The sequence below is a fragment of the Mytilus californianus genome, unplaced genomic scaffold, assembly GCF_021869535.1.
Source record: "Mytilus californianus isolate M0D057914Y unplaced genomic scaffold, xbMytCali1.0.p SCAF_8, whole genome shotgun sequence".
Taxonomy (NCBI): Eukaryota; Metazoa; Mollusca; class Bivalvia; order Mytilida; family Mytilidae; genus Mytilus; species Mytilus californianus.
In genome coordinates this window covers 84,917,141-84,978,063 of record NW_026262734.1, presented here as the reverse complement: position 1 = coordinate 84,978,063, position 60,923 = coordinate 84,917,141, and the positions used below count along the sequence as shown (strand labels likewise).

Genomic DNA, 60,923 nt, shown 5'->3' with positions numbered 1-60,923 from the left:
GTTTTAATGATTCAGTGTCTTGTGTTTCCTAAGCTTAATAAACGAACTTATTCATTTAGAAAATTGATTGAACAGATCCTATAATTAATTGACCGCAGGTGTACAAAGAGTACTGATTTTTTTTTAATATTTGTATATGTCTGGCAACTAACTGATAGACTGGACATGTTCTGCTAATATATTCTTCTTAAAACATCTTGTTTCTGAACATAAGTATAAATAATAAGAAGATGCAATATGAGTGCCAACGAGACTACTCTCCTTCCAAGTCATGTGTAAAAAGTAAACAATTATAGGTCAAAGTACGTCCTTCAACACGGAGCCTTGGCTCATACCAAACAGCAAGCTATAAAGGGCACCAAAATGACTGTTGTAAACCAATTCAAACAGGAAAACCAAGGTCTGAATAGTTTCGACTCAACCGTGCAACAAAAAGAATAAACTTTTAAGACTATCGCTTTAAAGGATAACTGTAGGAAATGTATTGTTTAAATGATATATTAAAAATCAAAATGAATTACATAGATTACATTTATATTGGTAAACAAAATACAAAACACGCATACTTATTTAAGAGTAATGTAATTTATTAAGGCTGAGTAAGTCAAATGAGGTGATACAGATGCATACAGTAGCTTCTCAGTAAGAATGAAAACAGGCTAGCATTAACCTTTATCTTAAAGTTCGCCAGATAAATGATGTCCTCTCATGAAATGATTCAAAGTATGGTTTCTATGTTGACCCCATATATTCCATCGAATTAAGCCAGCAACAATCAACCTATCTATCCCATGAGATTTGAAATAATGGTAACAAAGATAAAGTCAAATCCATTTCATACCTTGATTTACGTGTAAAACTAGACAATTAGGGTTGTTTTCTGCTCTTTGGTAAGGTTGTTGTCTCTTTGACATATTCCCCGTTTCCATTCTCAATTTTATTTTGATTAGGGTCGGTTGACAGAAGTTTACGACAAAAGATATCAAATCAGCTTCACAATTACGATTTTAGCATTAATTTTATGTTTATCAACATTCCAGCAGCGCCCACATGTGAAGAATGTACGTGACATATCTCCCAGATGATAGGATACTCAAGAGCTTGCTTTTTATATCAATATTTCCTTCAGAAAGTGTAGGTGCGACAGCGAAGCTTTTGAACTAAGTATTCAAAGCTATAGGGTCATCCTTTCGAAAGTTTAATGGACGGAAGCATGAGTTGGGCGACCGTTATTGAATATCTGTTATTGTAGAGAGTGTGCTCAATCTCTATTTCAATATTAATTTTTAAATATTATTAATTCTTAACTTTTTTCTAAGCAAAATACCTTTGTCAAGTGTTGTCTCACAAAATAAATGACTAAATTGATTCAGTAAATAATAATTATAGTATTTTAAAAGCAATACAATATTTAACAGGCACAACGATAATGTATAACGGTTTTTGTAACAAGTTTTCATGTTTGAAAAGTAATTACCTAAATACTCAGCTGATGAGCTCGAATTTGTTTTGACCGTTCCAGTTCCCCTTTTTATACGCCTACGAACACATATAATTGCAATTGCGATTAAGAAAATAGGTCGGAAACGTTCAAGGTTAAAAATGTCTATCACTGTCAACACGTACGTAAATATTGACATACATTTGAAAGTAGCACGCTTTCATTCGTCTTGACACCGATTTAGCTATATAAAGCAGGTAAATATTATTTGTTCAGTGTATGTTCACTGGTGTTAATATGTCTTTTGATTGAGTTAAGCTATTTCAATTGATATTTTATAGTGTGTCTTTCTATGTTGTGATGTTACACTAATGTTTCAGATAAGGCTGAAGGTTTGATACCCTTAAAACGTTTAAACCCGCTGCAATTGTTTGCACCTGTGCTAAGTCAGGAATCTGATGTTCAGTAGTTGTCGTTTGTTGATGTGGTTTATAAGTGTTTCTCGTTTCTCGTTTTTTATATAGATTAGACCGTTGGTTTTCCCGTTTGAATGGTTTTACACTAGTAATTTTTGGGGCCCTTTATAGTTTGCTGTTCGGTGTGAGCCAAGGCTCAGTGTTGAAGACTATACTTTGACCTATAATGGTTTACTTTTATAAATTTTGACTTGGATGGAGAGTTTTCTCATTGGCACTCATACCACATCTTCTTATATCTAAATAGCTTTGTTTTGTTTTTTGTTTTGTTTTCGTTTTTGTTATTTTGTGCTATGGCATGGTGCTGTCGGTTTATTTCGCATTATGAGTTTTGATTTCCCTTTAATATTTTCCAACTCTTCTTTTAAAGCAGTTTTTTTTTCTACGGCAACACATTTAGTAAATTGCTATTTTATTATTTTAATGAACTTTCCGCTCTATTTATTCCTTGATTCGCCAAACTGTTTTTTTTTTTGTTGTTTTTTTTTTAATACATTGACACAATTTAATGAAATATGCTTTTTAATTCTAGCTAAACTAGCTATGAAAGTGCTATGCATATAATTTTCAAAGACTTTCAACTCCATTTATTCATTCGCCAAATTCATTTTGAACAATTCAAGAGGAGCAAAATATACATAGTCATTCACTTGTTATAATGAGATATAATTTAAGGCTCAGATTATTATGTACTATTGCACAATGTTGATGCTCTATAAAACCTTAGGACCACCATGTGCACAGATCATTCCTGGAATTTCGCGAAATTTTATTAATTTTTTTATTTACACATTTTTTCACTGAGCTCTTTTGCATCATTAAGTTTTGTTATATCTTAGAATAGAAATAACGGTTCTGTATTTTCTTCTTCAATTTCAATTTGAACACAGCGAAATCGACATAGTGACAAATAAGTGTTTGCATAAAGGTTTCGATACATGTCGATTTACATGGGAGGTAAATAGTAACATTATGTGTACATAATCTGACTCGGCGCTTATACAAAACGAGATTTTATTATAAGAAAAGGCATTTCATTTTAGAATAGTTGATATAACATGCAAATATCATTTATTTTTGTCCCCCGAGAATGTGTTGGTTGCGGGGACATGGAAATATCGGGCGTTCGTCCGTCTGTCCTTCCGTGTGTTCGTCCGTCCGGTCTTCGTAGCGCTCTTACAGGTACAATTCTTCCCAGATTTTTATGAAACTTATACTATAGTTTAATATCAGCAATATCTCGAACAAGTTCTATAATGGTGGCTGATCAACTTTTTTTTCAAAAGAGTTGTGCCCCTTGGAAATATCAAATTTATGGAAAATGGCCTCGTTTGCGCTCTCACGGGTACAATTCTTGCCAATTTTTTTATACAACTTGTACTGTATGTTAATATCAGCAAATCTCGGACAATTTCTATAATGATGGCCGATCGACTTTTTTAAAAAGAGTTATGACCCTTGAAAATATTAATTTTATGGAAAATGGCCTCGTTAGCCCTCTGACGGGTACAATTCTTGTCAGATTTTTAGAAAACTTATACTATGGGTTAATATCAGCAATATCTCGGAAAAGTTCGATAAAGGTGGCAGATCGGCTTTTTTTAAAAGAGTTATGACCCTTGGAAATATTAAATTTATGAAAAATGGCAATGTAGCGCTCTCACAGGTACAATTCTTGATAGATTTTTTTAAAACTTATACTATAATAGGTTAATATCAGCAATATCTCGAAAAAGTTCTATAATGGTGGCCGATCGACTTTTAAAAATAGAGTTGACCCTTGGAAATATTGAATTTATGGAAAATGGCATCGTTAGCGCTCTCACAGGTACAATTGTTGCTAGATTTTTATAAAACTCATACTATAGGTTAATATAAACAATATCTCTAATAAGTTCTATAACGGGTAAAATTGTTTACAATAATTATATATAATAAGTAATGCCCTTGAATGTCCGTTTGAAATATTTAGTATACAATAAAAAAAAAAACTACGCACGCTTTTTATATATTAATTGTTTTTTAGTCTGTGATTTAAATCTTTCTAAGATATCAATAAGGCCTGAATAATAATAACTTTTTCCACTTATTCTTCCTACCTTCATTAGATTTTAGTGCCAACCCTAACATTAATTTTCATTTATAAACAAGCACTAATTTATTTAAAAAACTTTTTGAAAATACATTTCTTTGCATAGCTAATAACCCTATTTTTTCAGCATCATCATATTAGTAGAAACACAGGTATTATTTTTCATGCCTAGTATTTATGGAATTCCATGAAACTTTAATAGAATTTTTGTTCCATTTTGTTTCCATTGGACTTTAAATAGTTACCCTTATTTTCAATTTTCAAAAGCTACTTTTTTCACCTATTCAGGCAAAATGTTGTTTTGACTGTTGCCATGGCAACGCACATTATACAGGGAAAATAAAGACAGAATTTTATTTATCTACCCAAGTTCTTATGACAAAGGGCAAAAACAATTACTTTTTTGACATGTCATGAATCACCCTGCATGATTCTTACAAAGACAGGTACTTAATTGTTTAACACTAAATAATTTTGTACAGTTACTGAAATTCGTGTCGGTATTGATAAGGAGTGTAAATATACTTTCGTTCTGTTAATATTCATAGTTCGCATAGGCAGTGGAAGCAAACTAACAGATCGATCCTCCCTTGACTGTTTGATTATATATTGGTGTCGGATTGTTGACCATTGAATCAAACCAAAGGTTTCTAGTGCTGTATCTGGTTAAGGAATATGATGTCTATATACTTCACAACAGTCAATACGATGTATTTCTTCTCTGCTTGCGTTTCCATATATCTGATAATATTCAGACTGCTGGGTTATATTAAGTCTTTGAGTGGGTAAGTCAAGCTTACAAAGTAACAAACTTCTTCTTGTGTTCCTTGGGCGTATATTTAGTTTCAACTTCCTAAAGTTGCGTATACGCCATATAAGCAGTTGGCTATGCCAAACAGTATAATAAAATGAATGCGCCAAAACAACGCATCTTCTGAAAATAAAGTTTGTTTTGCAAAAAAAAATTTTTAACCGATTTCAAGCTATTTTGCCATGTAAGGTATGTAGGGGGCGGGCAGGTCCCCCCATGACGAACAAGAAAGGTTTTAGAAAGGCATTTCAGATTAAATGGGAGTCTGAACCATTTTTCAGATAAATAGCAACATTATATGAGGGGGTGGGGTCTGACACCAGGTTAAACTCTTAGCTGCACTGAAAAATTATCCCCAGTACTGTGGCCTATAATTGCTTACTGCTACTTCATTTTAACTCTGGTGAATAGTTTCTTATTTACAATCATTCGACATCTCCTCATTTTTATATTGCCATGGCGAGGAAGAAAATATATGGTTTGAGGGTGACATATAAAAATCAAATATTTGACCTTGACGTTCATGCCAAATATCATAAGCCGGTGTCAAAAGATAAAATAAATGAATAAATACACGGATTTTTTTAGAAAAATACGTGAAAAATACATATTTTCATTCTGCTGCCATGGTTATAGCTAAAAGTTCATAAAACTTGTAGCACATATATATTATGTAAATGTTTATAGAATTCTTTGATATATTAAAAAAGATCAAAGTACTTTAACAGATTTCATGCAGGTCTTTTTGTTGATCTTTTTTTAGCTACACAGCCTAAATATTTTAATCAGAATTATCTTTGAAAAACAATTTCTCTAGTTACATTCCAAAAAACTTCCTTTGGTTCCGGATGCACGAATTTACGGTAGAAATTGTTATTTATTTCATTTTCGATGCCTACTGCACATAGGTTGACTTGTTATTTATCGTTGTTCAATAAAAGAAGCAGTGCTATGTGCTTCCTATATTTGAAATTCAGATAGTAAAGTTAGGATGAGCAGTTTATAGATATAAGAAGATGTGGTATGAGTGCCAATGAGACAACCCTCCATCCAAGTCAAAATTTATAAAAGTAAACCATTATAGGTCAAAGTACGGTCTTCAACACGGAGCCTTGGCTCACACCGAACAGTAAGCTATAAAGGGCCCCAAAAATTACTAGTGTAAAACCATTCAAACGGGAAAACCAACGGTCTAATCTATATAAAAAACGAGAAACGAGAAACACTTATGAACCATATCAACAAACGACAACTACTGAACATCAGATTCCTGACTTAGGACAGGTGCAAACAAATGCAGTTTAACCCATTACCCATTGGTAGTGAGCATATGATATATATCAAGTCTTTTGGGATGCTATTTTGGAAATCGAATATGATCCGTTAATTTTGAGCGATACTTTGTACAGTGCCTTTTGGATATGTTCAGAAGTTACTGTAGAAATAAAATTGATTGAGTTTTACCTTATATGTAGTTTCTTTTTATTACACAAACAGATAAATAAGACAATAATACTCATGTTTGCAGTCATCAGTGATATAAAATTATTCCTTTAAACATTTACTTAGAAAGCAGCATCAAAATCATGTTAAAAAATGGACAGACGATACCAAGAGGGCAATTAAAAACTACGAGTCGTTTATTTTACATAACAAAAACTATGTGATGTTTCCTTGTAATATGAATTAAGTTTAACATTGTCAGAGGGTTTTAGAACCCTAGTTTCTTCATAATCAAAACATAATTTATAATACGGTATAAACAAGGCGGAAATTAAATCTTACCTTGCAATTAGGATTGTTTCACTCATCCTGAAAAGCTTGACGTTTTATTTGCTATATGATTTCAGATTGATTTGTTTAATTCCATTTTCATCGTTAAAATATTTATATTAAGTGGGGAAAATTTTTCTACGAAACAAAACTTGAAATGAACTTCCTGGTGACATCCTAGTAGAGGGTCTTGAAGATGTCTTCATTTTTATATTCTTTAATTTCAGGCGTTATTCTCTGTCCTTAATTATTATGTTTTCCCTTGTTCTCTCTTCCTTACATTTAAGCACCCCATTATTCTTAAGTTTTTGGCCCAACGTTCTCGTTGTGTCGAATATCATTTTAGGATATCTGTTATTAGGCCGTGTACATATGTTTTGTTAGTAAACAAAAATGTATTTGATGTACATGGATTAAGACTATCGGAGAAATTATTTTACTTTTACCATTAAGAAACCATGCATCAATAACTTCCTTGTAAGTAGTAAATCATAGAAATCATAGAAATCACAGTTGGAAACACAATTAATACGTTGTCGTAAATTGCAAGTAGTATAAGTGCTTGGTGTGTTTCAATGGAAAGCCTAATCAAGTTCGAATTTGAAAAATATTTAAACCCCAATAATTCCAAAAAGTTGTGGAGGACACATTACAGACACTAATGGATGACAATAGCTAACATGGTCGTTTGGTCGAAGAGAGTCACAATTGTTTCCCTAATTTTAGACTTTGAACTTTAAACTATTTCATCGTGCTTTGGTTTTAAAATTATTTCACCAAATTTGCTTCTTTTTTCAAATTTACGGTTTATTTGCGATCATCACTTTACCGCAATATGAGATCTTCTGAAGTATGTAATCTTCTCCGGTCCTCTTAACAAAGGTTGTGGGAAGAAAATCATCTGCACTGAACTATCAAGAAAAATAATCACAGCACTATCAGTGATATTCATAGCACTATCAGTGATATTCATAGCACTATCAGTGCTATTCAGCTAGTCAGCGAATCTGATAAAATCAGTTGATCAAGACATGTATTTACCAAATTTAATCTGTTATTCACAAATGCTTTATTCAAGTATTAATAAGGATATACATAAAACCTGCTCAAAAGCTTATCACTTTTGTGAATATTATTTGAACAATTGTAAAATTATTATAATTTAAATGAAACATAACCAGCAGGAGTGAAATAAAAAAAAACTGAGGTGAAAAATACCAAAGGAATATTCAAACTCATAAGTCGAAAACAAACTGACAATGTCATGGCAAAAAAAAACGAAAAACAACGGAAAGACAAACAAATGTACACAAAACACAACATAGAAAGCTAAAGACTGCGCAACAGGAACCCCACCGAAAATACCAAAGATGATATTCATAACTTATAAGTCAAAAAGAAACTAAAACGATGGCAAAGCACGTATTAATAACTACTATTTCCTTTCCTTTTTAATAATCAACTGAGAGTTTAAATAGTCCCCCTTTGTTTTCTATTTAAAAAGGAATGGGATATCCACTTATGTAAATACATATGTTGTACTGTATTGTATTCAATATCTACAATTTGCATAAGTATTTTCGTTTGAATAGTTAAACTGTTAAGTATAATACATGTATTATCAATATTTCATGCGTCTTCTTGTAAAATGACAGTTTATAGGTTCCATCTTGATTGATGAATTGATTGTTTGTGTTTAAGGTCACTTTCAGCGGGCAAGGCTTTATTTTTGCTGGCAATTTTTATTGGTGGAGGAACCGCCGACTTTCAGCAGGAACACTGAATTCAAATCGACTTCACAACCTCAATATTGCCAGGCTAGTGATACTTTAGATGAACTTCATAGACAACACACCACCGAGGACCCCTGTTCTATGATCTCCAAAAATCTATATGAACCTTAGCTTAGTCCTAGCCCAGTCAATCCATCAATAAAATTGCAACAGATGGTACTTGAGTTTTTTTGTATCAAGGATGTCATCATATTTGATATAATAAAAGTCTACCAAGACAATTTCGGTGGAAATTGATGATTTGGGGTAAATAAACCATCTATTCTTTTTTCAAATAACACTTCAATGAAAACAGGTCAATTTATGTCCTGAATGGAGCTAAATCCTTTATGACGTTGAACTCTGTTTGAAACATCACAAACATGATTTTTGTAAGAAAACTGACAAAATTTCAAGACCAGTTATTAGTATTTTTAAGAGAAAAATAAAATTTGTATCATAAGATCCCTGAAAACAGGAAACCAGATTATTTGTCAATGTAAATCTATTTGAACTAGTTAGTCTACATTTATGTATATATGTATAACATTGAGAATGGAAATGGGGAATGTGTCAAAGAGACAACAACCCGACCATAGAGCAGACAACAGTCGAAGGCCACCAATGGGTCTTCAATGCAACGAGAAACTCCCGCACCCGGAGGCATCCTTCAGCTGGCCCCTAAACAAATATGTATACTTGTTCAGTGATAATGGACGTATATATATTAGTTTGTACCATTCTCTGTTACTTTGTGTTTAGTTTATGGGAATAAAAGATTCATTCATAAAACATCACGAACATGATTGTTTAAGGAAACTGACACATTTCCTGACCAGAAATTAGTACTTTGAGACACAAAATTAGATTTTTATTATAAAATCTGAAAACAGGAAACCGGAACATTTTTCAAATGTAAATTTATTTGACTCATCGAAAATATGATTGTATAAATAAACAGAATATTTCATGACCAGAAATAAGTATTATGAGCCAAAAACTATAAGATTGTTATCATAAAGTCTCGGAAAATAGGAAACCAGAAAATATTTCAAATTTAATACAAAATATTATTGTTTCTTCCTAAGCTTGTCCCTGAACACGTCATTTAAGACAACCAGTATAAGTACTATAGTATCACGTATACCATATCTGTCTAGATGATTTAATGTTGTTTTCCAGTGGCAAATGGTTCATATATTTGCAGTGTGAAAACAGATTGGATAATAAATCAATTAGGAAGATAGATAAGAATTGGGCGGGAAATTCGGTTTTCCCTAAAATATCACCGTTCTGGACACTGTGCGATTGCTTGGCCTCATGCGGTTTGGGGTATGCTATATAACAGTCTCATTATTCTGTTCAAAACTATCGTCGGACAATACTGCAACTAAATTAAACGAAATTCTGAGGGTGTCTACAGTTAACTGGTCCGAGGTCTTTTTATTCATACCAGTCTTGAATCGATAATGTAGGTTTAGAAGAACCAGAGCCAAACAACCTTCAAAATGCTATATAGACTGTCCTGCAAATATGACCCCTGCGTCTGTCAGCAGCATACATCATTTTATACTATACTCTTCTAGCCTCTCAAAGCTATAAAAGACAAACCTGCGACCGCGATCCCTCTGTCTGACAATCCTGGTACTATGCCAGTCAAGTAGCAGTTACCGCCTATACGACCATGTCACCAGGTTAATTATAATTTGTTCTTCAATGGACAGATGAATTGTATTAGAAATAAAGTAAAGAATTCTGCTCAAACCGGTACTAGGAGCTTCTAGTGATGTATTGGCGTTTGATATATGTGACTTTGAGACGAAGAACAGCAATTTGTGAGCCGCGTCTTTACTTTTGGTTTTATCAAGTGCATAAGGGTCATTGATACACCTATATTTTCTTTTCAATTACATTTGTAAGTTATCCTCCAACGAAGTTCCATTTATACAATAAGGAGATGTGGTATGATAGTCAATCAAACTACCAGAGATCAAAGGACGTAGTAATTTACCCTGACGCACAAATTACTTCGTCTTCTCGGCTACCAGTATATATAAGGACCTTGTTCACTCATGCGACACTTGCACAGTTGGTATTCAGCTACGATGAACACCTTACCAACCAGACCATTTGTCTACCAACAAACTTAGCCTCCTTGCTATCAATGCTTCATCTAACAATTTGGTATTCGAGATGCAAGCAGGGTGTTTTCCAACTTGCACAAATTGAAATTGCTATAACGAGTTCCCTGCAAAAAACGACCTCTGTTTCTTCCAGATAATTAGACCAGCAATTGATACATCATTGTCCATTCGTCATAGTAGCGGATTCACCCGTGGATTGCCGATTGTATCATTGCCCTAAATAATCCTTTGTCTCACAGTTAGCTGAACAACCCTACTTGATCTAGCACATTCATCGAAAACTCTTCTAGACTATCCGTTTGTGTACACTGATACGATGATAACATTAACGCTAAATAAGCCAGCTACTTAGTTACCACTAATGATAACGATCTTTTGTCCCCGGCCCGTTCTCAATGGCGATTTAAAAAATATATCTGTTCTAACACTAAGACATTGCCAAATTTATAAACCATCGGTAAATTCTCTAGTGCATATAGTGACCAAATACGAGAGTTTAAAATAGAAGCAATATGTTTGGAAAAAGGCTATACAAGACCGGTACCAACAGAACGGAACAGACTTAAAAATAATATAACACAAGTATACTAGTTAAGAAATAGTTCACAGAAGAATGTATTTGTTTGAAATTTACACATGGCCAAGGCCGTGATATTCGAATTTTATCCTGAGCGTTAGCGTACCCACGGCTACTAATTACGTCTTTAACACAGCGAAAAATTCTTGCACCCAGTGGCAGATCCAGAAATTTTCATAAGTTTGGGCCCACTGACTGCCTAAGAGGGGTCCCTCTCCAGTCATGCTTCTGTGATTCCCTAAATAATCAAACAAATTTTTCCACAAAAGGGGACCGGGCCTCCTGGCTACACCTAAATTAGCCTCTGGCACCCATAGACAAGCTACAGCTGGCCCCTAAACAATAATGTATACTAGTTTTATAGCGAAATAGACGCCATGCTAAACTTCAAAAACATGCAAATGATTCAAAATTAAAAAAAAAACACAAAACTAAGGTTCCAGACTTTGGACAGACATAAAAAGGTGGTGGGTTAAACATGTTTTGTGCAATCTCAAACCTCCCACTATACCTCTAGTCAATGTGGAATAAACAAACACACAGAAATACTCAGGGGCGGATTAAGAGGGTTTTCCAGGGGGCCCGGCCCCCCCCCCCCTTTTGTGGGAAAAAATTGGTTGATTATTTATTTAATCACTGAAGCATGACTGGAGCGGGCCCCCTCTTATGCATTCAGAGGGCCCCCTTATGAAAATTTCTGGATCCGCCACTGATACTCCTATTAGGTTTATCACCAGATTATGTTCTTTGTTGTATTATAATATACGCTGTCAGTTAGGGGGCCACTCCAATCATTATTTGGTGGGGATGAGCATCTGATACATAAAGGTACCATGAGTAGCCGCGACATCCAGTACTCCACAGAAAAAAATATAACCTATCATACATGTTTTGACAAAAAATACACCTGTAGCTATATCCTAATTCATTATATTAAATAGAGAGAACAATAGATTTGACAAATATCTAATGTATTCCAGACTGTGGTTTTTATTTCTTCAGTTGAAAAATATCAAAATCTAATTAGTTTCAAAATCTTTTGATCAGCAACCTATGATTTATTTCATTTTAATTCTCAACCTTACCATATATATATATATATATTAACAAAATTTTACATGTAAATATATTTATGTATATAGCTTTAAACTTGTTAAAAGTGATCTATTCCAGCGGCTTATCCATTCCACTCATTAAATAGAAAGTCCCCTTCTTCCCACACTACCAGAAGCTCTCACTGACCCCTCAAGACCTAAACTTAAAAAAAAACTTTATAGCTTTTTTGTTATGTAAACAATAAATATAGCCTATCACAAGTGTGTTATTTCTTGTTAGCTGGGTCCCTCCATATGGAGCTACATAAATAGTTTATGCATAGACTTTTTACATATTCTACTAATGTTGCTCAAAAGTTTGAATGCTCCCCTTTTCAAAATCCTGGATCCTCATCTGGTGTCTCTCTAAGTTTCATAACATAATATATTTTGCATTACAATTATAATATAAAAATTAGATGTGGTATGATTGCCGATGAGACAAATATCAACCAGAGACCAAAATAACATATATATAATGTAAAACTATAGGTCACTGTATGGCCTTCAACAATGAGCAAAACCTGTACAGCACTGAGTGAGTAAGCTATAAAAGATTCTGAAATGACAAATGTTAAAGAATTCAAATGAGAAAACAGCCTGATTTATGTACAAACCAATTATAAACCAAAAACAAATATGATATACAGCAACAATTGACAACCACTGAATTTCAAGCTCCTGACTTGGGAATGTTTCATATAGAATATGGCGGGGTTAAACATGTTTGCTGGCACCAAATCGTCCCCCAAAATGGGAACAGTCGTGTAGCAGTACAACATAATTATAAGAACCAACTAAAAATCATTTGTAGAGGGCTTAACTCATCAGATCGATACAAATCACACAGAAACCTTAGGCCATGTAGGCCAAAAAAAAAATAATACATGTGTTTCTGCTAATGTGCTGATAAAAAAATAGGGTTGGTAGGTATAGGCAATATCATTTTATTTTACAAACATTTTTTAGCTGGTCACCTCTGTTTTTTCAATGGGTTTATAACAAGAGTGAGTTCTCAGAATGTGTTTCTGTAAGTTCCCTCTTTGACTAAACTCTTTTCTGCACACTTCACATTTATAAGGTTTTTCACCTGTGTGTATTCTATTGTGTGCAGTCAGATTCGAACTATCATTAAACAATTTACCGCACACATCACATTTGTAAGGTTTTTCACCCGTGTGTACTCTCATGTGTTTCTGCAAGAACTTACTATTTCCAAAACCTTTACCACATACAACACATTTTTCACAGGTATTTGTTTTCATGTGTTTCTCATAGTCTGAATTGTCTTTAAACCCTTTTTCACATATACCACATTTATAAGATTTCTCATTAGTGTGTGTTTTAATATGTTTCTGTAATACACGATTAAGCCTAAATTCTTGATCACATGTATTACACTTGAAAGGCATCTCATGTGTTCTCATGTGCTTATGCAAAGAACTGTTGTAACTGAACGCTTTTCTACAAACATCACATTTGTAAGGTTTATCACCTGTATGTATTCTCATGTGTATTTGCACAGAAGAACTGTGTCTAAATCTTTTTCTACAAACATCACATTTGTAAGGTTTATCACCCGTGTGCATTCTCATGTGCTCATGCAAAGTAGAACTGTGCTTAAACCCTTTTTTACAAACATCACATTTGTAAGGTTTCTCATCTGCGTGTGTTCTCATGTGTATCAGCAAGGAAGAATTTCGACTGAACATTTTTCCACATACATCACATTTACAAGGCTTATCTCGGACTGTGTGTGTTTTCATGTGAACACTTAAGTTTGATTTTTGACTAAACACTTTATCACATACACTACAAGAAAATGGTTTTTCACCTGTGTGTACTGTCATGTGTTTCTTCATATGTGAATTCAGACAAAAACTGACTCCACATACATCACACTTATAAGGTTTTTCCCCAGTGTGTGTTCTCATGTGGCAACGTAAGCTTGATTTCTGAATAAAACCTTTACCACACACACCACATAAATAGGGTTTATCACCGGTATGAATTCTCATGTGGATCTTCAGGGACTTACTTAATCTAAACCCTTCACCGCATTCAGAACATTTATGACCTTTATCACAATTTTGTTTTTTTACATGTTCCTGAAAGTTTTGATTGTGAATAAAACCTCTTCCACATACATCACACTTATAAGGTTTGTAAAGTTTTTCACCTGTGTGTGTTCTCATGTGTGTCTGTAAGTTTTGTTCACGTCTAAAAACTCTTCCGCATATATTGCATTGCTGAGTTTTATCAATAGTGTGAGTTCTTACGTGGACGTTCCAAGTAGACCTCTGACTAAACCATTTCCAGCAAACCGCACATCTATATGGTTTCTCCCCCGTGTGTATTCTCATGTGAACACGTAAACTGAAACCAGTAGTAAATGATTTTCCGCATTCATCACATTTATTAGTTGCGTCATTAGTTTGTGTTTTTATATGTTTCTCGGTCTTTATATTACTGAACTCTTCACCATTCACTTTACATAAATACTCATTTCCTTCAGCATCACACCTGGTGTCTTCCTGCATTAAGGGACATGCAGTTTGACTAAGGGAGATAATCATCAAATTGTCTATATTTCCATAGAAAGACATTCTGTTTTTTTCTGTACTTTCTTGTAAACTTTTGGTATTCTTTAACTGTCTTACAGTCTGAAAAGAAAATATAATATGAAAAAGTTGCTTGCCTGCATTGAGTATGACATAATTGTAATTCATATCTATAAATAAAAAGAGATATGAAGTATATATTAATCACAGCAATCTCACCACACAACATTAAAAGCAAGTTAATAACAACTCTTATAATGACTATAGGACTTTTCTATTGACTTGAGAGTAGAAATAACATATCTTAAGTAGAAATCAGAGGCCTGGTATTTTTCATGAGTTTCAATTTGTTCTTTTAACAGGTTTAACAAGTTTGAAACAGAATATGTACATGGTAGCTATAGACAGGAAACAATCCAGATAAACTAAATTTGGGGTGAGAAACTCTACAATGTCTACCTGTACATGTATGTTCAAAAAATATTTCTGAAAATTCAAATGTTAAAATGAGATAATTTTGAATGAGTTATCTTATTTCAATTATTTATAAAAAGGTATTTATTTCATTTAATGGGCTAACAAAGACCTATCAAATTAGACTTTTAACCATGTTTAACTTTTATGAGCAACATGACAGGTGCCAAATGTGGAGCAGGATCTGCTTATCCTTATGTATCATCTGTGATCACCCTCTGGTTTTGATGTTGCTCAGTCATTAGTTTTCTATGATGTGTAATAATTGACAAAAATCTGGAACCTATATACATTTATTAGTCTGTGTTAATTGTTAAGTTGCGTACACCTTAGTCCAAATAATTATGATGTCTTGAAAGGTTATAATATTTTTTAAGGTGTCAAAGCAAAAAAATAGCCTTTCAAGACGTCATAATGATTTGGACAAGCGTACACTTATAAAAGTTTTAATTTTTAATTAGTATAATATATTTTCATATCATTACCCGATGAGAATTTCATTAGGAATGGATATTGATTATTCCGAGGTTGAGGGGTCGGTGGAAGCCAAATGTGGCTTATCTTATGAGGGTAGTAATGGGGTTACCTTCATGACGAATAACAGTAAAAATTCTTGCCAAATGACTTTAACAGTAATTTTTGGTGCATGATGATAAAATGTACTTTCTTTTAGAAGATAAAAAAATCGCCTGATTTTGACAGATCACATTAATTTTTTTCCAAAAATGACAGTAACGATAATTATTTGAGACCTCTGACGAATCACGAAAAAAAAATATTTTGACGAATCACGGTAAAATTATAACCAATTTGACGCTAATGAAAACAAAAAACTAGAGGCTCTAAAGAGCCTGTGTCGCTCACCTTGGTATATGTGCATATTAAACAAAGGACACAGATGGATTCATGACAAAATTGTGTTTTGGTGATGGTGATGTGTTTGTAGATCTTACTTTACTGAACATTCTTGCTGCTAAAAATTATCTCTTTCTATAATGAACTTGGCCCAGTAGTTACAGTGGAAAATATTTTGTAAAAATTTACAAAAATTTACAAAATTTATGAAAATTGTAAAAAATTGACTATAAAGGGCAATAACTCCTTAAGGGGTCAATTGACAATTTTGGTCATGTCGACTTATTTGTAGATCTTACTTTGCTGAACATTATTGCTGTTTACAGTTTATCTCTATCTATAATAATATTCAAGATAATAACCAAAAGCTGCAAAATTTTCTTAAAATTACCAATTCAGGGGCAGCAACCCAACAACGTGTTGCCTGATTGATCTGAAAATTTCAGGGCAGATAGATCTTGACCTGATAAACAAATTTACCCCATGTCAGATTTGCTCTAAATGCTTTGGTTTCAGAGATATGAGCCAAAAACTGCATTTTACCCTATGTACTATTTTTTAGCCATGTCGGCCATCTTGGTTCGCAGGCGGGGTCATCGGACACATTTTTTGAACTAGATACCCTAATGATGATTGTGGACAAGTTTGGTTAAATTTGTCTTAGTAGATCTTCAGAGAAGATTTTTGTAAAAGATTACAAAAATTTACGAAAAATGGTTAAAAATTGACTATAAAGGGCAATAACTCCTTGAGGGGTCAACTGACCATTTTGGTCAAGTTGACTTAATTGTAGATCTTACTTTGCTGAACATTATTGCTGTTTACAGTTTATCTCTATCTATATAATAATATTCAAGATAATAATCAAAAACGGCAAAATTTCCTTAAAATTACCAATTCAGGGGCAGCAACCCAACAACGTGTTGCCTGATTTGTCTGAAAATTTTAGAGAAGATAGATCTTGACCTGTTTAACAAATTTACCCCATGTCAGATTTGCTCTAAATGCTTTGGTTTCAGAGATATGAGCCAAAAACTGCATTTTACCCTATGTCAGCCATCTAAGGTTCGCGGGCGGGGTCATCGGACACATTTTTTAAACTAGATACCCTAATGATGATTGTGGACAAGTTTGGTTAAATTTGTCTTAGTAGTTTCATCAGAGAAGATTTTTGTAAAAGATTACAAAAATTTACAAAAAATGGTTAAAAATTGACTATAAAGGGCAATAACTCCTTTTTGGCCAGGTGAGCTAAAAATGACTGTTTGATGCCTGACGGTAAAGGGCATTATTACCCTCTTTCATGACCTGAAGACAAAGATACAACTTGAGTCAAAGGTTTAAAACCAAATACAAACAAAAAAATTAAGATAAAATAAATAAAAACATGATGTAAAAAAAAAAAGCATGACTAACAAAATACACCTTATCGCTATTTGTCTGCCATTACTGGACATCACACAGGTTCCTGTAAAATTTTGACTTCATAATACAAAATATCTGACGCCATAATTGAAAAGTGATTGTTGTATGACGTCAATAGTTCAAGCGGGACAGATTCTCTGGTCAGCCAGGAATAGCGATAAGGTGTATATTGTTATTTAAAAAAAACTAAATCGGGCAAGAAAATAAATTGCTGTTTATCTATTATCAACTTCATGGATCAGTGATTTTATTATCTGTCTAATGTCACTGGTGCATGTAATCAAGGATAATTTTGTATAGCAAGATATATTACAAATCCTTGATGCAATCACTAATGTATTAAAACAAAACTTTAAAGTTAATAAAGACCGAAAAATTACGCTAAAAATACGGGGTCAGACCTATAAGCCGACAGTCCTGTAGACCGACAGTCCTATAATCAGACAGCCTGATAGTCCGACAGTCCTATACTCCGACAGCCTGATAGTCCTACGCGCAGTCATCTAAAAAATATGCCTATATAGACATGGAACGTTTATAAATTGATATATTTTTCACACAGAAAATTATCAAATCAGTCAGTATGTATGTATGTATGTATGTATATGTACTGGTAAATTCCTCCTTTATCCGAAGAACCCCTCGAGAGCTGCAAGGATACAGTGGAATCCATGTACACTCCCTATCGGGATTAATGGAGATGTGTCACTAACGTATATTTACGACAATATTTACAAGGACAATCCCAATCCAACACAAAGGGAGTGCTAGGACAACGGAAGTCTGTTATTATGGTGGAGGAAGCCGAAGTATTCGTAGAGAACCAGGGGGCTGTTAGGCGTGACCAGCCAAACCGAAGAGTTACCACCAGATCGATTTCCAGGTCAAAGTTGTGGGCAACCTCGACCACCGAGGCCCCAAAGTTTAAATTCCGGTCTTGGTACCAGAGATGCGAGAGGGAGGGTGAAATTCACCCTTCTGAGTAAAGAAATGTCTCGCACCCAAAGTCAGTATCGAACCCGGGACCTTCAGCACTGCAGCCATCGGTCTTAACCTCTATCTGCTTCTGATATCTGCTTTGTCTGCTGTGTATGAATAAGTACTGTCTTCACATCATTGTCCATCTTTGTTCCCTATCTTTTTCCCATCATTGGTATCATGTAGTGATGATTCTATAACTTGGAATGCTTAGGTCCATATTATATACTAATATTTTACATAGAAGAGTTATCATTTATAAAACTGAAAAAGTCAGGTTTTGGCAATTAAATTACCAGATAAAGACTAGATAGTACAGCGATTTATATTGCCATCGGTCAAGAGTAGTGATAAGGTATAATTTTGATGACAGAAAATAGACGCAATTTATTAAGATTTCATTCCAAATCATGAATTATGAAACATCTTCTGAAAGTGTTACTGCATCTTGAAAATAAGTTGAGATAATGACACTATTCCTATTTTATCAAAACTAATTGTTCTTTTAAGAACAAGAGAAAAAAAAAATATTTATTACTTTTAGGTAATTCAATCCGATGTAGTCGTTTCATATCTTCGGGACGAATGCCCCTCTCAGTCATTGTCAGTGGCGGATCCAGAAATGTTCATAAGTGGGGCCAACTGACTGCCTAAGAGGGGACCTGCTGCGGTAATGCTTCAGTGATTCACTATATAATCAACCAAATTTTTTCCCACAAAAGGGGGGGGGGGGGGGGGGGGGGGGGGGCTGGCACCCTGGGACCCCTCTAAATCCACCTCTGCCTCAGATATGAGAAGCTTACATCTAATACATTTGGCATATCACATTCAACCACATTATACGTTACATGCACGTGCATGCGCATGTATGTAAACAGACATTCTCGCTATCAACATCGACATGATGAATAGGAATAGAATCTTATATTAATTGTTCAAACAGTATAGGATTTAATTGTTATCCAATTTACAACGCATTCCACTGTTTAAATTAAAAAAAATGCTCGCGTTTCGGTAGTATGCTAATACACCTTATCGCTATTCCCGCTTGACCCGAGAATCTGTCCCGCTTGAACTTTTGACGTCATACAACAATCACTTTTCCATTGTGGCGTCAGATATTTTCTATTATGACGTCAACATTTTACTGGTACTTTTGTGATGTCCAGTAATGGCGGACAAATAGCGATAAGGTGTATACACTTATATGAAGACAATATCCATATCCTTTGAAGCAGTATACTACGGCTTCGTGTCGGACCATCGGACTGTCGGATTAACGGACTGTCGGATTATTGGACTGTTAGACTATCGGTCTGTCGGACTACTGGACTGTCGGAATTTCGGGGTGTCGGATTATAGCTACGCTCCCAAAAATAATGTGCGTACTCAAGGATTTGTATAGTATCACTATACACCTTATCGCTATTTGTCCGCCATTACTGGACATCACACAGGTTCCCATAAAAATATTGACGTCATAATACAAAATATCTGACGCCACAATGGAAAAGTGAATGTTGTGTGACGTCAATAGTTCAAGCGGGACAGATTCTCGGGTCAGCCGGGAATTATATAGCAATATTCAATAAGGTGTATACAAATCCTTGGCGTACTAAAAAACAAATTATAATTATTTATCAGAAGGTATTCTTTTTATATTGAATATTTCTCTAATAGCAAGCTTATAATGTGTTCACCACAGAAATCCAAAGTATATATCTATTTTGAACGTTTTCGTTCATGCATCATTATTTTGCATGCCAACGCCGGCAACGGAAAGGAAACAATGGGCGATAACCACGAATGTAAATATCGCCACACAATTCACTCGACTCCCATCGTCTCGCCCCTACCGGTGCTTGCAATTTTCTATTTTGCCGGTTCTTTAAAGAGAGAGAATTTTGAAAAGTGCTAAAATGTGCAACACAAAAGAATCAAATTATTACTTATATAGGTAAATAAGATAACGTACAGTAATAATATTTGAAGATCTCAGTGTTTCCTTTTATATTATAGACCGTGAATATAATTATCTGAACTCAGTGAAATGTAAATTTTTTGGCAATAGAAAAAAAAAAAAAAAAACCCAAAATGTCTTTAGAACCTGTATTTTAATAGCACAAAACGAAGAACAAAGATCGAGGATTCAGGAACTGCTGTCTGTAATTCAAACAATTGTTATCAAGTTAAAATGTTGTAACCAAATGGCAATGTAAAAAAATGGTATCAAAAATTTCGTTCTTTCCTGTTACCAAATCAATTAAAAAAATTTCTAATGGGAATGAGGAATAAGTTTAAGATACTATGTGTGGTTTACTAGTATACCCTGCAATATTTTATCAAAAGCCAATTATTTATTTTAGCATTAACAATACAAAAGCTTAAGAAATATACTAAAATATAGCCTGATTTGTCGGTAATATGAAAGAATCTTGAGTAACAGGACAGAGTAAGTAACAGGAATGATTTTTTTTTCAAAACAATTCCTTTCTTTTCATAGTTAAAGAAAAAAAAACATCATTACAAATTGGTCACAATGGGAAGAAAACAGCAAACAATGTCATTTTTCTATTGAAACTTTATTTGCAAGATGAAAACTATGATCTGCCTAGCGGGTAATGAAAAATTCAAAAATAAATTCCTTTCTGTTATCATATGTTACTATACTAGATGATTGCACAATGTTTAGTCTGCAGTTATCAAAAGTCAAAAACCTGTCTTTTCATTCAAAATATTGTATATTATGTTGTTATTTATTTAATATGATGATCATAACTTATAATAAATGAAATGTTTAGCATATATAGTAGGTTAACATTGTTTAATCAGTGAAATTGTCTTTAACATCCTTCCTGTTACTGAGTAACATGACAGAACGTAACAGAAAGTACACAGTGAGTACTCCTAGGCTTGTCCTTTTATTTGAATTGTTTGGAAGTTTACTTACATCTGCATATCAATTCAATAAGATAATGTAAAAACATATTTATAAATGTTATAGTGCTGACAATGAAATATTCTCAGAAGGTACACAAAAAGGCTGTAACAGGAGAGAACAACAAAATAGTTTTTCTCTAAATTCGTATCTTGGGTGAGCTCGGATTTTTCAAACTGGCCGCCATTCAAACTATACATGTGGAGTCATACATTCAGGAAATGATGTTCTTCTCATTGCATTCCAGGAAATTAAAAATTGGTCTTTTATTGGGACAAATTTTTAAAATGCAATTAGTTTTAGATTTGCTTTAGTTATAAAAAAAAATCAGATCAATAGAGGACAACTTTCTTATATAATTTATCATATGTGTGACATTTGGAAACTGAGTTACTTGATTAAGATATTCTTTGAATGATTTGATTGTCAGAAAAACAACAGTGGACAACACGGCGATTTTTTTTTGGGGGGGGGGGGGGGTAGGGGGTTGGAACATTTAAATTATAAAATTTTATTGAAAGAAATATGAGGAGGAGTGTTAAACGGTCATTAATTGGTGCATTATATACTCAAGTTAATACTGAAACTCAAAATTTTCTAAAAATTAAATTGGATTAAAAAGTAATTGTATGTGAACTATGGAACCAGGCAGTTAGACATTTCCAGATATTGTCTCATAAATATATTCATATTTCTTCTGATCTATCTATCTATAATAATTTGAAGGCAAAAGGCAAAAATGCTGGTAAATATCGTCTTTAACATGTTTAAGGTAGATGGGGTGTCTAAATCATAATCCATAGAATTTTTTTAATAATTTGCAAAAATGTAGTTTATATCAGGTTTTTTTTTTTTTAAATAATAAAAAGAATGGGTCACGAAGCTTATTTTCATGCTACAGGTTGTGCAAAATTGACAAATTTGGTATAGATTATGCATGGAAAACCTAATTTTCTGCCATAAAACCAAAACTTCACCATAGAATTTTGAGATAAAATGTGAGAATATAGCTCTAATATAATGCTTTCAGTGAGAAAAGAAAAGAAAAAATGGGGTCATGGGACTCGTTTTCTTGCTACATAATAAAATAGGTAAATTCCTAACACATTCTATTGTAAAAATAACTTTATCTGAATTATCTGCCCTTATATTTGAGTTGCCTCCCCTTATGTGGCACAGTTGGAAAAAATTGAACCAAACAAAAGTATTCTGTTTTTTTGTAAAATACAACCATAAATATGATAAAACATGTCATTTTCTATATTGAAATGAAAATCCTTACACATGAATTACCTACTACTCTCAAAATTTGCACATTTTATTAAAATTCTAGTCCGATTGTTTTCTGGTATTTCAAAATCCAAGACGGAGGAAGACACCCTATCTACCTTAAGGACAAAACTGCTATAATAAAGAGTAGACCAACCCATTCAGTATATAAACTTATTTGAATAGATCTGTCTTGCTGATCATTTTTGTTTCTTAGATTTTCCAGTTTTCAACATATAAAATTGAGAATGGAAATGGGGGATATATCAAAGAGACAACCTGACCAAAGAGCCGACAACTTGATATCCCGACCAAAGAGCAGACAACAGCCGAAGGCCACCTATATAAATTTGTAGTAGGCAAAACACATAAAATTGGTAAAAATCGTCATTGAAGGATCCTAGCTTAAGGATTCACTCTTACGATTTAAAAAAAATACTGTAGATCTTGTATCTATAAAAAAATTTATAGCTTTCAAGTGTATTGATAAGATCATTAAACAAAAACAAACATGAGAAAAATCGTCATTACGGATCAATAAGTCCAATAAGAAGTTGACTGACGATCTAGCTATAATATAGGTCAAGTTGACTTCTTAGTAGATCTCAAGTTGTCTTCGCTGATCATTTCAGATTTGCTTTTAATGTTTCTCTCTATCTATAATAATTTTACAAAAACGCTTTAGTGATTACCTGTATAATGAACCACATTTTACCCACAAAAGGGGGCAGGCACCATGCCCCCTTTTAATCCGCATCTGGTATAAACGATTCGAGCTGACTTTACAAGTTGATTTATTAGTCGGCCCGAGTATGTTTCCGGACCGAGTTGTCCAAACACCCTTCAGATTTCGTTTTGCAAGAATTTTCTAAATTTAGATTTTCCATATGAAGGTTAAGGTCATTGAGAAATGCGGGTCGATGGAGGAAATGGAATTATGAATGCAATTGAATTTCAACCTTTTCCAAGGAGATTTGTGGTAAACAAAGCGTAATACGCATTTATATTATTTCCAACAAATGTATGTTGTTGCTGGATATGAATGAAAATGAGATTTTTGCCCTGAAAATTAATATTTATAGCAACCATAATTCTATATCCATCACTGTCGGTGTTAAATGTTATCATGGTTTATATCAGACAGCCTTATTTTGTTACAACGGAGCATGATTTTCCATCCTAAATGTACTCTGTTCAAACCGGGGTTAAAACCCAGCACCACTGGCACCATATGTCAAACATCTACGACCTTAGTTAGAGAGTAAGCTACTTCACTGCTTGAACTTGAGTACTTGTGCAGCTAAAGTTTTACGTAAACGAATCTGAGTCCGTTCGCCCTGATTCTCGCTCGCCCTAGTACCTGTTTGCCCATGGTCCATTCGCCCTGATTTTTATTTTTTTTTATTCTTGTCTAGCTGCATAATCACGTTCTTTTTTTGAACAGAGTATGTTACAGTTTGTGGAAAAATTTGCCAAATATTTGTATTGCTGCAACCAAATCTTTTCCTTTGATTTGCAGAGTAGAATATTGGAATACAATGTATTTATCTTTATTGATATTTTAATAATTCTAGTCAGTCAATTTATGCAGTATGATAACAAATGAACATATGAATCCTTGTCTGTTTTACAATTTGTACACCAGTCAGGGGACTTACTTAAATGAGTGATTTTCTAAATCACTGATTCAAGTAACATTATGTCCATAAAGGTTGGAAGTAAGAGTTGTCTTTCTTTAATAATCACCTATTTAAGTAGTAAATTAATCACTGGACTAAGTGATTTAATTTTATTGTAGCTTTAAATATAGAATACTAATGATCCAGGGACTAATTATGTTGCTAAAATTATCAGAACCAACATCTGTGTTGATAGGATTTGCAGCTAGATGATTGCATCAAAGGCATAAACCTTGCTGCTTAAAAGAAGCAAAAAGTTATTTTTTTTCAATTTTACTAATGAAAAGATATTATCTAAACCTATGTGTTTAAAATTTTGGTAAAACTACAAATCACAATTTGTGACAAAACTTTGAATTTGCTACTTAAATAAGTGATTTAAAAATCACTTATTTCAATAAGTCCCCTGACTGTACACCATTGTATTTACTCATTCCAAGTGGACTAATTTTATCAAAACAAAATGTTGGTTTTATTATTTATCTATCAAAGATAATTTTTACAACAATCAGTGAGAAATATATTATTAGGAACAATTAATGCTAAAAAAACACACCATTAATTTTAAATATTTCCATGAATTTCAAGAATTTATATACCATATAAATCATGTAAAATCCAAATAAGTTGATTAAACTGTAATACCCTAATACGAATATTTTTCAATAAAGTAGGGAGAAGTAACCCAGGGCGAACAGACTCTATGGGAAAACAGACTCAGGGCAAATGGACCCAGGGCGAACGGACCTGATACCACCATAGACCATGTACATGATGTAGACACAATGTTAAAAAAAAGAAATAATATAAAAAAATCCCTACCTACATGTACATACCCTAACTTTTGTTTAGATGTAACTAGAACCACACATACTATTTTATTTGGCCTTACAAATTATACAGGTTTAGAAAAAACCCTCAATTTCAAATGAGAGATAACCATAAAGTTAATGACTATCCCTTTTATCATGTTAATGAGGGGTAGAATTCAAGTAATAATAAATATAAATTTTTCAAAAACCACAAAAGGGAACATCTTTATATTATTTGCAGAAACTTTGCTCTAGGCTAAGAACAATATGTCAATCTGGTATTATACAGGTTGGACAGGAAAAGTGGGATATTCCCTGTTTTCATGGAACACCCCAGTTTTCCATTGTTTTCTGGGAAGCAAGTTAACTCATACCATTGCAAACTAGTACCACTAAAAGTCGTACCATTTAGAACTCGTACCACTGCAAACCTATACCATTAAAAATGTATACGATATACATGATATATAAATGTTTAAAATATCAAAAACATTTTAAATCTTTTTAAAGAAAAGTTGAATTTCTTGAATTTTATACAAAAATTTAGACAATATACTATTGTTTTATAATCCTTGATTGTTTATTTAACATTGAGTGGTATTTATAGATTGTGTTTGTTGCAAGGAAATGGTCGAGCCTCTATCTCGATTTCGTTATTAATTAGTTATATTGAAGACTGGTTCCATTTGATTAGAAGCGGGAACAACTGTATATAACAATGTATAATTAAATAGGGATACCAGTAAAAGGATTAAACAAGGGAGGCAACAAATTTGTATCTTCACTATCTTGTGCTCTTAGATTCAATAAAATACCGGCTACAATTTCACAAATGATTTCAGATGTTCACTAGACTGGTCAGGGAAGCACCAGTGCTTCTGCACAAGTCCGATGAGATTTTTACTAGACAGGGGCTTCGGGCTACCATGTTGCAGACTGAAAATCAGCTGCGAATTGGTCATTGTGATTTTAAATTATATACTTTTTACAGACTTAAGAGGTATTGAGTGAAATTTGGATATTTATTCATAATTAAACACCATTTGAATGCATTTAAATAAGTTGGTACAAGTTTGTTATGGTATGAGTTTACTGTGGTTCAAGTTAGCAGTGGTACTAGTTGACATTGTTACAAGTTTGCAATGGTACATGTACAAGATAACTATAATTCAGTTTTCTGGTATTCAAAAAAATAGTTTACAGGGACTTCCTTTTTCTATTTCAATTTAATGCATGCTCATGGTGTAACTGACCATAATGAAAAAAAGCCTTAATGCAATACAAATATTAAAAAAATATTTTTTTACTCAACAATGCTCATGATCAAAGCTTATTGGTTTATATTTTTCTTACCATGCATGCTCATTGCTGTGTAGGGCCATGTCTCTATTTAGTGATATTTTTTTTGTATTGAGGCCTGACTGGTATCCAAATTAAATATTTCCTTTTCTTTTGCAGAATTGATGTAGTACATGTATGAAGTAACACAAGTCATCCAGTTTAGCAGTAGAAAAAGAGTGAAACGTAAAAATAGTAACCTGAATAATGGAACGTCCTTCAAAATACCATGATTAAAATGACAGATTAGGTCACCCTTAAAAAATCATTTGTTTAATGTTGCCTACCCATGCCTCATATTCATGATAGTGTTGGGTAGGTAGGTAGGGGTTTTATTTTTGGCCAACAACATGTTTCATGTTTTAGACAAGAAAACCATGTTGGAAAGGAACAAAATTTTAAAATAAAGAAAAAAAATTGAAGCAATTTGTGTCATAAATTTTTTTGATTAGGCTGCTTTTTACATGTTTTATGTGGGTAACATCAAACAATTTAAATTTTATTTTTGGCCTTAATCATCTTGTGGTGTTAAAAAAAGAATCAGTTACAATTTTTTTTTCATAACTTTCTAAAATTCCCCTTTGCTACACTGCAACTCACATATATTTTGTCATTTCCACGGGGGCAGACATTTTGCTGTGTCCACTCTACATGGTCTGAACGTGCCATTCCTTCCCTTTCACAATAGATGACTGTCAAATTCATGCACTTTCCTGTACATTTACTAAATCACAGTAAGAACTGATAGTTCAATTAATGTCGATTCACCACAGGTGAACCAGTGTAACTCATTCATAAAAAATCAACTGAGATTGGTCTATACTGTGAATTCAGAAATTATTGCTAGGTATTTATTACTGCCAATAATGCGACTTGGTGAGAATTGCAATAATAAAAACTTACATTCTTATACATGTATATACAAATGTAATACATATATCTGTATGCAGATTTTATTGAAATCGCAATAATTAAACTGGTATAACGTAAGATTGTCCATTTTTCAAAAATCACAATAATGAACATGATGAATGCACGCAATAATTTCTGAATTTACAGTATATGAATTGCACAAGCAGAACCAGTAAAAAATGGGGGAAGTTTTTTTGTATTCAATATTTTACACAAAATCTAAATTTGAGAGCACAGCAGGAAATGACAAATTCAAACCAAGTTGTATGGTATGTTCATTAAAGCCCACATTCATTTGAACTCTGGTGGACAGTTGTCTCATTTGAAATATTTATATACCATTTGATGCCTTGTCACATCCCTCTTATCAACTTCCTGTTGCAATACAGAAAACTTTTATATATTTCATATTCTTAGACACAAATGACCACTTTGAAATGTTTGTCAGATTTTTTATTGAATTGTTGAAGGGGCATCCTGAAATTTAAGAACAACAATCATCATGTTCATGTACATGTAGCATGCTTACTGTGTGATGCTCTTCAACTTCATGTTTACTATAACATAAAAAGGCAAAAGCATTTCTCACAGATGATCGTGTTAAATGAGAATTTAAAACAGGGACATAAAAATAAAAAAAAAGGTACAGTGCACATCAGGTTTTACAGTGAAAATTTATAAATATTGGTGTTGAGTGATTTTTCTGTTAAACAGCATGTTTGCTGGTAATTTTTATGCCCCCGCCGTAACGGAGGGGGCATTAAGTTTTACCCTTGTCCGTACGTACTGTCCGTACGTACGTACGTACGTATGTACGTCCGTCCCAAATTGGTTTCCGTTCTCTAACTTGAGTTTGCCTCAACCAAATGTTATGAAACTTATACACAATGCTTATTACCACAAAACATAGATCAAGTTTGAATTTTGGTGGCATCACATTAACCGTTCTAGAGTTATGCCCCTTTATTAATGGAAAAATTGCAAAATTTTTAGTTTGCCTCAACCAAATGTTATGAAACTTATACACAATGCTTATTACCACATAATACAGATCAAGTTTGAATTTTGGTGGCATCACTTTAACCGATCTAGAGTAATGCCCCTTTATAAATGAAAAAATTACAAAATTTTTAGTTTCCGTTCTCTAACTTAAGTTTACCTCTACCAAATGTTATGAAACTTATACAAAATGCTTATTTTGACAAAACACAGATCAAGTTTGAATTTTGGTGGCGTCACTTTAACTGTTCTAGAGTTATGCCCTTTATAAATTAAAAAAATGCAAAATTTTTAGTTTCCGTTCTCTAACAGTCAGGGGTACTACTTGTACAAGTAATCTTTATTTACTTGAAGAAGTAAAAAAAATATACTTATATAAGTTAATTATAATGTTTGAATAATCTCCCCTTAATTTTCTCAAAAATTTACTTGTATAAGTAAAAAAAATTTACAATCCCACAAAAATTCTCAAGTTTTGAGATGTAAAAACATGCCTTTAATGATTTTTCCCAGGTTAGCTCATAATTTTTTATTAGAGTTCAATGCTTCATCTCATTAATTCAACAAAGAAACTGATTGCGCAAAGATCTTAAGTATTTGTGCAAGGCCTTCAAAAATTGCCCCTTTGGGGCTTGTAAATGGGCAGTGTTCTGAAGATAACAGACAAATGAGATTTTCATTGTCCATGAAATTACACTTACATGATAAGAAAAGACATCTGCAAAGGACAGACAATTTAAAATTCTATTAGAGCAAAGAAGTCCTAAGAATTCAAGAAAAGAAGATATGATGACTTTTTTACTTGGAATTAAAGAAAACTAACTATAAGAAAGGTGACCTTTGAAGTTCGAAATGCCTGGTTTTTACTACTTTTAGGACAAGAAGAGGGTCACCTGACAAGACAGGTTTTCGTTAATTAATTAGAGGTGACCTTTTTAGGTGGTTTGATTATTAATATCATGTATCATAAGGTTAAATCTCAACATTTCATTGTCATTTATCATTTTTAAAAAATTACAATTTTGTATATTTTATAGATATCTTTCTCGATTTCAACTTTTTCTTTTAACATTGCAGGACAAATTAAAGAGAAGTGCTCAGTAAACTGTACTTGCAAGGTTTAAGGATCAGTGATTATATCCTTAACTTTGTGATTATTTTCGGCTGTGCACTTTACTACAGCAAATATAACTTCACTGTTAAAAGCTTTTCATATGAATGACTGAACCTATGACCTCTGAACTGTCAGAATTTACACAAAATGGCTGATAGCAAACCACCATTGTCAACTCAAACGTCCAGTCAGAAAACTGATCGATTGGACTTTGATAATGATTTTGGTGGGAAAAGTACAGCTAGAAGTAGAAGTGGGACGCCACAACCAATAAGTGATCTGGAAGAGGGAGAAATATCATGTGATTCATCTGATCATGAAACGATCGAGGAACTGAATGAAAAACGGAAGTTACTGCAGAGCATTTTAGAAGAGGAGAATAAAAAAACCACCAGTGTAGAGAAAGAAAAAGACCGAGATCGACATGAAAGGACATATAATGAAGAAGATAGGAAAAGGCCTTATGTGGAGAAAGGGAAGATAAGGGATCGTTACGAAAAGTCAACAGAATCCAGCTTGAAATACAGTCCTGTAGCACCACCCACTCTTGGAGGCTTATTAGCTGAATGCAAAAAATCAAAAGGGGAAAAGGTTGAGGCTAAAAAGGCGCAATCAGATCAAAATCCAAAATCAAAACCCTCTTTACATAATGATAACAAGAGGAATAGAAGTGAACGTAGAAGTGGAGAACATAGAAATAGAACTGAACGCCATAGTGGGGAAGACAGGACAAGACCTGAACGTCGAAGTATTGACCAAAAAAACAAAAATGAGAAAAATCAAGATAAAGAAGATACTAGGGATAAAGGGTCTGATAAGTTTGGCAAGAAGAATATGAGTCCTAGTCAAATTGAGAAGAAAGAAAAGATGCAAGAAAAAGTTGAAAATGGTAAAGCTAAAATTCTGGTTAATAAAAAGGATAGAATTCACATTCTGGTTGGTCAAAAAGATAAAGTTCAAGTTAAGGAAACAAATATTCAAGATCAGGTTGGGAAAAAGAATGGTCAAGATGAAGCTAAGGATAAGAAACCTGATGAAAGAGTGGACATAAGTGAGGTAAATAATTCAAAACAGTCAAAGTGCAATGAACAGGCCAATGAAAGCAGCATAAATGATTATGAGCATAATGAACAAAAGGATAAAGGTCAAGAGGACAAAAGTCACTATGAAAAGACAGACAACACCATAGATGAGATAATGGACAATCTAGAGGAAATGTCTTGTAGTTCATCAGACCGTGACAACAGCATAGATGGTAATGATATCAAAGACGATTTAGGAATGAAAAGAAAACATTCCGACGAAGGTTCTCCTGCTAATTCAGAGAAGAAACAAGACCAAGATGAACGACCGACCAAAAGGTCAAAAGTTGATCAGACTGATGACACATCAGACCAAAGTCAAAAACAAGATGACCCGTCAACAGGAAATTCTATAGTTGATAACACAGATGAAATGTCAGATAGCAATTTAGATGATTCAAAATCTTGCCCTTTACCCCAGGAATTCCAAATTATAGATGATTTAGGTGCAGACGAGGCAAGTAAAGCTTCTGATGATGAAGTCAGCATGGGTATGGAAGATGGAGAGTACTTCAGTGAGGACCTGGACGATAGTGAGATCTATGCCTGGCTGGAAGAAGGGGTCAGTAAAAAATCCATGGCAGACAATGATAGCGATAAAGTAGTGCCTGTGGATGAACGAGAAAAATTTGTTCTTTTAGGTAGGTTGCAGATATTTTTAATGTGTAATTGTTTGTGTTTGTTTTGTCACCTAAGCCTGACTTTATAGGCGTACTATTTCCAGTGCTTATGACCTCAACGACTGTTGAACTTTAAGGTCGGGTCACTTGCAGAGGAACCACTTAGAGGTAAACCATAAAGTCAATGACTTTTGGAAAGCAATTATATTCGTGTTGGAACATCTCTTTTCCACAGAGATTGCTGGCTTCAAGACTTGATACCAAGCTAAATCCAATTCTCGTGAGTTTGTTAAACCTATTTCTCTTATGGCATGTTTGGTCAATACTCTAATTGTGTTCAATTAAAAGTTCTGAGAAATATAGTCAGTCAGGGGACTTACTTGTATGAGTGATTTTCTAAATCAATGATTCAAGTAACATTATGTCCATAAAGGTTGGAAGTAAGAGTTGTCTTTCTTTAATAATCACCTATTTAAGTAGTACAAAAATTAATCACTAGACTAAGTGATTTAATTTTATTGTAGCGTTAAATATAGAATACTTATGATCCAGGGACTAATTATGTTGCTAAAATTATTAGAACAAACATCTGTGTTGATAGGATGACTGGGTCATGTCAGATGATGACCTTGTACTAAATCTAGGATAATGACATAAAAATCACTTGTTTAAGTATCATACCTCAATTTCCTTCCAAAAAATCACTTCTTTAAGTATCATTATTTTGATAACCCCCACTAATTTCAACACCCCCGAACAGTGAAATATTGATAGCGAACCGTAGAATTTTATTACATAAAAAAGTCATAATCTAGAAGATGAAACCTTGAATTTTACAGGAAAAATACTCCCACTGCTGGGACATACCAGTATAACATCATATGTCCTGTTCCAGCATCAAACTTTAAAATCACACATTTTAAAACATTTTGTATGCTTTAGAATATAATTAAATTTGACAAACAATGACAAATGTCAGATTTCAGGTATTATTGAAGAAATTACATATGTCCATTGCCATAGATGGAATGTACTTTGTCTTAACCTTTGAAAGTCATCAATGACCCAACAAATAGCCAATGAAAATGTTGTAATATTGTCTCATGATGCTGGATAAGCCAATCAAATTAATGCATTTTTCGTATCACACTCCGTGCAGTGTGATACAAGAAATATCTCTTCATGCAAGAAATAGATAAATAGGCCACAAGAGAAATGAAGGTACATTCAAAAATTGACATTGATACATGTATCTAAAGTGTATATTTATGTTGCTTGGACCAGACCCAAGCAGCTCTGCATAAGTCAAAGAGATATTATTTTCAATAAGTGTACACATGTAAACGATAATGCAAAATTTCCCCATGTAGTCTTTCAACCTCTATTTCAATATGAAGGAATGTTTTTTATGTTCAAGGTCAAGTTATATGTTAGTATAAATTTGATCTTTCTGGTTAAATAAGCTCCAAACAAAAGGTGGACCACTTAGACCATCATGTTACTTATGAGTTTAAATATAATAGTCTCAAAATGTATGTACATTATAAATCATGATTCATAGAAAAGTTATACCAGTGTACGTTTCACTAGTGATTATTGTAGATCAGTCCTGGGAGGCTGGAACTGATAATTTTTTGCCATGGCGAATACAACAGTGAAAAGAAGAAATGCTATAATTAATATATAATGTGTTATTTAAGTCTTGATGACAAAATAGAGCAAGGAAAAGACTTGGAAAATTTTAATAGAATGATGATATATTGATGCAACATTTAACAGTCTTGATGCATCTTTGGACTCACCAGTTTTGAATATGATGAGTCCAGGACTCAATGAAAAGCTTTAGTGAGAACCCTGAACATTCCAGTTAAAATAAAGTGTGAAATAAATCAATTCTATATACATGATATATATGTTATCACAGAGAAAGGAGTTGATCCATTTGAAGTGCTGCCAGAAGGATGGGTTGCTGTCACACATAACAGTGGGATGCCAGCCTACTTGCACAAGGCCTCGAGAGTTTGCACATTATCCAAGCCATATTTCTTAGGTCCAGGAAGTGTTAGGGTAAGTGTCTATATATACGTATGTCTATATATGGGACAATTGCTTATTAGAACTATGTGCTAATTTCTAGTTCTAGGTAGTGTGAGGGTAAATGCCTAAGATGCCATTGCAAACGTTAATATCTTTGTTATTCAAATGATATCATTGTAGTCCAACTACAATGTAGAATCATGATAAATATCTGTAGAACACTCAACAGTTGTCTATTTTAAAGATACATTGTATGTTACCCCTGGAGTAGTCATGACTGCCAACTTTCCAAAATCTCAAAAGGAGGAAGGGAGGGTTTAAGCATAAGAGGTATTAACTAGGATATCTCTTATACAAGTCATAAGTGTTTAAGTCTAATATTCTATAACTTTGAGTTTGTATGTAATATATATATATGTGTGTGGGCTTAGATTATATTTACATTTTGTTAAACTCCTGATTTCAATTATTTTGTTCATGTAATGAAGGTTTTCATCAGTCAGGTCAACACTGTTCATGGGGGGAATTCTCCATAAAATTGGAAAGTTAACAGGCTACTTTCTATGTTTTCTATGTATTCTAAGGGTAAATTTCGATGATTGCCGCTACAAGCACGCATGTTACCCATGCCCTTATCATGCTTATGTAATTTTGGTATGTTTTTAGGTAAATAGAATTTGAAAGAATGCTAGTTTGATATTTTAAATATGTTCATTATCCATCTGTCTGTGTGTGTCATGTCTGATGCCACCTAGAATTGTCTTGTCTGGTTTGATTCTTGAAAATGCTTAAGATATTTTAAATTCACTAAAAATATACACTTTCAACAAAAGACAGTTAACATGTTTAAGTTGTTTTTCACAAATGTCGATGTAATAAAATTTTGGTTTATTAGTGCAGAGCTATTTATAATTATAATTTTCTGTCTACCAGTTTTTTTGTAGGGCAATTATAAGTGTGAGGAAAGTTTAAGCTCACATATTTAGAAACCAGATTTTTGTCGAGCCTGCGACTTTTGTCGCAGAAAGCTCGACATAGGGATAGTGATCCGGCGGCGGCGGCGTTAGCTAACTTCTTAAAAGCTTTATATTTTAGAAGGTGGAAGATCTGGATGCTTCATACTTTGTATATGGATGCCTCATGTTACGAAGTTTCCGTCAGTCACATGTCCAATGTCCTTGACCTCATTTTCATGGTTCAGTGACTACTTGAAAAAAAAGTTAAGATTTTTTGTAATGTTAAATTCTCTCTTATTATAAGTAATAGGATAACTATATTTGGTATGTGCGTACCTTGCAAGGTCCTCATGCCTGTCAGACAGTTTTCACTTGACCTCGACCTCATTTCATGGATCAGTGAACAAGGTTAAGTTTTGGTGGTCAAGTCCATATCTCAGATACTATAAGCAATAGGCCGAGTATATTCGGTGTATGGAAGGACTGTAAGGTGTACATGTCCAACTGGCAGGTGTCATCTGACCTTGACCTCATTTTCATGGTTCAGTGGTTATAGTTAAGTTTTTGTGTTTTGGTCTGTTTTTCTTATACTGTATGCAATAGGTCTACTCTATTTGGTGTATGGAATGATTGTAAGGTGTACATGTCTAGCTGGCAGGTGTCATCTGACCTTGACCTCATTTTCATGGTTCAGTGGTTATAGTTTAGTTTTTGTGTTTTGGTCCGTTTTTCTTATACTTTATGCAATAGGTCTTCTATATTTGGTGTATGGAATGATTGTAAGGTGTACATGTCCAACTGGCAGGTGTCATCTGACTTTGACCTCATTTTCATGGTTCAGTGGTCAAAGTTAAGTTTTTGAGTTTTGGTCTTTTTTCTTATACTATATGCAATAAGTCAACTATATTTGGTGTATGGAAATATTCTATGATGTACATGTCAGTCTCGCAGGTTTTATTTGACCTTGACCTCATTTTCACGGTTCATTGCTCAGTGTTAAGTTTATGTGTTTCAGTCTGTTTTTCTTAAACTATAAGCAATAGGTCAGCTATATTTGTTGTATGGAAGGATTGTAAGCTGTTCATGTCTGCCTGGCATGGTTCATCTGACCTTGACCTCATTTTCACGATTCATTGGTCAATGTTTAGTTTTCATGGTTAAGTCTGTTTCTTAGAAACTATAAGCAATAGGTCAACTATATTTAGTGTATTGAATGATTGTAAGGTGTACATGTATTTCTCGTTTGGTTTATATGACCTTGACTTCATTTTCTTGGATCATGTTAAGTTTATGTAATAGTTGTAGTAAAGCTTTCATTTAGGACTATCAACATAACATCAATGGTTAGTAAAGAAGGCGAGACATTTCAGCGTGTGCACTCTTGTTTATACTTCAATTTTAATTTTGTAAAATGAACGAAATTAAAAAAACATGAAATAAAGAAAAAGATCTTATTGAAATAATATTGCACGCTTACAGTGATGTAAGGAATGTTTTTATGCCCATTCCAAGCATGTTCGCCACAAGTGAGGGAGTTTTGTGGGTTTGAAAGGGAACCATGGCAGGGTAAAACCGAGGACTTTAAAATTGATGGCTGCTGTTTTACTACTAATCACACAGCATTAAGGAGTAAGTGTGTTCCTGCTGACTGTTGTGAACCCGCTCAGCATGTCAGTCCTCTACTAAGGAGGAATAAAATTCATCTTACATTAATATGTTCTCATCCTGAATATGCATTTAATTTGCCACTGGACATTAAGCAGCCATTTATCATCATCATCACCAAGAACCCACAGGGCATATAGTTTTTACTCCTTGTCATTTTCTTTATTTCATGGCAAAACTCTAGTTTTTAAAAAAATTTTAAATAATTTTCAGAAACATGACATTCCTCTTAGTGCCATTCCATGTCTTCAGTATAGAAAAGCAATGGACAGAGACCAGCCAGACAAGGACACAACGATTGTGGAACCAGCGGAAGACACAGAAAACCAAACCGTTCCAGTATTAAATGGAGGTTTGAAATATGCACTACTTGCTTACATCAACATCTTTTCGTCTCTGATCGATGGAAAGTTGTCTCATTTGCAATCATACCAAATCTTCTTAGTTTTTTATAAACTTTGTAAAAAGAATTTCTCTGTAAACATGGTAAAGAAACATTTTTTAGGACCATTAGAACGTTTTAAAATGGACTTTGAAAGAAGGAAAAAAACTTGTGGAAAATGAAAAATAGGAATAAAAGATTAAACAGATTAAAAGGTTCAAAATTAATTTAAATAAAATGTAAATCAAATGGCTGAAATGTTTTATTCGATGGAAAGACAATGAATTACATATTACATAATGTGTAAGTGAAATATTATTCTTGCAGTCATTTTGCCACAAAAAGAAGGGTTTTGTGCATAGTAGAAACTTTGGCAAGTTATAGGTAATCAACTAACCACTTTATGTATGTATAATTTCTAATAGTAGGGTTACCTCCTAGAAAATTGTGTACATTTTATTTGTAATTGCAGAAACATCCTCTCCCATCAAGGAGAATGGTATTTCTGAAGCAGAGTCAATTGGCGAATCCAGTGATGTTAGGGAAACTTCAAATGATGACACAACTGACCTTGATAGGACCTTGACCTTTGATGATAAAGTAGGTGAAAATAGCGGTACAGATGTGACACAGTCTGGTGAAACAACAAAACTACAACCAGGACCACCTGTCAAAATAGAGAGTGCTGAACAGAGGAAGAAAGAAAATTCTCTGTGTAAGATAGATAGGTTTTGAAACACTTTGGTGTCAAGCAATAATTTTGTTATGCCCTTGCTACAGAGAAGGGGGCATACAGTTTTACCCTTGTCCGTCTGTCTGTACATCCCAAAATTAGTTTCTGTTCCCTAACTTTAGATTGCCTCAAATAAATGTTGTGAAACTTATACACAATGCTTATTACCACCAAACACAGTTCAAGTTTGAATTTGGGTGTTGTCACTTTCCCTGTTCATGTCCATTTATGAATTGAAAAATTGCTAAATTTGCTGTTTCCGCATAATTTTTATTTTGCCTCAACCAAATGTTATAAAACTTATAAACAATCTGTATTACCACCAAACACAGTTCAGGTTAGAATTTGGGTGGCGTCACTTTCGCCGTTTTTTAGTTATGTCCCTTAAGCTTTGTAAATTGAAAAATTGCAGTGCTTGCACTAAATTTACAATTGGGGCATCTGTGTCCCATTGACACATTCTTCATTTATTTTTGGAAGGTGAGAATAACTAAAGCCATATAATGAACAAGAGCTTGTGAAAGTGGGTCATGATTAAGTGTTTACAGAAAATTAATCTGCCATTGGCATGATCTTGTTATCATAGCTGTATCAGGCATATATTTTTATTTGTCAGTCAGTTTAAAAAATAAGATTTGAAAATTACGTATTTATTGCTTGTTTATTATCCTCTACATCATCATTTGTCTTCACAGCTGCAGATGATGTGCTAGAATATTGTAAAAACCTGTTTGAATTCAAGACAGTCACGGTGAAAAAATTTAAGTAAGTATACGTTATAATCAAAGTCTACCTGTAATAAAAACCGTTGAGTGCTATTCCATTGAAATGTATGTGGGAGGGTAGGAAGGTTAATTATTGAATGTGGGTCATGGGTCTTTTTTCAGTATGCCTCTATTACCATTATGCAAAACTATCTAAAAACTGGTTCTTGGTTGTAGCGATATTTTGAAAGTCTCTTCCTACCCTTTCACATACATTTTAATGGAATAGCCCTGATAGGAAAAACAATAAAAGACAATTTGGCTCTATATTCTATGTTATCCTCCCATTCTATGATGTTTTGAAAGCAATACTCACCTATAGCTACCGCAAGCCACACAATTTTCAAATGTAGCCAAACCTATGGATATTCACAGAGCTGTTTGAATTTTTTTAATTATTAGTAATTCAATATAACTGGATTTATTATTATTCATTGGATACAATTTTTGTAAATTCATGTGAAAGGGGAACCACAAATGTAACTGTTCAACAAATAAAATAAATCTATATGGTTGTATGCAGACCATACAGACTTTGGCAAAACCACAAAATCAACTATTCACAAAAATGCAAATTTTCCTCAATCCACAAAAAAAATCGTTAACCCGCAAAAATAAATGAATCCACAGTAACTGATTTTCTTTTAATTAACAGAACATGGAAGGAGAGGCGGAAGCATTTAAATGAAATGAGGAAACAAACCAGACCTGCATTGGTAAGTGTATTTAAATGCAGATTATTTCTTTGTTCTACATTTCACTGTTTCAGCCAACATGTGTTAAGAGTTGTTTCCACACAAGGGAAGTTTGTTTTTACATATAGTACACGCAGGATCATTCTCTTAAAAATCAATTTGTAAAAACTAGTTGGATATACTTTACATGACATCAAGGGCAACCTTGTTTTATTTACCTGTCATTAAAAATCCATATATCTTAGAAAATGTTCTTATAGAAACTGTTATTTAAACCTCCCTTGGGAAACTCATATAAGTTTTTCAGAAATTTAAAACCTCTCTTTATTAATTCATAGGAAGTTAATAGACTTATAAGGATTGGAAAAATGGAAATATCTGTAATAGATAGAGGCAATATTGGCAATATCTTTGCAAATTAATCTTTCTTACCGGTAAATGCAAGTGTCATTTAAGTGCAAATGTATTGTTTGAATTTGGACTCAACATGTGAAGCTGTTTGTTGATCATGCTCTATGCTCCTGATATTATGGGGGGCCTCGGTGGCCGAGTGGTCTAAGTAGTTACTACTGTAATCACTAGCCAGTCAACACTGAGGTTGTGAGTTCGAACCCCGCTCGTGTGGGTGCACTCGACTCCAATCTTAATTGACTAGGATTGTCAGTTTTCCTATCGAAGGTCGGTGGTTTTCTCCGGGCACTCCGGCTTCCTCCACCAATAAAACTGGCCGCCACGAAATAGCCCAAAAGCGGTGCTTAAAAGTGGCGTTAAAACACCAAAAATCAAATCAAATCAAATCCTGATATTGTGTATTTAATTTATATCAATTATGTGCATTGACTTTTACTTTATTTAAAGCCTGCCAATACTACACTGATTACATGCTCTATAACTGCTGAAGATGGAAGTGAAAAACCTAAGAAAAAAGGTAAGACCCTGTCTTCAAGTTGTTTGATTTATTACATCATTACCCATATAAACTACAAAAAAAACAAATTGGTAAAAAAAACAATTCAATTTGTTTATGTTTGGATTTCTATTTGAAACAAATTTTTCTGGGGTGTTTTCTTATAACAAAGTACAGCTTGTCATGTGATTTGGAAACCCATCAGTGGTCAAACAAGAAATCTTTTTCTTGAAATTGGGTAAGATGAATTGATTCCTTCTGCATCCTGGATATTTATTAAACGAAATGGACTTTTCGAATCTGTAGTATTACTAAGAGTTGTAAAGACATGTTTTTATACCCTTTTATGTTTAGGTGTAAACAGAAAATTGACGATCAAAGGTTTGTTCAATTTACAACAAAACTTGTATTATTTCGATGTAATCACTTTTGGTTTATTTTGAATAAACCTGTAAAATAGTGCCCAAGAAAGCTTGATCTGTAGGATATCCTACTTCTTCTATCTATATGATTATATGCAAATTTTATTCAAATAGTAAAATGAACTTAAGTTCCAAAACCAGTGTTTAACAGTTGAGAAATCAGAACTTCTGGTTTGCAAATGAACAAACAGTAATCACAAAAATCCTGAAAGTAACTAATAAAAACTTCACAAATCAGTAAAGTTCAATTAAAAACAAAATTTGGATTTTTTTTTTTATTTTGGCGAAATAGTTGACAGGGAAGAAAATGACTAAGGGAACCCAGTGCATATTTGTTTATCAATATTTTATTTTATAATTTTTCAGCTGATGTCAGCAACAAGTATTAGGAATAATTTTATCAATTCAGTTCAGTAACAGATAATTTCCTTTTCAGAATTTGTTTTGAATCCTGTAGGAAAATCTCCTGTCTGTATTTTACATGAGTATGCTCAACACACCTTGAAGGTGCAACCAAGATATTCCTTCCAAGAATTAGGTAAGAAGAACTAAATAAAAGTTCAAATGGAAAGTTCTGTTAAAATGACATTCTTATGTTTAAGTCTTCAAACAAAAATATTGATAAGAAATTTTCCAATTTAAATAAAGGTTCCAGATTTGTTGGTTTATTTTTCATTACATTAAACCATTAGAGAAGAGACTTCTTCTGAAAAATTAATTGATTGGTTGATGGATCAGTTTTTATTATCAAGTATAGAAAATTTACAGAATATACAATATAAAAATAAGATGATGTGGTATGATTGCCAATGCAATGAGACAACTCTCCACAAGAGACCAAATGACACAAAATTAACAAATATAAGTCACTGTACGGCCTTCAACAATGAGCAGAGCTCATACCACATAGTCAGCTATAAAAGGCCCCAAAATGACAAATGTATGTATATATTGTATGTGATACTACTATATCTATAACAACTTCTGTATCGATTAATTACTATTTTTACAGAAAATGCTCAGAATCCATATTGTGCCACAGTCCTTATAAACAACATAGAATACGGTAAAGGGTATGCCAGCAGTAAAAAGATGGCCAAAGTTAATGCAGGTTTGTCATGTTTATATAAAAGCTGAAAACTGTAAAGAGAAAAGAAGTACCGGGAATTCGTTTTTCTTCATGGGTACCAATTTTTTTATGGATATTTGATTTCGTGGTTTTGCTGAAATCTATATACATGTCTTTTAACAATTTATTCTTCCTTGAACATTTAAGTTAGTGGTAAACCTTTACAAATGAAATCAACATGAATGGGTACCCCATGCATAAAAATTTATCCACAGTACTTGTTTCAACAGAAATGTGAAGAGATGGGATTTATTGAAACTCTAAAAAATTGCAGTTCAAGTACTGATATAAAACTGTCAGCAAATATTAGAAACTAAGATATTATAATGAGATAATTGACTTAATTATCCAGTTTTTGTCGAGCCTGCGACTTTTGTCGCAGAAAGCTTGACCTAGGGATAGTGATCCGGCGGCGGCTGCGTTAGCTAACTTCTTAAAAGCTTTATATTTTAGAAGGTGGAAGATCTGGATGCTTCATACTTTGTATATGGATGCCTCATGTTACAAAGTTTCCGTCAGTCACATGTCCAATGTCCTTGACCTCATTTTCATGGTTCAGTGACTACTTGAAAAAAAAGTTAAGATTTTTTGTAATGTTAAATTCTCTCTTATTATAAGTAATAGGATAACTATATTTGGTATGTGTGTACCTTGCAAGGTCCTCATGCCTGTCAGACAGTTTTCACTTTACCTCGACCTCATTTCATGGATCAGTGAACAAGGTTCAGTTTTGGTGGTCAAGTCCATATCTCAGATACTATAAGCAATAGGTCTAGTATATTTTGTGTATGGAAGGACTGTAAGGTGTACATGTCCAACTGGCAGGTGTCACCTGACCTTGACCTCATTTTCATGGTTCAGTGGTTATAGTTAAGTTTTTGTGTTTTGGTCTGTTTTTCTTATACTGTATGCAAAAGGTCTACTATATTTGGTGTATGGAATGATTGTAAGGTGTACATGTCTAGCTGGCAGGTGTCATCTGACTTTGACCTCATTTTCATGGTTCAGTGGTCAAAGTTAAGTTTTTGAGTTTTGGTCTTTTTTTCTAATACTATATGCAATAGTTCAACTATAGTTGGTGTATGGGAATATTTTATGATCTATATGTCAGTCACGCAAGGTTTATTTGACCTTGACCTCATTTTCAAGGTTCATTGCTCAGTGTTAAGTTTTTGTGTTTTGGTCTGTTTTTCTTAAACTAAAAGCAATAGGTCAACTATGTTTGTTGTATGGAAGAATTGTTAACTGTACATGCCTGCCTAGCATGGTTTATCTGATCTTGACCTCATTTTCATGGTTCATTGGTCAATGTTTTGTTTACTTGGTTAATGTTAAGTTTATGTGACAGTTGTAATAAAGCTTTATATTTAGGACTATCAACATAATATCAATGATTAGTAAAGAAGGCGAGACATTTCAGCGTGTGCACTCTTGTTTTTTTTTATCTGTAGAAAAATTAAGAATAAAGAGTAAGGAAAATTATTATGGCCTGGGTAAGTCACAAAAACATGTGATATTGATTTATGTGTGCATGGCACATGTTATTGACATCTACCCTGTTGATGGGTAACAAATGATAGTTTTGTAGAAAGATTGTATTAGTTACATGAGTTATGTATCTAATTGAAAAGAAAAAAAAAACAGAAATGGATGTAAAGAGATTATTAAAAATCTAAAAGTTTTACTAAGTAACGTCCATCTTTTTGTTAGGTGCTAGTCGAAACATCCTTCAAGACTTTCCAGTATTTATAAGGTCAATATATTACAGTTTGAATTTCATATTTCATAAATGTATTTTAATAAATATATTTTCAGCAAAAGCAACATTGAGTATCCTGATTCCACAAATGAATAAAGTGAATGAGGAGATGGGAAGGGAAGAAGATCTCTCAGTAAGTTGTAATAAATGAGGATCTGAATGGGGGTCCCTTCATTTCTGTATTCTTCAAAATTTTGGATCATTGATTTTATGCCCCCGCCGTAGCGGAGGGGGCATTAAGTTTTACCCTTGTCCGTCTGTACGTCCGTCCGTCTGTACATCCCAAAGTTGGTTTCCACTCTCTTACTTTAGATTGCCTCAACCAAATGTTATGAAACTTATACACAATGCTTATTACTACAAAATACAGATCAAGTGTGAATTTTGGTGGCGTCACTTTAACAGTTCTAGAGTTATGCCCCTTTACAAATGGAAAAATTGCTGAATTTTTCGGTTCCGTTCTCTAACTTAAGTTTGCCTCTACCAAATATTATGAAACTTATACAACATGCTTATTACCACAAAATACAGATCAAGTTCAAATTTTGTGGGTGTCACTTTTATTGTTCTAGAGTTATGCCCCTTTACAAATGGAAAAATTGCTGAATTTTTTGTTTCCGTTCTCTATCTTAAGTTAGCCTCAACCAAATGTTATGAAACTTATACACAATGCTTATTACCACAAAATACAGATCAAGTTTGAATTTTGGTGGTATCACTTTTATTGTTCTAGAGTTATGCCCTTTACAAATGGAAAAAATTGCTGAATGTTTTGTTTCCGTTTTCTAACTTAAGTTTGCCTCAACCAAATGCTATGAAACTTTTACACAATGCTTATTACCACAAAATACAGATCAAGTTTGAATTTTGGTGGTATCACTTTAACCGTTCTAGAGTTATGCCCTTTACAAATAGAAAAATTGCTGAATTTTTTGTTTCCGTTCTCTAACTTAAGTTAGCCTCAACCAAATGTTATGAAACTTATACACAATGCTTATTACTACAAAATACAGATCATGTTTGTTTTTTTGGGGTGTCACTCTTATTGTTATAGAGTTATGCCCCTTTACAAATGGAAAAATTGCTGAATTTTTCGTTTCCATTCTCTAACTTAAGTTTGCCTCAACCAGATGCATAATTGTTATTACCACAAAAATCAGATCAAGTACAAATTTGTGTAGCGTCACTATGACTTTTTCAGTTATGTCCCTTTATAATTTTATATGATAGATAAGTGGGGGCATCATCTGTGTCCCATGGACACATTCCCCATTTATTTCTCTAGTCTCTATACTTTTTGCCCTTTCAGAAATTATTGCGAGCATTCATTATTGCCATTTTCACATGACCAACCAAAATTCTGGATTTATTAACTGCAAATATAGGAAAAGTTGGATACAGATACACAGCCCTTTATAGCTTGCTGATCGGTGTGAGCCAACTCTCCGTGTTGAAGGCCGTACCTTGACCTATAATGGTTTACTTTTATAAATTGTAACTTGGATGTAGAGTTGTCTCATTGGCACTCATACCACATCTTCCTATACAGCTGCTATATCTATCTACAGATATCAGAACACCAGTTCTTACTTATTATTGTGATACTTGCACAGACAATTAATTTCGCATCAATAAAAATCTCACGATAATTTCTGAATTTTAAGTAACAATTAATTTCCTGCACCTAATATTCTGGTTCCAATTTATACCTAAATTTATCTGATACTCTCTCCATGAAAACTTGATGAGGGATTTTATTTTGAATTAGTGAGTTGTGTTCATACTGATGCTGAATGAAACTTGAATAGAAGTTGTTTCATCACAAGTATGAAAAATAACGTGGTGCTAGACATTTTAAAACATTTATTTATATACAGCAAATTAAATGCCTTCTGACATTCTTTTAATGGGGGGGGGAGGTGTTTCATTACTGGATAAGCAAAAGATTCAGTAAATTTAATTTATAAAATTATGATTTTGTTTCCTTCTTCATTGGCACACTGGGTAGGTTAGTTCTCTGCTTTAGTTTCTTTTATTGTAATCAAAATTTAGATTTAACAAAGATGCATTTTAGTTATATCTGTTTTTTCATTACTTGCAGTTCTTTGATGAAATCAAAATTGAAGACCCCAGAGTGTCAGATTTATGTACCAAGACAGGTCAACCTAGTCCATATCAGCTACTGCTAGAGTGTCTCAAAAGGTCAGTCATCAAAAGTAGGAGGTTCATAAAGGGTTAACATTGGCCCTAAGATTTTATTGAATTGTTTAATTGTCAAAAATACTTAACTTTTTACCCAGAAAAAGTTGTTATATTATTGTTAATACAAAAAAAATCTTTATGGCACATCATATTTGATTATAGAAAAATTCCCAAGGGTACTTTTAAAAGCTTTAGCGCACTAACTTACTGTTCAAGCGCACTGGTGAAATTGATATACAAAAGAAAGGGATAATTAGTTCTACATGTATGTAGGAAAATTATAGAAAAGTTTGTCAAAATATGGAAAATCAATGAAATTAGCATTTGAAGATCAAAGGAAACAACGAAATCACTTAAATAGGTGATAACTGAATTTATCAAATCACTGAAATAGGTGATAATGAAATCACTTGTTTAAGTAGTACCCCTGACTGATTATGCATTATTTGTGTTGAAAATTTTTGCGTCTATGGAATCATCATAAGCTTAGGCACTTTTTACTTTAGTTACAGAATATTTTGGATATTTAAATAGTGGCCAAGGTTTTCCTAAAGCTTTTCCATTGGAAAAATGCACAAAATAATTAAGTTTGACAATATCTCCCAAATCCTGATTTTGGACCCTATAATGACATAATAATGGCATGAATGTACTCTCAAGAAGAGGTTTGTTTTAACTAGCATTACGGATTTAAAATCAACCCATTTAAGAACAAAAATGAGGCTTTCTTGATATTTTATGATAAAGTTGAAATTCAAGGCCAAATTTTGCCAAAAGCCAACTTTGTACTTTATGGAACATTGCCAAGTGTAAAATGTTCAAATACTTTGTCACGAGTTAAATCAGATCCAAATATTTTAAATGTCTAGGCTTGGTGTGTTTGATTAGATATTGACATTTTTAAGAAACTTCATATAAAGAGACTTAATAAACATGAACATCTGTCAGAAAATGTTCTGTTTACAGTTACCAGATATTAGTGTGTTTGATTAACCATCGCATTGTAATCATGCATAGATTTCTTTAAGCACTCATACTAAGCTAGATTACACTGGAGGTCACTCAGACTCAAATTTTATTCTCTGTAGTGGGAAATATATAATAATAGGCTGTTGTCAGAAGAAGTAAATGTACTGCAGCTGAACAGACTTGATATATATATGATTTAAAAAAAAACAACAATGAATTTAAATTTATGGAGTAAAGTACAATTGGATGCTTCACATGCTTGTTTAACATTCAGTGGTAATATTTCATGCATGTTCAGGACGAAAAAAAACCAAACAGCACTTGTGACGGGATCTTGGTAACACTTAAGGGAATATACTCCAAAATCTCTCAAAATAAATTATGAATAAACACCATTAGATATGAAATGCAAGCTATTTCAGATTAAAAGAGAACAGCATGAAAGTGTGTTCAAGAGTTTTAGTATGAAAAAAAGTTTCCAATTTTGATGCATGTATCAGGATTTTGTTACAATTTTATTTAAAGGTAAATATTCGAATTTTCTTTTACTTTCAGAAATTATGGCATGGGAGATACTCATGTGAAGACAGATGTAACACCTCTAAGACACCAGAAGAGTGAATACACACTGACAGTTGGAAAGCATAGTGTTACAGTAAGTACAATCTGATTTAAATACAGATTCAGTGTCCAATCTTGTAAGGAAGCAAAGCTTGGACACAGGATCAGTATTTTAATCAGATTGATAGTAAGTAGACAAAAGTTTAAAAAAACGTGGGTTTCCTTCAGAATTGTCATACAAATAAATACTTGGTTCCAATAACCCAAGAGTAATCGGTTTTCTGTCATGGTTTAAAATTTACAGATTTTATAGTCATAAAGTTTTTAATAGTCAAGCACATAGCTGATTATTTTTGTAAGGTCTATCTTAATTCTGAAGTAAATTAAAGATTCTACACAACAATGGCATTTTTTTCTATCTTAAATCTATTTAATGTCAAAGTTCAACAGAAATTATAAAAGAACTTGTGGAAAGTAGGTATGTCAACGAGTACTCGAGTATTCGAGTATCGCTCGGTAGTACCGAGTATCGAATACCAAAACGATACTCGACTAATCGATCTCCTGTTAGAATATTGCTGTCTTCTTTATTAGACCCCTACCAACGAAGTTTGCACTCTTTCCATCTGTCTGTTTGTCTGTCCATCCGTCAGTTTGTCAAATCAGTTTTCCACACTTTTTTTCTTCATGCTTGAAGATATTGATTTGATATTTGGTGTATTGTTTTATCATGACAAGTTACAGATCAAATTCGAATTTTGTTCCGGTCTGATGATTTTGTGCAGAGTTATGGTCCTTGGACTTAGAAAAATTCACTCAAATAATCAGTTTTCCACACTTTTTTTCTTCATGCTTGAAGATATTGATTTGATATTTGGTGTATTGTTTTATCATGACAAGTTACAGATCAAATTCGAATTTTGTTCCGGTCTGATGATTTTGTGCAGAGTTATGGTACTTGGACTAAGAAAATTCACTCAGTTTTCCACACTTTTTATACGACCGCAAAAAAATTTTGTGGTCGTATATTGGTATGACGTTGGCGTCGTCGTCGTCATCCGGCGTCGTCGTCCGAAGACACATTGGTTTTCGCACTCTAACTTTAGTTTAATTGAATGGATCTTTTTGATATTTGACCATAAGGTTAAATACCACAAAAGGAAGGTTGGGATTGATTTTGGGGGTTATGGTACCAACAGTTAAGGAATTAGGGGCCAAAAAGGGGCCAAAAATAAGCATTTTCTAGTTTCCAGACAATAACTGTGGAACGGTGTATGGATCTCTCTGAAATTATACTACAAGTTTCCATACCACCAAGGATGGTTAGGATTTGCTTTGGGGGGTTATGGCTCAAACAGTTTAGGATTTAGGGGCAAAAAAAAGGGGGAAAAACAAGGTTGTCCTGGTTAATGGACAAATACTGTAGTACAAAACATAATTTAAAGCAGTGTAAGGGAGATAAATCAAATACATCATTGAAATTATCTCCCTTACACTGCTTTTAAATTATGTATAAAGTAATGGTTAATGAACAATAAAGATAATTTAAAACAGTGTAAGGGAGGTAATCCAAATACAACGTTTTGGTTACTTCCCTTACACTGCTTTTAAATTATGTTTAAAGAAATGCATATTTATAAAGGAAGACCAGTAAAAATATCTGCAAATGTTGCATCTTTTTTTTTTACAAAAAAATCCATATGAAAGATTTGACACTATATTTTTAATTCTATTATAAAATAGATTAAGTTAGCACTATGGTAAATTTAAATGGGTAATTATGGTTGCCAACTCCATTGGAAATTTGAATTGAGATTATGGCCATATCTTGAGGGAAAGAATTTTTTGGGGGAAAAAAAGGGGGGGGGGGATAAAAAGAAATTGTGGGGGGTCAATTTTTTCTCATTTCAGATTTCAGAAATTAAAAAGAATTATTCTTCAAATATTATTTTTTTTTCAAATTTCAAATGTTGAAAAATTTCAAGAAGTAATCTTTAATTGCACAGTATGGCGCATTAGATTTGTAAAATCTTTGATCACATTTATTTATTTGTTATGCCGAATCTAACAGTGTATTTAGATTTTTAATTTTGGGTCCAGTTTTCAAATTGGTCTACATTAAGGTCCAAAGGGTCCAAAATTAAACTTTGTTTGATTTTAGCAAAAATTGAATATATGAGGTTCTTTGATATGCTGAATCTAAACGTGTATTTAGATTTTTGATTTTTGGCCCAGTTTTCAAGTTGGTCCAAATTGGGGTCCAAAATTAAACTTTGTTTGATTTCAACAAAAATTGAATATATGGGGTTCTTTGATATGCTGAATCTAACCATGTATTTAGATTTTTTATTTGTCAACCCCGTTATCAAATTGGTTCATATTGAGGTCAAAAGGGTCCAAATTTAACTTTGTTTGATTTCATCTAAAATTGAATTATTGGGGTTCTTTGATATTCCAAATCTAACCGTGTATTTAGATTTTTAATTTTGGGTCCTGTTTTTTAAATTGGTCTACATTAAGGTCCAAAGGGTCCAAAATTAAACTTAGTTTGATTTTAACAAAAATTGAATTCTTGGGGTTCTTTGATATGCTGAATCTAAACATGTGTTTAGATTTTTGATTATGGACCCAGTTTTCAAGTTGGTCCAAGATAGGGTCCAATATTTAAACTTTGTTTGATTTCAACAAAAATTGAATATATGGGGTTCTTTGATATGCTGAATCTAAACATGTATTTAGATTTTTGATTATGGGCCCAGTTTTCAAGTTGGTCCAAAATGGGGTCCAAAATTAAACTTTGTTTGATTTCAACAAAAATTGAATATATGAGGTTCTTTGATATGCTGAATCTAACCATGTATTTAGATTTTTTATTTGTGGACCCCGCTATCAAATTGGTTCATATTGAGGTCAAAAGGGTCCAAAATTAAACTTTGTTTGATTTCATCAAAAATTGAATTATTGGGGTTCTTTGATATGCCAAATCTAACCGTGTTTTTAGATTTTTAATTTGGGTCCCGTTTTTTAAATTGGTCTTCATTGAGGTCCAAAGGGTCCAAAATTAAACTTAGTTTGATTTTAACAAAAATTGAATTCTTGGGGTTCTTTGATATGCTGAATCTAAACATGTGTTTAGATTTTTGATTATGGGCCCAGTTTTCAAGTTTTTCCAAGTTGGGGTCCAAAATTAAACTTTTTTTGATTTCAACAAAAATTGAATATATGGGGTTCTTTGATATGCTGAATCTAACCATGAATTTAGATTTTTTATTTGTGGGCCCCGCTATCAAATTGGTTCATATTGAGGTCAAAAGGGTCCAAAATTAAACTTTGTTTGATTTCATCAAAAATTGAATTATTGGGGTTATTTGATATTCCAAATCTAACCGTGTATTTAGATTTTTAATTTTAAGTCCCGTTTTTTAAATTGGTCTACATTAAGGTCCAAAGGGTCCAAAATTAAACTTAGTTTGATTTTAGCAAAAATTGAATTCTTGGGGTTCTTTGATATGCTGAATCTAAACATGTGTTTAGATTTTTGATTATGGGCCCAGTTTTCAAGTTGGTCCAAGTTGGGGTCCAAAATTAAACTTTGTTTGATTTTAACAAAAATTGAATATATGGGGTTCTTTGATATGCTGAATCTAACCATGTATTTTGATTTTGGACATTGGACCATAATAGGTAAATTAAAAAAAATCAAATTCTTAGACCACATTCTTTCTGTGTCAGAAACCTATGCTGTGTCAAATATTTAATAACAATCCAAATTCAGAGCTGTATCAAGCTTGAATGTTGTGTCCATACTTGCCCCAACTGTTCAGGGTTCGACCTCTGCGGTCGTATCAAGCTGCGCCCCAGCGAAGCATTTTATTTTTGTCATGCTTGAAGATATTGATTTGATAATTGGTATATAGTTTTATCATGACAAGTTATAGATCAAGTTAGCATTTTGTTCCTGTACAATGAATTTTTAACCGGTAGGGGACTTTGTATTGCCATGCAATACTCTTAGAATGCTTGTTTAAAATATATTCTAATTATATCTTCTTGAGAACTTCTTTCGGAAAATTAAATAGGCATCACTGATTAATCATACAAGTAAATAAAATGCATTTTGTTTCGAATGCTTCTAAATTGTCATTTAAAATACCTCTGAAAATATGTGGGCTTTACCTAGGCTAACACTATAAACATGTTAAACTAAATATGTATTAGCCATTCTGTCACATTGGTACAGTCAGAGCAAATATTTTCGTCTGCAAGACTGTAATTTACAAAGTTGCAAAACCGACTCCCCAATAACAGTTGACAAGAAAATGTTTCCAAATAAAACAATTTCGTTGCATCCTCTGGTGACCCTCAGTGAATAGTTAAACTTCTAATCCTTACGCCTATGTAAGCATTAAATTTGTTTTCTTAATGATTACCAAATACTATTGTTTGATATGGTTTTTCCTTGTTATAAATTTGAAATAGGCGTTCATTAAATTATATTGACTAGATTATTGTTTTTTTACATAATTAGTACTTGTAGGTAATGAACTTTTAATTATGGTTTGTGATTCCTTGTCCCAGATACTTATGTAGATGGCTTTTTGTTCGCTGAACAACAAACCACAGAATGTAAAATACGAAAATTTGTGTTTGTGTGTTGTAGATATATTCCCGAGCGAGTTCTCGAGTATCGCTCGATAAAACTAACGAGTACTGGATTCGTTATTGATCACCGAGTTTACATCCCTGGTAGAAAGTATTAGGAATTATAATAGTTTTAAAAAATGGTGAGATGGTATGCCAACTTTCCTGCATTATGTAGCTCATTACTTTTACATGCTGTTATCTATTTTTAATTACAGATTGTATGTAAAAATAAAAGAGAGGGAAAACAGAGAGCAGCACAAGCAATGCTACAGGTAAATAACATATGTGTTTGTTTGATTGTTGGGGTTTATTGTTAATGAATGTAATGATATAATGTCAAATGTAATATATTAAAATGTGAAAAGTGCAATAATGACACAATACATAGTAAGGTCATAAAAATACCATATTGACAAATTTTAATTCTTTTTTATTGTTTTACACATGTTTCTTTATTGTTATGAGCATCCACTAAATTAAACTGTGACCATATAAACTAGAACATTGAATGTCTGTTCTAGAGGGAGTAATTTTTCTCTTCCAAAAGAAATGAACAGTTCAGTACAAACATTTGGCATTGGTGATTGGTTATTTATGTTGTTGGGTTACTATCTAGTTGATTTATACCCCACATTTCTTATACTCATTATCATGGATTTTCACTTTATACTAAAAATATGGTGTATCAAATAGTCTTCAATATAAAAAAAAAACCCCACTTCTAATGCATTGAATCTCACAGCACAGTTTTCAACAGTTCCTAAATGTAGATCTTGTACTTATATGGTATAAAGCATGTACAGTTCCGAACAGTCCAGATAAAAGTTGCAGACGTAATCTCCACAGTTGACAATAGCTATTTTTAGAAAACATAATGACTACCTTTCTGTTGTTTTGGGTCTTAACATTAAGAGATGAGGATTCAAAACAAAATCCATATCACAGTTTTCTCAAGCTCTTATTTTTTATATTTCAGCAACTTCATACACACATTACTAGTCTAGGATCTTTACTACGTTTGTATGGACAAACAACAGGGAAATTATTCAAAGATAAGAAGGTTAGTTTGAGTGTATATACTTTTAAGTTTTCTTCATATTTAGAGTTATTGCATTTATTATTGGGTGGAATTCAACTAATTAAATAGATATAGCTCTTTTCATGTCAACTGCTGAATACCATTAAAGATGTTATGAAAATAATTTAGTACAAGCTTAAGCTTGGATTTACATAATATCTGCAAAGACTTAGCAACTATTCCTTGTCACGATCACACAGACAAATGACTTCACTTAAAAACAGATGTGGGACCCAGGGTAAGCACTTTGGAAACTCAATTATGGGTGGGTATAAATAGAATATATTTTTACAATGAAATTAATTATAAAATTGGCTTTTATAAATGTTTATCCCATTTTCAAAGTATCATCCCTGGTACCATGTATATTTTTAAGGAACAGGTGGAAATAGCTTGTTAAGTCTTAAATGGTTTAGCTATCTCCTAATAAAGGACAACGTGTTGAATGTGGGGGTCATAACTTTTTCAGCATGAAACAGGCATAATGAAGAGAATGTCACAACAAATAATTTCAACCTTTTAATAGGTACATACTTTAGTTCAAAGGTCTAGGGTCAGGGTGAAAACCTTGTATTATTTTTGAATTACTTTATCAGCTAGGCCTTGTTAGTGTGAGTCTTTATCAAACTTGGAATAATTTATCATTAAGAGATAAAGACTATCTAGTAGTTTATTTTTACCTTTACTGATTGATTGATTCCAAATGCCACCTCAGTTTCTTATGGCTATATCATGGCCAATAGAGTGAAATTAAAAAAGATAAATAGCAAAACAATTATCATGATTATATTCTCTGCATAACTGTATGATTTTGACTTGCAGAAGGAGGAAGAGTCTATCACTGAACTTCAAACACAGACACATTCCAACAAACCAAATACAGCTTTACTAGATAAACTAAGAAAGGAAATGGTCAAATTACAAGCACAGAGAGTAAGTATATGTAGTTTTATGATCATTATTTTAAAAACTTGAAATACCGTTATTAAATGCATTAGAGATACATAGAGACCTTTGGTGAGTCCACTGATTGAGATTAAAAGGGGTAAGGGTAAAGATCAAGTTCAACCAAGCCACTTGTTTATTTGCCTATCCCTAGTCTGTAACCACATTATTGGTTGTCTTTTGTCATATCTAAATGGTAATTTTTCTTGCCATAGGCCTGCAACCAGAATGCAAGATATAGGGATTAAAATTTTGGCTTCCCCACAAACTAAGTATAAAGCTTCATAGTTTAGACAGTAGCAGACTTGGATGCTTCATAGCTTGTATGTGGTTTCATCTGACCTTGACTTTTTTGCATTAATTATTGGACAATGTTTAAATTTTGTGGTTTTGTCTATTTTTTCAGATACTATAATCAATATATTTGGTTTTGATAATAGTTAAAAGGTTAACATGGCTGTCTGGCAGGTTTCATATGACCTTGACCTCATTTTCATGGTTGATTGGTCAATATTAAGGTGTGTTTGTCTGTCAATGCCTAATTGACTAGGATTGTCCGTTTTCTTACTGAGGTCGTGGTTCTCTCCTTGCACTCCAGCTTCCTCCACCAATAAAAATTAATCACCATGAAATAGCATAATAGTGCTGAAAATGGCGCTAAACACCAATTAATCAATCAATCAATCAATCTTGTCTCAATGGTTGATATAAAAGATCAGAGAAAATGTATTAAACTTATATTTTTTTAATCAGATCTCCATTCACGTAATATTTGCTACTTTTCGTGTCTGTATTAATAACCTAATTATCAAAATGTTGTTTCATAAATTAATCTTATGATATTATTGATATTTTTTCCAGAAATCGTTAACTTCTAAGGGAAGTTTGCTGATAGACAAAGTGCCAGGTGGTGTGACGAGTTTGGATCTGTGAAAAGTCGGGACTGTGATAAGAGTGTTGTCATGGAAACAATGCAATATATTAAAAGAACACACTGAAAGAAGATTTTTTTATTAAACTGTAAACCAAAACCACTTTATAAAGTTTTACCAAATGATCTAATAGAGGTGATGTCAGAATATGTTGTGACAAATTTTTTAGGGACTTTTATTTGAGTTAATTTTTGGTTGTAATAGATATAAAAAACACAAATACAAATTAAAAATCTTCATACTTCTTATGCATATATTTCTTCTAGGGAACTGTTTTATTTGAATATTAAATTGCAAAAAAGTAAAGTTTTTTTCACATGAAAAGCCTAATAAAAAAAATATTTTGACAGAACTTTGGCCATTTTCCTTTTAAAAAGAATTTTGGTTGTAGGTTGATTTTGAGAGTTACTTCCTTTCCTCCCCTGATTCAAGATTGACAGTCAAATAATTTATGTTTAAGTCAGGTTTTTTTTTATCTGTAAAAAGTTACACTGGTTCAGTTCCTTCCTATCTCCCACATCCATTTCAATGGAATATCCTTGTACAGGATTTATTGACTTTTTTATACAGTTCAAAGGTTGATTTGGGTTTAGAGTGAACACCTCAAGAGTATATTAGAATTTAACACCATTGAATTTCATGGGTTAAAATCAATATTTTTTAAACAAGGTAAATGGCATGAAGCCAAATTTATTAACTCCTACTGTTCAAAGGGATAAACAGACCTTTCAATTTTCAAGGCCAAATATTTATTTTCTAGGTTAATATACCTATTTTAACAGAATTGTAATTTGACTGATACAGGTGTTTTTCAAATGACCATAAATATGCTTGTGTTACAAATGAAACGCTTATTGATCCCATAGGAATGCCTCTATAAAATGAAGTGTTTTTTTTCTAAATGGAAGTATTTGGTGTCTATGATATGTAGTAAATCCCGTACTATGATGTAAAATTTATATATTTTATACTTGCTTAAGGGGAGATAATTTTCTTTTTTCCTGAAAGGCTCATGTGGGCAGTTGTCTCCCCAATATATCATGAGTGACTACGATTTCTACCAATTTTTAAATCAATCAGTATTAAATTTGGCTTCGTTTACTTCTTAAGAATGTCCATAACCATTAACAATTTGGTATGAAAAAAAGTAAGTATTAAGTCAAATCTTACATGTAAATCCATTATAAAATATAAAATTTCAATCCTGGTATCTATGATGAGTTTATTTGTATCTAAACTACGCGCAAACAATGTTATCTAAATTTTAACTGGTTTATGCAATTTAATACAAGTTTTTATGGTATATTTGATAGGATTTTTTTCCTAATTCGTTTTTAAAAAGAAAAAAAGATCTGAGAAATAACCTTTATTTTCAGCTGCTTTAAGCATCCAGTGACAATTAATAGCAGCTAGCTAAGAGAAATAGAAACTAATACTGTAAAAATTTTGAAGGAATGAGCATAAAATTCCTTCACTATCTTAATTTTACATTTGTGCCATATTTGACAGTATTTACTATGTATGATTTTTTTTTTGTGCAGAATAAAAAAGACACTCAAAATGGTGCTATATTTATACAAACCATATCACTTTAAAATTAAAAGGAAACTTTAAATGTATTTTTGCTTTATAAAAAGAAGTGGGTAAAGTAGATAAAAAGATTTCAATTTAAAGTTTTAACTTTGAAAGTTTAAAAAAAAAGCAATGAAGTGTGTGACTGTTAAGATGTCTAAATAAATCAGAAAATATTTTTTAAAAAGCGTGAATACAGTAAATTCTATAATTTCATAGAATCATGAGATTATGAAACATGGCACACTAGAAATCTAAATGTGTGTGAGTATATGTAGTGTGATTGTAATGTGTGTATTGGGTGTTGTTTATATGGTATTTACTTTAAAAGTATGATGGAAAGAATAAATTATAGTGCTGATTATTTCATAAGAAAACATTTTTCATCTTAATTTATACACAACATATATGTATACACATTGTTATATAAATGTTTTTTGAAAATCAGAAAAATTAAGTATACATGAAAAACCTAAATGGTAAATAGTAGGAACATTATGTCAAATAAATTTGTGATAATTGGTGTTGTGTGTTTCTTTTTCTTTCTTATTGTGTCTGGCCTGCAACAAAAGTGGCAGAATGCAAGACTTAGGGATGCTAAACCAGCCACAGCAACGTAGTAAACTGTATAAAGCTTTGTATTTAAGAAGGTTGAAGACGTTGATGCTTCATATCTTCTATATAGCTGTTAACATTTTCCATGATGTTTGTCACTGATGACAAAATGGAGTTCACATTTAGTATTTGACTTTTTTCATTTTTTTTTTCTGCCCCTGTCACGGCTGAGGGGGCATAAGTTTTACCCTTGTCCGTCTTTACGTCTGTACATCCCAAAGTTAGTTTCTGCAATCTAACTTTATTTTCCCTCAACCAAATGTTATGAGACTTATACACAATACTTATTACCAAAAAACAGAGATCACTTTTGAATTTTGGTGGCGCTGTCACCATTCATTAGTTATGTCCCTTAATAAATGAAAAAATTGGCAAATTTGCAGTTTCTGCAATCTAACTTAATTTTGCCTCGACCAAATGATATGAAACTTATACACAATGCTTATTACCACTTAACTCGGATCAATTTTTAATTTGGTTGGTTTCACTTCCACTTTTCTCAAGTTATGTCTCTTTATAAATGGAAAAAATGCTAAATTTGACGTTTCCGCACTCTAAATTTAGGTAGCCTCAACCAAATGTTATGAAACTTATACACAATGCTTATTACCACCAAACACATCAAGTTTGAATTTTGTTGGCGTCACTTTGGCTGTTCTTGAGTAATGTCCCTTTGTAAATTAAAAAATTGCAAGCGATATCTGCATCCATAGAAACATTTTTCATTTATTGAAATTTAACAGTTAAGATGAAATGGTCTTGGATAGATTGGAAAATGGCACTTTACATTGTTTCAGTGCGACAACTAATGAAACAGTCCACCAAAGCTTTGAAATGTTAATATGTTAATACTGATTACCATTTTCACCAACCGGTATGCCGTTCAGCATTTTTGTTTCTTGACAGATTCGAAAATGACAATTTGTATCTTTTCTGTGCAAAAACTTATCAACTAGTTCTGCAAATGCTTTTCCACTTTTAATATGTTGTTACTGACGACAAATGGAGGTCAAGTTTGATATTAACTTTTTTTCACTTTTACTGTTCAAGACATGTGATCCTTGATAGATTGAAAAATAGGCACATCATGTGGCAAGTCAAACAAGCCTGATATCGCTATCAGTAATTATACATCAATTTCATTCCTAATGGCTGCCGTCTTAAGTTCAAAAATGGTTACCTTAATTAAAAAAAACGAAAACTTGGTTTGGTGTAAATATGACATCAATTCTTGTCATGGAGTTACTGCCTTAAATGACAATTTTTACCAATATTTAGCATTTTTTCAGAAACTATATTAGATAGTAAACCAGTAATTAGCAAAAATCTTCAACTAAATGATGAGATCTACAAACAATAATCGACATGGCTGAAATAGTAATTGAAGGTCTTAGAGGAGTTATTAGCCTTGAGAGATGATGTTTTATGCATTTTTGTGTTTTTTGCAAAAAACAATAATAGATGGAGGGAAATTGAAAAAGCAAAAATGTTTAGCTCAATAAGATAAATATGGCCAACACACTCAGCCAGATTTTTAACATGCTCAGTGATTTCATAAGATATTAGTCTGCAGGAAGACTATGTTATCCCACTGGGACACATTATTCTGACTCCAAGGCTACCAGTCTTTGCTCTTACTCCTAAAGTCTTGAGTGCTTAGCGTAAAAGCAGCAAAAAAATAATTTTCAACTCTTTGGACCTGGCAGGAGTTGGAACCCATGATCTCCTGCAATTGAGGCAAGGAGGCTATCATGAGATCACCAAGGCAGTTGATAGATGGGAAGAAACTCAGTGTAAACATAAAAAATTATCAATACAAGATCTTAAAACAATTCCACCAAATAAGATTAACAAATTAGTAAACAAAACTGATTGCAATTAAGGAAAAAATAAATATCAAAATAGCATTTTTTTTAAAGTTACCAGTAGAGTGATCAAAATACATACCCAGTGTCCACACTGTGCTAACAAGGATCTAACACTGCTGACTTTCTTTATTAAAGCCCTATTAGGATCCTCTAGGCTTGTTGTAAAGATACACACCTTAAATATTTTGAAGCCTGAAATTTCATTGGCTGATGTAATAATTACCAGAACAGAAAATAGAATATAGCGTGTTCAGATCCTTGTAACAAAGCAAAGTGTTGATAAAGTTTAATACCAAGAGAAATAGTGATTTATAATTAATTTGTAAGGTATATCAAAGGACAACAATGACTTTGAAAAAGAATTTTTACTTGAATCTACAATAGATATAAGAAGATGTTGTATGAGTGCGAATTAGAAAACTCTCCATCCAAGTCACAATTTGTAAAAATCAACCATTATAGGTCAAAGTACGGCCTTCAACACGAAGTCTTGGCTCACACCGAACAGCAAGCTATAAAGCACCCCAAAATGACCAGTGTAAAACAATTCAAACAGGAAAACCAACGGTCTAATCTATATAAAAAAACGAGAAACGAGAAACACTTATGAAGCACATCAACAAACGACAACCACTGAACAACAGGTTCCTGACTTAGGACAGATGTCATACTTGGAACTGAAAGCTGGCCATCAGACAAGATTCATAGCAGGGAGATTTTCCCTGATTCCTTAGGTTTTAACATCATCCGTAGGGATAGAAAAGGGGACCTACATGGAGGGGTGATCATAGAATCACAACATGACCTTGGCCTCACACAGAGTTTTTGTAGCGATAAGATAGAGCTGAGTTCAGGAAATATCAAAATAGGACCTAGAAAGTCAATATCACTCAACTGTTTCTTTAGACCACCAAATAAACAAGACCCAGAATATATAGATGCAGCATTGGCAGAAATAAAAAATCTACGAGAGAAAAATAAGAACAACATTTTCCTAAATTAGGAGGTTACTTTAATCTTCCAGACATTGATTGGACCTCATATGATACACACATCAATCAAGTACCAGCACAGGTCAATCTAGCTTTCATTAGGATGACTGCAGACCAAAGCGTCCAACAACTTGTGGAAAAAACCAACTAGAGGGGAAAATACTTTTGACCTTTTGTTTACATCACATCCAGGTCATCTCGAGAAATGTAAAGACACTTCCACCAATTGGAAACAGCGACCACGACATAAGACATAGCAGCGAAAGTAACAAGACCAAAACCAACCAGTAAAACCATCAACTTCTGGAAAAAAGCCAATATGGAGGGAATAAAGAAAAGTCTTACTGATAACCTCCCTGAATTTCAAAACGCCAGGTCCAGCGACATCAACACAATAAGGAATGATTTCAAAAACATCATCAAGAATGTATTGACCACATATGTACCAACAAAACAGACTAAGGAGACTAAGGAGAGATACAGTCACCCATGGATGAATACACAGCTATGGAAAATTAGCAACAGCAAACAGCGAGCACTCGGCATACACCTTGGCTAAAAGAACCAAGCACACTAAAGATTGGAAACGATACAAATTCCTCAAAGCAATATTATAGAAAGACTCCAGGGTTGCTCATGGAAAATACACGAAAGATATCATCAGCACAGATAAGCACAAGGAGAAACCAAAACGCTTCTGGTCCTACATCAAGAGCAGGAAACAAGAATCAACAGGCATTGTAACCTTAAAAGACAAAGAATGTCTACTCCACTGCGATACACCAACAAAAGCTTCAATATTAAACCATCAATTTCAATCTGTTTACACAAAAGAGGACACACATAACATACCACACATGGGACCACGTCCATTTCCAACTATGGACAATATCAGTCAGCCAGGCCGGAGTTTGAGCCTCCTAATGGGTTTTTGATTATGTGATTACTTGGCCGTTTATAGTGATTATTTGATTACCAGACCAAATATTTCATGATTTTTTGATTTTTTGACAATCTAGGACTGTATTTTTGATTATTTGATTATCTTGTTTAAAAAAATAATTAATGATTATGTGATTATATTGGCAAATAATTTGTGATTATGTGATTACTTGGACACCCGATGAGGGACCCCGAGTTTACAAGCTACTGCGTGGACTATAAGACAATTCAACGCCACTGGACCTGATGAAATTCCAGCCTATATACTTAAAGAAGAAGCTGAACTTATATCACCATACCTGACTATACTTTACCAGAAAGCTTTGGACACTAGAACCATCCCCAACGACTGTCGAGCTGCCAACATTGTGCCAGTTTTCAAAAAAGGTGAAAAACACAAAGCTTCAAACTACCGACCAGTCTCATTGACTTCCTTCTGCTGTAAACTATTGGAACATATTGTTCACATCACCATCATGGATCACTTTGACTATCACCAGATCCTATGTGGCCATCAACATGGGTTCAGAGCAAAAAGATCTTGCGGACCCCAACTCCTGATAACCCTAGATGAAATTGGCAAGAACATAGACCAAGGAGAAATGGAGAACAGACAGACATCATCATGCTAGATTTGTCCAAAACGTTTGACAAAGAGCCCCACGAGACGACTGTCCTCCAAAAAATTGGGCCATTACGGAGTACAAGGAGCAATCCTCCTGTGGATACAAGACTTCCTAAGCAAGATAACCCAAAATGTATTGCTTGAAGGGTATAAATCCGACCTCCTCATCTCAGGGGTGCCTTAGGTAACAGTCATTGGACCATTTTTATTTCTGGCTTACATAAACGACCTGCCACAATCTACAACTGCTGAGGCAAGGTTGTTAGCAGACGACTGCTGAGTTTATAGGAAGG

General features: G+C 33.1%; 1 protein-coding gene, 1 long non-coding RNA gene and 1 pseudogene across 2 annotated transcripts; 1 reads left to right on the top strand and 2 right to left on the bottom strand.

Moving 5' to 3' along the window:
- Positions 1-13,111: 13,111 nt before the first annotated feature.
- On the bottom strand, positions 13,112-20,256 carry LOC127711292 (zinc finger protein OZF-like; annotated as a pseudogene).
- A 3,323-nt stretch (positions 20,257-23,579) lies between these two features.
- Positions 23,580-56,112, top strand: LOC127713035 (microprocessor complex subunit DGCR8-like). The gene is made up of 18 exons (XM_052219635.1): positions 23,580-23,659; positions 26,630-26,695; positions 29,498-31,257; positions 33,161-33,303; positions 36,108-36,246; positions 36,749-36,991; positions 37,705-37,774; positions 38,429-38,489; positions 39,327-39,396; positions 40,234-40,335; positions 40,810-40,908; positions 42,742-42,818; positions 44,787-44,887; positions 46,412-46,511; positions 51,277-51,333; positions 52,038-52,121; positions 52,962-53,072; positions 53,946-56,112. The coding sequence occupies exons 3-18, from the start codon at positions 29,682-29,684 to the stop codon at positions 54,015-54,017; spliced, it is 3,105 nt and encodes a 1,034-aa protein (XP_052075595.1). The 5' UTR covers positions 23,580-23,659; positions 26,630-26,695; positions 29,498-29,681; the 3' UTR covers positions 54,018-56,112.
- LOC127713036 (uncharacterized) lies at positions 34,843-35,166 on the bottom strand. Its single transcript, XR_007987433.1, has 2 exons — positions 35,047-35,166; positions 34,843-34,899 (listed from the first exon to the last, which is right to left on the bottom strand). It is a non-coding gene; the product is annotated as an uncharacterized LOC127713036 (long non-coding RNA).
- Positions 56,113-60,923: the final 4,811 nt, after the last annotated feature.

Coding starts and splice junctions, on each gene's coding strand:
- LOC127713035 (XM_052219635.1), top strand. CDS start 29,682: ATGGCTGATAGCAAACCACCATTGTCAACTCAAACGTCCAGTCAGAAA. Junction 36,992..37,704: donor GAAGAAAGAAAATTCTCTGT/GTAAGATAGATA, acceptor TTGTCTTCACAG/CTGCAGATGATGTGCTAGAA. Junction 46,512..51,276: donor TTGGAAAGCATAGTGTTACA/GTAAGTACAATC, acceptor TTTTAATTACAG/ATTGTATGTAAAAATAAAAG.